This window comes from Apus apus, chromosome 2 (genome assembly GCF_020740795.1).
Source record: "Apus apus isolate bApuApu2 chromosome 2, bApuApu2.pri.cur, whole genome shotgun sequence".
In the NCBI taxonomy this organism is placed as follows: domain Eukaryota; kingdom Metazoa; phylum Chordata; class Aves; order Apodiformes; family Apodidae; genus Apus; species Apus apus.
The window spans coordinates 138,845,014-138,917,102 of NC_067283.1; the positions used below are offsets into that span (position 1 = coordinate 138,845,014).

Genomic DNA, 72,089 nt, shown 5'->3' on the forward strand with positions numbered 1-72,089 from the left:
TAGTGCTCAGAGAAAGGCATTTCAGAGGCCATTTTTGATGGCTATTCATGATCCTGTGCAGAGAAAACAGTGTTACTTGGAAGCAGGTAAGGTTGATAGTGCAGTAGGTGCCAGTTTAGGTTTAGGTTTGGTGCACATACATTTGCAGAATGGGAGCAAGGAGCTATAGCAGGACAACTCTCATAGAAAAAGATCAGCAAAAGCCTCTGCCTCTCGGTGCTTGCTTGGAAGAACCCAGTATGGGCTTGAACTCTAGCTTTGAAACTGGATCACCTGTTTATCAAGTAAGAAATGAATCCAAGGAGCTTCTGTTCATCCTTTCTGCATTCCATGCTAGGCACAGGGAAGAAAAACCCAGCTCATGTTTGGCATTTGCAAATTAATTTTTGTGCAGAAGAATGAAAGTAGTTGGAAGAGGTTCTCTGCTGCCTCTGGTTCCCATTTCCACTGCATTGCTTCAAGAGTTGCAGAAAATGCTAATCACTAAAGTGAACTAAGAACCAATAAGTAATGTTACATAATAGCTGTGCTTAATAAAATGAGAGACATCTGTCAATTCAAGTTCTGTCTTTCCCAAGAAGTTAGGAAAAATTAATACAAAACTCCAGAAGAGACAGCACAGAAGTCTTATTTCTGTAGAAAAAGATGTCTGTATTAAAAGCATTTTCTCCTGAGCTGACATTAGGCTAATTCCTTCCTGTCCATTCCTAATAGACTGAATGCTTGGATTGAATGCCACTTGACCTCGTAAAAATCTGATCACCCACTGGAAGAAAAACAAAATCTAACAATACAGAGTCTTTCTGATAGAGTAAACAAGGTTCCTTTACCTGTTCCCACTAACATGCTGTACTATGTTGCTGCATGCCAGAAATACTGAAGCAGCCTTTTCTATAACAGCCATTTATTCTGAGAGTACAAGATGGTTGGAACACTCAATAGCAGCTTCTCCTTCTGCCTGTTTTTAGGGGCTGAACAGTAGCAATTTGTTTTATGTGACAAGGCACCCCCCTGCTCTGCTCACACAAAGAATCAGCCTTTTGTAGAGCCCCTCTGTGCGTGCCCAGCACCAGCAGGTTGCCTTTCTTGGCACACACGTGCCTTTCAGAGGGAATGTACATGGCTCTGTTTTGTAGGACAGATATTTCACTCATGTAGTGCTAATTTGCCTCATTAGCCATAGGCCCAAGTAAGTGTGATACATAAGAGTCCTGCCTCCAAGTTAACATGGGGACACTGTTATCCAGAGTTCTTGAGGAATACCCTCTTTTACCCTTTTCCTCTAAGAAACAAAGCTGTGCATATTGTACTTCTCCCTGCAGAGGGAAAGGCTTACTTCATGTCCTGTGAACATTAATTCCTTGGGCTGGTTCACAGGAGCAGAGAACAGATGCTCAGACTGCTCCTTCTGCAGCCTTGCACTGTGAGGCAGGGATATAAGATGAGGGAACGGTTGTGCGTGGAGAATTGAAGCAAAGTGGTTACGGTACGTGACCTGCTCTAAGTCAGCCCAGAAAAGCATGCCAAGGCTTCAAAGAAGAGTAGTTAAAATCAATTACTGCATCTAAGGTCACAAGAGACCATAATTATCTCTCTGATCTACTGTGTTACACAGCACATAGGGTTTCTGTTATAATTACAATAATTATTATCGTTATTATTACTATTATTTTAGGAAAACCATCCATCTGGCTTTCAAAACTCCCAGGGTTGCAAAATCCTTGGTAAAGTGTTCACATGGTGCATTACTCCAACTTGCTTCAACAACCAGTGCTGGTCAGGCTATAAGTTCATCTGCTAAATCCAGGAGCACTATACTATTGACTTCTGGTCACCAAAAATGAGGTGAGACCATCCTGTACTTTTGTGAGTGTACTTGTGGTTAAACCGAGCAGAGTGAAGGTCTTCACTCTGTCACGACAAAGAGCTCGAGCTGATATGGTGCTCAACGTAAAGTTTTGCTTTACTGGTGCTGCTTGAAAATGCAAGACCATAACCCTCCTTTTTTCCTTGGTTTTCTGTTGAATTGTAGATAGCAGTATGACCTGCTTTCCACATTTGGTATGGGACAATACATAGGTCCTCTGTATGTCTTTGTACATGGGTTACATACCATTAGAGAGCAGAACATAGAGGAAAAAAGCAGTAATTATGTGCCTGTAAATTTCCCAGGAGGGACTACTGTAAGAAACTTCATCTTCAAAGTGCCTTTGTTTTAGACCTTGTTTAATCTGTACTTTCTTCCTGCCTGCACTGATATAATTTTAATTGGTAATTACTATAGGAAAATATAGCTTCACCTCTGTACGAGATTCATTAACAAATCAAATATCCTATCAGAATGGGAAATACTGAAAGCATGCTCATAAAAAACAAAGTTATTATACATTGAAATCACATTCAGCAACCAAGACTTGCTACTAATATGTTTTTGAAACCCAGAGTTGTTAGAACGGTGAATACAACCAAATCACAGAATCATTAAAAAAAATCCCTGCCTGGTTTGACCTAGTGACAATAGCGTCTTTTCAGTAGGCCAGCTCCAGGCAGCAAAACAAGGCTCCTGTACTCACCCTGTATATATATGCTCACATGTACATGTCTATTGGCCATCTTTCTTCCATAAATTTTTATCCCACTAACCAATCCCAATCTAATTTATTTTTTTTTGAGAGTGATAAATGGCATATATATTGTTACATTCAGTGCACATTAGCAATTGAATAGGAATCGGGGACCTTTTAAGTGCTCCATCTGAGGGAAAAGTGTAGCAACAGCTCACACCTTATTAGACACCAGACAATACAAAGAAGCAGAAACAGCAACCACACCTTTGGAAAAGCTTCAATTAATGACGAGACATAAATCTGCTGGAAGCAGAACTTGCTTCATCCTGGTGTTCACAGGACCACTTAGCACAGCACATCCCTGGGGGCTTTGCCAGAGGGGCAGAAAACAGAAGGTGCTCTCAAAAATCACACTGCAATGGAGATATTGTCATTTGGTCTCCATATCAGTGAGATCAATTGCAATTGTAACCTCAAATTTCATTACTGCTATATCTGATTTCACAGCTATGAAAGAAATACTTCTTTTTGGAGAATTTTGCAGAATGTGGGCCACAGCCACTGGCAAAGCTCCCATTGATTCAGGGCCAGAGAAGAAACCTCTTCACACACTGTAGTTAATTACAAGCTGTTTGCATTTTTAACTCATATGAACAAGCCAGCTGGAGGATATAGGTTTTTTTAATTATTTATTGCTTTTTTTATCTTAGGTCAGGAAAATTGGTATTAATCCAAAAGAGTCTGAGCATCTCTGGCAAAGAAAAAAGAAAAGCTCCATGACACTTAAAACTTCAGAAGAGAGAGAGATTTTATCATGCAGTCACCTCCTGCACTGTAAAAGTAAGTAAGAAAATGCATGACATCATTTATGAGCTAAGAAAGTGCCAAAATAACAAAATGCCTTTGCTGATGGGAAGCATGAACTGATAGATGCTTCAAATATCTGACTCTGTTAATTTAGAAGTTGTTCTCTTCAGATGAAAAAAAAATGTTTAAATGCCCAGTGTCTGTATTTTATTTCTGATGTCCATGAATCAAACCCACACAAAAATTAGGAGATCGAAATGCACCAGATAGATGTACAACTGAGACGGGGATGATTAAGAATGTTGTGATGAGAAGTAAAATTGTCAGACTGCAATTCATGGCTAGTTTTAGATGAACTAAAGACAGGTGGGAACTCACAAAATTATAAAATTTCATTTCAACATGTTTGTGCAAAAGGCTTTGGCTTCTCATTTCACATATTTTCATTTCAAATTGACATAAGCTAAGTGAAATATTCTGGTTTTCTTGAGAGAAGGCAAAAAACCGACCCTCCTTCTAGAGCACCTTGAAGTGCTTGCTTGGGCTGAGGAAAAACACCTTTTTCCTTTCCATCGCTCTTGGAATGCTGTTCCCTATTTCATGTGTCTAGAGGCAGAGATCTCTGGACCCAGCCAGAAGGTGCTACAAGTTATCATTTCTATAAAGTCTGTGCTCCTTGGTGTATGATGGCTTTCAAGTATGATTATTTGAATTTATCATATTCAAGTGCTCAGCCTGGAGAGAAGAAGGCTGAGGGGATCTTATCTGTGTGTATAAATACTTGAGGTGGGGGATAAAGAAGACAAAGCCACACTCTTCCCAGTGGTGCCCAACTGACAGAGCAAGAAGCAATGGGCACAAACTGAAATACAGGAAATTCTGTTTAATGATCAGAAGGACCTTTTTTACTGTGCAGGTGATCAAACACTGGAACACATTGGCCAGAGAGGCTGTGGAGACTCCATTTGTGTCTCTCTTGTGAAGGTATTTAAAACTCAACAGGACAAGCTGTAGGCAATCAGCTCTTGCTGACCCTGTTTGAGAAGAGGCTGGACCAGATGAGCTCCAGAGATGTCCATCAGCCTCCACCGTCATTCTGTGAAATGGCTTCTTTTCTACTAGTAGTTATTATGAAACTCTGAAAGCAAACTGACACAGTGAGTGTCATTCAGTGATCTACTGAAAGGAAATGAATAATCATCAGGGCATGTTTCTGAGGAAAGAAAATTATTTCTTAACTTCTAAGCAACCTCTATTTTGGCAAATTATTTCTCTTTCAGTTTGAGAGATAAGATCAGACAATGCCTGTACCTCCCATATGTTTCTTTTGCTACAGATCACTCAGCCAAAGATTGCTGAATATCTGAATCTGATTTTTAGACTATTATTTTGAAGCACGTTGGATAAAAATATGAAAACCAAACTTTTCTGCAGGGCATAGAGACCATTTTTCTACTGCCAGCACTGAAAAGATAAATCAGCTTCACTGCAGAAGACATTTTGAAGGTTTGCTAGAGATCAGTTTAATTAGCTAATAAACCAAATGGGATACACATATTTCATCGAGATAGCAGAAATGCATTATCTTGAACAATAGGCACAGCATTTACATGCAGCTCATGACAGCAAAGCGCCTGTGAGTAATACAAGAGATACAGAACTAACTGGAGAGGTGATGCTGAAGGAGAGGGGTGAGGGTACAGATGGAGCTGGCAGAGCAGTGAGGACAATCGCCATGACGGTTGAAGAAGCAAGGCTACAGAAGCTGCTGCATTCAGCTCTAGTTCCCTTTGCCCAAACCTAGATGAACCATACACGAGGCACTTCCACTCCACAAATCACGTAGCTCTGTTAATATGCTGCAAGGCACAACTGTGCTTGGGCACTTTGCCTTGCTACGACAGCTCTGTGCTGCTTGGGACCCAGTTGGCTCTGTGTTCAGATAGCTCAAAAGTTTGCATAGCTCAAGCAAGGGTCTGTCTGTCTCCACCCACACAGGCATGTTCCAAGGAGTAAATACCCAGGAGCATCTTAGTTTCTTCCCAAGGTGAGAAGCAAGTGGGACATAGGAAAATGGAAAGGAGAGATGAAAATTGTTCTAATTATAATGAAATAGTCTTCTGCCAAGCCTGATATCAGCTTATAAAGGGGACTGACAACCATCAGAAAGGGTACACATGACAGAGAGAAACTGCATGGCTGGGAGAGGTGAGGGAGGAGTGAAGCAGATAGAAAGAATGGAGGAGAAACAAGATCCCCCTTTGGAATATCAGAAAACTGCTTGATTTGTTCGGCTGCTCATGAAGCCACTGCCTTAGGTTTTGGGGCGATCTCTACCCTCAGGGAAACCTGGAGAATGCAGAGTGTCCTCAAATTAATTTCAAAATCAACTTTTATTCTGAAAGATGACACAACAATGTGAGAGAATTTAAGCTCTGTCCAAAGCAATTAAATTTGAAGAAGTCTTTGCTGTTACTGTCACTAGAAACATAATTGGTCTTATACAGTGTAGCATCAGAAACTCTTGGCACTGAACATAATTTCATGGAACAGACAGTGCTTTCAAACTCAGTGCTTCTTAAAAGTAATAATAAATTGGCTTAGTAGAGAGATACATTTTGACTCAAAAACAGCTGACCACCACCAAAACATCCAGAAGTCGTTGCTATTGTATCACCGTGTGGGAGCCTGCCTTTGGTTTTCTTTTTTTTATATATATATTTACATTCTTGATAAGCCTCCTATAATAAAACATCATCAGCCAATCTGACTAGATTCAATTCAGTATGAAATATGAAATCTATTTCCCCAATAATTATTGATTGTTGCTATTTCCATTATGAAATCCATATTCTTACCTGCTCGCTGACAAGACCTTCACCCTCCCTCCCATTTTCTTTTTTTAGTTCCATATATTTTCTCTGACAACAAAATGAAAAATATTTTTATTTTTCCCCTTTATTTCACCAAGATAAAACAGTAAGATGCACAGGTAACTCTTTATGCTTAAGATAGTGTAGTGCATTATAGCATCTCCATTAAAACAGGAACTAATCCAAACATTGTATTATATAAATGATAGTAAACACCTTGGACAAACAAAAGCAATTAGCTCGGGGGTCCCATGAGAGGAGCTTCAGATCAAGACGAAGAGAGATGCTCTCTCCCTTGGAGCTGTGAGAGAGTCACATCATGTGGTGTTTGGATACAAACCTCCTTACTTGCCATGCATTGGCTCATTCTGTGTGTAAATAAATTACTACAGTTATTCATGTAAGTTTTTTATTGTGTGTTGTAGCATGCTGCAATGTGATGTGGAGCATTTCCAGTGAAGGATTCTTAAAGACTGTACAAACTTTCCATGTTGGTCTTCCATGGCCTGGATTCTATCCTTTGCCCTTGAATAAAAAAAAAAGAAAAAAGAAAAAAGATTAAAACAAAACAAAAACATTTAAAGAAAAAAAAATAAAGCCACTAAAACTTTTCTGGTTACTGTAGTTAAGACTGTGATTTGAGCCAGAGCCTTGAGCTATTAGTGCTGTGCTGCAGAGCATCTCCAGGACCTGTTTATCTCTCTGAGTCACAACTCCTGTTCTTTCATCTTGCTCTGTGCAGAAGCAACTTATTACTGGCCTCAAATTTTATCTCAGGCCACCTCAGCCACCCAGCTGAAAGGCAGGCTTAATCCACTCTGAATTGGAGGGCACATATAAAATATTTGCCTTTTTATTCCTTACCACTGGACCCAGAACCAGATTAATTGGTAGGACATCGATATCTTTGCTGGGCTGCAGAGCACACACCACAGGCATGTCCATTGATAGACAGGATCTGGGCTCTCAGATGAAAATGTATAAATAAGACCTCTATGGATATTTAAAAGGCTATTTACAACTCTCTATGAGAACAGAAATATATTTAATTATCCAGGTTGAGGTGTGCCCTCCTAGAGCTGCAGCAGTGCCATGTTTCAGACAGACACTGCCCCCTGTCTCCAAGGCAGTGGTGTTCAAGTGGTTCTTTGTGTGTGTACCTGCATGTGTGAGGCTTACGAAGGACTGTGGAGTTAAGTGTGAGGCAAGAATAGCACAAACAGAAATAATGTATGACCCTGAACCACCCCAGACGTGAATACAAACGGGAGTTGTCTGGATAGAGAAAGACTGACAGCTCTTTGAATCCAAGCACTAAATAAAGACATGCATTTGTGGTGCTCCTAGAAGGGCTCTGGTTCCAGAAATCAATGCAAAGATTTGTTCAGCTCAGTATGTGGCATTTTTCTCCCCTTCTCAGACAGAGTAATTTTACCTAGAAATTTGCTGTCTGCATTACATCTCCTCTTCTTTTTCCTGCAGATGATAAGGCATTGTCCAAAACTGGCTTAATAACAGCAATAAGAGATGGATTGTCACTTTACGTTACTCAGGCAGTGGTTAAAGTTAATAGAGGTTCAGGCTACTTCTTTGTGCCACAAATGCTGCATAGAAGACCAGCCTGCTGAGAAGCCCAGCTGGAGGTGCTGGACCCTAGATGACTCCTGGGACACCAGGATGGTGGCTGCAGCATTCATTTTCCCATGAAGGCAGCTGAAATTTGCTTCTCTCCATACTTCTCTATCCCTGCTGGAAAGCACGGTCAATGTTCTTCTCTCACACACCAGGACTACAAACACCATTAGCGTGTGAATGATGTATGAGGTTCCTGTACCCCTCCCTTTTTGTTCGGGGGATTGACCATGAGCTGTTCCCTCTCTCCTTCCCTCCTGCAGCCCGTCATGGATCTAAAGCTTTGACCCTTACTCTCTGCAGTGCACTCTTCTGATGTGCAACTGCTTCCCAACAGGGGCTGCAGAATTAGGCATAAGGCAGCAGCATATGATAAATGATGCTCTTTCTGTAGACTGTGCAGAGCTGGAGGTCAAACACACTATTAATAATTCTCTGACTTTTTAAAAGCTGGATTTCCTCCATTTGTTGGCAACGTGATTTGAAAGGTCTGCACAAGCCACTTAAAACAGCAGCTGAACAGAGGCATTTCAGCAATGTCCAATATTGATTTTTGCCTTTAACTCACCGCTTTGCTAAGACTGGTTTCAATATCCTGTGAAGTTTAAGTGAAGGCATTTCCCATCTCAGTAGCCATGCACTGACATTGGATACCATAGATAGGCCAGGAGTATTTTCCTCAATAACAGTTTGGCTTAAAGAGCAAGAGTGTCACAAAATCTCCATCCTGGACCATTACTGCCTGCATCAAAGAAAGGATGAGTGAGGAAAGAATGGAGGTGGGCTGGAGTGAGGAACCCAGTCATCGTGCTGCTCACTAAGCTCAACCAGTACCAAACAAAAAATGAACACAGTGTAGAGCTGGTACAGCAGTTTATTTCTGCCTCCAGACAATAGGTCTCAAGGAACAAGAAACTTCAGTAAATTCAAAGCATGAGTTGGTGTGCTCCCATGAAAGAGAAGTTTCAAGAAAAAAAAAAAAAAAAAGTCATTCAGGAAATTTAGCAAATCCTTAACCAAAATAAAGGAAACAACATAAGTATATATGAAATATGAAAATGTGAAAGAAAGATAAGTATTGTAAACAGTGGCTAATCAGAAGAGTGACCTAAAATTAAAGAAATTTCCCACTGGGGAAATTAGGACATGTATATAATAATTTATAATTTTTTTGGTGGGGACAACAGGCAAAGACAGCAAATGAGATCCTGATGGAAGAGAAAAAAGGTCATGAGGACGTGCTCTATATTTATGCTAGAAAGAAAAGAGACAAAGGAAAAATGGGTTCTCTGTTTTGCGGGGAGGGAGACAGAAGCACAGTTAAAAATGACACTGAGAAGGCTGAAGTGCTTTAAAAAATCTAAAACAATTCAGACTATCCATATACTTTAGAATTTAGGCTGGTAGGGAGCAGAAGAGGCTACAGTGACACATTATCTATCCTGAAGTCATGTGAGTCTTATACAATTCACCCCAGAGTGCTCGGGGAATTGAGTAAAGCAATTTCACAGCCATGAGCAATTATCTCTGAGGACTCATAGAAGGTGGATGAAGTTCCAGAAGACTGGAAAATGACCGCTAAAGAGCTCTTCCAGCCATGGTTACCATTCCTGTAAGGAGGGAAAAACAAAGGTAAGATTGTGACTTATTGATCTGTAGTTCCTTCTTTGGGAACCCACAGCAACAAAGCAACTATTTCGTATTCTCACTATAGGCAAAGCATAAAGTTTTGAGAACATGGGGTTAGCCTGGATCAAATCAAAGGTCCATGTGTCATAAAATTGTCTCAGACAGTTACCTGCGGCAGATACTGCTGTATCTAGAGCAGTGCAGGGCAAGCATGCACCAGCATAGTCTCTCAGCTCTTAACAATCAGAAGCTTAGGGACTTAGAGGGCTAGAGACTTTGCATCTTTCTGTTAATAGCCCTCCATGACCCTTGATAGCCCTTAACAATTACTAATGAAGAGATCTTGAAAGTGCTGTCCCTATTACATGAAAGCAAAAGATCATACATAGAAATGAAGAATAGTCAGGCACTTGTTACTGCTCTGCCTTTCAGTGAATATATTTTTGTTCCCAAATTGGATATATTATCAAGTAGACATTCATTTCATGAACAGTTAATCCTTGAGAAAAGCAATACCAAAATGTCAAGAAAGATACTTGATATTATTTACATTCTAGCACAGTCACTCGGGTTAGTTTTTTAGAAGCTGTTTCATATAAGAGTTGAACTGAATTTATTTTAAGCTATAAAGAGACAAAAGACAATCTCCTATAGATGGATACACCGCAGCTGGAGAATAGTGATTAAAGGACTTTATTTACATTTCTAGCTGATAAACATCTTTTAGCTACATCTAATGGGAAGAATTGATTTTTTTCCTCTATGAAAGGAACTTAATCAATCTTGCTTCTGAAAATGTTTTATTCGACAATAGCTAAATTTCCCTGTGTACACATCTGTCAAAGCAGAGACTACTATTGGAAAAGAGAAGCCATTTAGGCTGATATAGAGATATCTGATTTATCAATTCTACAGAAACCTATTGACTTTTGAAACCTTAAAAAAATAATCTTAGTATAATACAAATGCCTTAAATGTGCAAAACCTTCCACAAATTCCACTAAATATTAGCAAAATTTAGTTTGGGTTGACTTTGCTAGGATTTTAAACAAATATTTTATGCTTGAAATCAAATTTTAATTGTATTCTTCAGGGGAAAAAAAAAAAAAAAGTTGCCATCCCTTCAGATTAGTTCTAGGGGTCCTATAATTAAACTCTTTCTGTACCGTGGGACTGTGACTTAAGAGTCCTTGGTTTCTCAAGTGCTCAAGTCTCTACCTGGCTCTCTGGGCAAATGAGGTGAATCATTTAATCTGTAAAATTGGGGCACTATATGCTCTGTACAGAACTTTGATATCTACATGTAGGAGTTTTTTTTGAAAACATTATATATCATGCCAATCAGTATCTCACTTCTCAATGCAGATGGAAGCACTTTCACTGCTGGTCTGTAGGCTATACACTAGGTGCAGGTGAATAAAAAAATGTTAGATTGCAATGCCCTTATTCACAACAGCCACCAAATGCCTGTAAAGTGCAACTCAGATAATGATAATACGTCCATATTTTTACCATGTATAAAGGTGGACAAATCTGCACATCAATGAGCAGAAAACTCTTCACAACTCTTGAATACAGTAGGTCTGCAGAGGAATTTTAACTGCGGATTTGTGTTGAAAATCTAATATTAATGTGCATTATTTGGCTGAGTTTCTACAGTGAGCACTGCATTTAGGTTTACACAAACAAATATTAACCAAGTTCATTTCAAAGAAGACGTTCTTGTCTGGTTTTATACACTTACAACAGCCACAATTTAATTTTAACTGATAAGAAAAGCAGAGAAGTCTCACCTCCCTGCAGTCTACAGGACTCTTGGCCTTGTCAGGGCTTATAAATATGGGGAAAGAAAGTCCTTGTGAATATAGGACATGACAATGAATGCTTCCAAAATTAAAAAGATAAGATGAAAAAGAATCCCGTAAAAAAGAGTGTTTGCTTTCAGTTAGAAAGCCTCCCAGATCTTTAAGTTGATGGATTGTCATATCTATAAATGCATCTACTCTCTTAACCTCTTACTAACCATCGTTTGAACACCATAAGTTATAACTGGTACCAGTGCAACGTTACTGCAGCCAGTTCCATCACCCTGGGGACACATTTACTACTGCTACAGCCATAAAGCCTGAAACCTGAAGTACGAATTGGGGGTCTGTTTTACCTGGTACTGTGGAAATCGGCAACAAGAGCAACCAGCCCCTGCCCCAGCCTGGACCCGCACCCACCACAGCACTCCCACCCACGATTTGATTCACATGACTGTGGCAAGGGAAGGTCTGATCCTGTCACACTGCGATGAAAAATTACGTTACAAGGCATAAACCTGCATGCCTTTGTATCACACCTGGGGGGACGCAGGGGTTGTCAGAGGTGGTAAAGGTGCTTAACTGACAGGCACTGGGGATCTGGCAGGAAGGAAGAACACAAGCCAGGAGCAAACAATGGCTCCCTGGAGGTCCTGCTCAGCTGCTGGCACTGGTACCTGCTGGCCCCACACCAGCATGCCCCTGTCACCGACCCACTCTGGTGCAGGCACAGCATGCTGTGCTCCTTCGAGAAAGGGGAGGTGGAGCCACCACCGAGGTGGCCATGGCCGGCCCACAGCCCTCTGGGAGCACTGCTGCAGCCTCTCCCTGTACCAGTTGCTGCCACCAGCGATTTCTGGGGACCCTGCACCCAGCTGTCATCACCACAACTGGTGCTGGGCCTGGCATCGGCTGCTGTCCTGCCCTGGCCACAGCCAAGCCAGGTTGGGGTAAGGACGTGGTACTGAAGCAGTGATGTGCATGGTTATGGTGGACAGGGGCTCAACACTCACCTACTGCCGCAGCACCCTCCTGGCTGCCTGATCACGCAGCCCAGTCTGGTCCCACCCTCCTTTTCTCTTCAATTTTTTGGTTATACAGAGTTAGGTGGGACACTGGCACTGCAGTTTTAAAGACTCCGTTGTCAGGGACTGGGAAGGACCTGCCAGCAGGGACAGAGTGACTGGGTGAGCTTGGGATAAGCTCGATGTGCCAGCACAGCCAGATCTGGGGTCATCTCTTGTCAGGCAGCCCGGCTCCCCACCAGGATCCTGCCATGGCTCCCGGTGGCTGGGGACAAGGGGTTGTACGGATGGCACGGAGGGGAAGAGCCAAGCACTGCAACTGGCCATTCTGCGAGGAGCAAAGAGCACTATAACGACAGCACTCAGCTTTATACACTTTTATTTTTCAATCTGTACAGAATGCTGTTACGATTATAATAAGGCATCAGATGCACTACTGAAAAGCTCATGATGGACTATCACATTTTGCCCTGTCATGGGTCAAAAAGGAAGATTTACAAGACTAAACCAGTTGCTTTCCCAGTCAGTAAACCCTATGTTCATCACAGACAGATTTTTAAAATAATTACAAAGAGTAAAAAACTGTAAACATAGCAAAATCAGCAACAACCCAGAGCAGCTTCCTAGGCGAGAGTCTCAGGCATGGAGAAGGCAGGGCCGGCTGTGCCTGGGAGCCGCGGGGCCTGTGGCGATGGGCCCCGTTTGCTGAGAGCCCCCAGCAGCTGCCAGACAGTGCCCAAAGGGCCAGCCTGGGCCACAGAATTCTGAGGAAAAGAAATTGAGAAAAGGGGTCACCACGGAGCTGCTTGCACAGTGGGGAGCCAGCCACGGGCTGCAGGGGAGCACGGGCACCCCTGGCCCAGCCGGGGGCCTCCGGGGCCCCACCGGCAGGAAGGCAGAGGCCAGGGCAGGGCCGGGCCTGCAGGCGTGTCATGAGGTAGAACATGGTAAAGTGTCACCTTTCACTGTTAGGGTCGGTCAGAAATAAACTGACTGACAGCACAAATCCCGTTGTGTTTCCAGGGTGCTCCAAGGGACACCTAAAACCCACCTGGTATTCCCCAAAATTTAGATCCCCAAAGAATAAAACCCTCCAGTGATCCATGTGACAACTTCAGCCCAGGCAGTGAAATAAAACCCCAAATAATTTTCCTCATACTTGTACCCTGAATGCATTTAACTTTTGAGCAGAAGAAATCAAATTGCGAGGGTGCACAAGAGGACAATTAATTTCCCATGGCCTCAGCCTTTGGTACCGCCTGTGCGAGGGGAGCGATGCGCGGTGCCCTCGTGCCACTCACTGGGCAGCAGGTTAAGACGTTCATTATCCACCACCAGCCACCCAACAGCAAGTGTTTTGGTCTTTGTCACACTGCACAGCATGAGAACCTGAGCGTCCACAGATTTTCTATTGTACCACCAAGCCACAGTCCTGTAACTTGTAAAGGTATCTGGGGTGATCAGAGAAATGTCCTGAGAGTTTTTATCTGCTAAACTCCTGCACTCTGAAGGTCTTCCTTTGCCTCTTCTGTAGCTCACACTAACACCAAAATAACGAAACTGGATTAGTCCTGTTACTTAACTTTTCTTACTCCTCACACTTCTGCAGTGTATATTTAGATTATCAGGTTGACTTCTGTTTCCTTAAAATCCTCATGGAAAATTTGAGGGTACGTTTAAGTATTGCAGGCTCATGATCTATGAAAGGCATTTTACAAAGTGTCAGAAAACTTCTCACTTAGTAATAACATACTGACAGTTAGGGGACCGTTCCCTTTTCTACTGCTAATAATTAGCATTAAGGCATGCAATGGTTCCTACAAGAAATCCATGATCCTTACAGCTTTGGCTGTCATCTTTCTGCAATAGAATGTTCTCCAATTTTATGCATTAAAAAACAAAACCAATGGCTCTCAAAACCTCCAGATACAGTTTTGGAGCCTCTGCTGTGTAGGTGAGTTGAGTGATTATTGAGGGGGTGAAAGGGTTTCCACTCCCTGTGAAGTCTGTCTCCTGCCCCGCACCATCTTGCTGCCACCCCTGCTCAGCATTATGTGCTCTCTTGATTGGCATGGCTTTCCCTGGACTCTGAAGGCCAAGACCAACCCGTTCCTGTCCTCAAGACAGGATGGGAGGCAGCGCTGTCCCACCACCCCACCTCACGTGTGGCAGGCTCTGCAGGCAGTGTCCTTGTACACACCAGCAGGCAAAAGGCCAGCTAAGAAGGAACCTTCCTCTCTGTGTCCTGCTTCTCAGGCTATTTTGTTCCTCATTCTCTCTGATCACAACAGGCTGAAGGCTTCTCTTCACATCTGGAAGCTATTCCATTTATTTACCCTAGAAATTCCATCCTGAATCCCTGATGACACATCCAGAGGGATGTAAGCTCTCCAAAGATGACTGGGGAGATGCTGGCCACTGTTGAGTTCCTGCCTGTAAACGCACTCTGTATCATGACATAAACTGGCAAAATGATCTAGGCAGCAGCACTGCCTAATAAGGCTGCTCTTTAATTGCCAAATAACACTGAACTAAAGCAGCAGATAGAGCTGATAGCTGAAGCAGCACCCCTTCTGCTGGGCCAATATTAAAGTCTGGGGACCATATCACACTATTTACAGTGACCAAAGGCATGAACCTGGAGCTGCACAGGTCCTCTTGCCCTCATTAAAGGCACACACACCAGCACCTCTGGCCAGCAAGCACAAGGAACTGAGCCAGGTGAGTGCCAGACACAGGTGCATGTGTATACTGACATGAACAGCCAGAGAAGAGGGAATGACGAACCAGATGGGAAAACAGCATTCAGTATCAACAAAAGAGGACCCCACATTGCCCTCGGCTATTTGTTATTCTGAACCTTCTGCTGCCACATATTCCTGGGCAAGGGGGACATAAAGGAGATCTCCTCCCCCTTCACAAAAAAACTCTACTCAGGTATGTCACAACAGGGGAAAAAGTACAATCTAAAAAATATTTTATACTGCTGATATTTGAGACTTAAGTCACAACTGACAAGGCTGTGACTGTGAATCACATGGTTCTACCAAGACTCAGCAGACAGGGTCTGTACAGACAGAGCTCTTCACTCATGTTTGGTTTTGGCAGGGACACATACATATATATATTAACATACATATATATGTTAACAGGACATATATATATGTTAACCACTGTTCAGTAAGAACTGACAGCAGCACTGTCACAAAACCAATCTTTGTTGGTTTTCCCAGCACTGCAAGAACACAATTTTAATGTTCCACAGAATCTGGTTGATAATAAGGTAAATAGCATCACTGGTACAGGTTTTTGGCTACTGTGCCATAGAACTGTGGTTAATAGCATGTACCCTTCATCATCACCTACGTTAAATGAGTATCGGGTCAGCCAGTCCAACTGTATGATATTTAACCTTCATATTTCCTGACAATTTATTTTTTACAAATAAATTGGTTTCTATTGAATGAGCCCCAGGAAGCTCTTTCCTGACCCTTCCTTACTGGCTATGAGAAGGCTGACAGCCTAGTGACATAAAACCGAAGTTTCAAAAGGCCTAGTAAGATGCAGACAGCCCCAGTGTAAGCAAAGGCCTGCAGCTGAGCTTGAATTTCTTCTGGCATCTGTACGGAAGGAGAAGTGTTCAGTTTCAGCATCCCTATGCTTTTTTACTCCTTGGGTCTTTTGAGACTTCAGGAAGAGGTCAGTTAATTCGAGTTATGGCAGTTTTCACACAAAGACATCTGTCCACCAGGAACTAAACTTCTTTTATATTGGCCACTATAGCTATCAGAAGTTAATGCCTATCAATCATTGCTAATCTGAACTGAAATGGAGCCACTGACCTCAAGCTGAAAGAGCCTTTTGTCTCCTACCAATACCATGGGCCATATGGTTCCCTGCCCTTTGCCTCTTATTTTATATTTTAAATGATCGTCACTAATTGTACAATTGTTTGCAAATATGGCAGATTTGTGGCAAGTCATGACCAAGTGGTGTTCTTTTTTTCCCCAGCTCTCAATCAATTGAAGAGAAGGGATCAGCTTAAAATTGAAGGATAAAAATGCATCTCTCTTAATTAAATATTAGCCCTGCTATTTGATTATTGGTCCTGCTTCTTAACAGTCTGTTAATAATCCTGCAGGCTGCAATAATTAACAGCCTCCAAAGTGTCAAGGTCATTTCCTCTTCTATATGGGAGTAACAAGAAAATTATATAGGCAAGACACCAATGGAATGTTTTATATTAGGATAAAGGAGTATCTGAGGAACCTACTTATCACAAATCTCTTTTTATTCAGTGGTTTTCATTATTTTATATCAGTTGCATTCAGTGGTTTTCATTATTTTATATCAGTTACATTTTCTCTGGCATATTTTCCCTTTACAACAAGTGCTCATATACTGCAAACATTCGATTACAGAGCTTAAGAAAAAAACACTCTTGTCAGACAAAAAAACTGCATCACCAGATATATTTCGCTGCATCTGTTTTCATTAATGAAACATATTTTCCTGTAGAAATGCTGCCTTAAAAATCATTACCACACTAATTATCTACAGCAAGCACATCTTCCTCAACTAATGACAGCTCCAGTGTATTATCGTTCGCACCAGACTTCATTCTGAAATTGAAAGACCCATAGAGCTTTGCAGACTCCTTGGAGGATGCAAACCTGCTCCTCCGGTACAGCTCCCCTTTCCACATGGACATCATCAGCAGGCTGGAGAGCACCACTCCCCCCAGGGTTAAAAGACACAGCCCAGCGATAACGCAGCGGTCCAAGTGAGCCCCAATCCTAGCGCTCTCGTTCTCCAGCCTCTCCATCTCCCGGGCAGCCACGGTGTTAGGATCCACAGTCACATCTCTGGGTACTACATAGGAAATGATCACCAGCAAAATGCCACTAACCAAGAATAAAATGGCACTAATGAACCCATAATCCACAGACTTCCCGGCTGCCACTTCTGAGGCAGGATCGTCCTCTTCGGAGACCAGGGAAGGAGAATCATGCACCCACTCGGGCGGCAGGTCCCTGCAGGAACGTTGCTGCAGAGGGCCATCATGGCAGTGGTTGTCCGTAGGACTCAGGGCACTTCTTGCATGCTCCAAGTTTACATTTTCATCCACGCAGGTGAATGAGGTCTCGAGTTCCTGGGCACAACAGCAGACTTTCTTCTTCCCTCCATCTTCTTGCCAGGGCAAGTGCTCAGGCAGGTGGCAGGGCTGGGAAGTGTCGGGGGGTGCGGGGTGCTCCTGGGGTGAGGTGCTCTGGGTGGAGGGCTGAGGTGCCGGGGTCGGCTCAGCCACAGGGCCCCTCTGCAAGGGCTTGCAATGCCTGTCACAGTGCGGCGCTGCCACGGCAGCAGCTGCTCTGGGGTCCACTTCACCCCCCTCACCCTGCTGCTGCTGCTCGTAGGTTCGGGAGGGCAGGTTCCAGCCAGCAGCAGCGCCCAGGGGCACCTGCCTGCTCTCCTCGGCCAGGTAGAGAAGCTCCATGCAAGCCATTAACCTCGTCCCAGCAAGCCCTGACTCCTCGGCTACCACATCCTTCAACAAACGCTGCCCCTGACCCGCTGAAGAGGCTTCACAGTACCAGAGCTCCTGTATCCCAAAAATCTTCTACTCTTTCACCAACGTTTTGTTACGGACGTGGCTTGTGTCGGCTGTTAAACGATTAAACAAATCCTCTCTGACATTAATTTCTTTTTGGTCTGCAAAGGAAATAGCAGAGGGAAAAAAATAACAAGAAAACCAAAAGCGACAACCTCATGATGATACATTAATAAACCAAAGAAAAGATAACACAAATGTGATACATCAGTCTTCCTCTCAACCGTTCGAGGGGAGATGGCAAACACGATTCTTTTAACTATGCATTTAAAACTGCAATCCTCTTGCAGATCCAAAATCTATTAGGGAATCTAATCAACCTTTGACACAAATATCCAATTGAGGCAGTAAATCAGAGCACAGGATAACGCGAGTAACTGCGTAAAATGTCAGAGAAAAGGGACACCCAGTCGTTTAGAAGCAAATGACTCCCCCCCACTCCCCTTCAAATACAGAATTTAAACTCAGATTCTCAGACTAATTAGAAAGAAACACACAAATCCCATGTAGCTCAATAATCCAGGATCTGTATTCTCTGGTGGAAATCTGATAATCCTATGGGAAAAGCAGTGCTTTCTTATTGTAGATCCCCAGTTTGATTAAGAGCTTTCAGAATGAAATTATGCCTCCAAGACTGATGACTCAAGGACGGATATTACTTCTCATCTGCAATTAATTCGTTATTAGCCCCTTCTTCTGTGCCCCATCCCTCCCCCCTCCCGAGGCCGAATGCCCGGTGCCATTAGGAAAAGCCTGCAGCCCAATAACTGTGTTGCATGCGTAGAAAACATGTGTACCTATAGCATATACGTGATCGATAGCGGACGCTGCTCACTCACGCTCTTCTCGGGACCTCAGCGGGAACCGGCCAGGCTGGGAAACGCGATCCCCGCCGGCGCGGGGAGCAGCTGGATCCACACGCAACTGAGTGACCCGGGTGCTACAGAGGTTACAGGCGCGCAGACACGCACCGACCCACACGCACACCCCGGCAGGCAGGAGCACGCCCACGCCTCCGCCTCCGCCTCCGCCTCCGCCCCGCGGGGCTCTCACCTGCCCAGCAGGGCGGCTGCCCGCCCGCCGCGCTGCCCGCCCCGCACACCCACCTACCTCCCTCCCGCCTCCGCCACCGGCGGCGCCCGCTCCCTGCTCGCCAGCGCCCCGGGGCACCGCCGAGCCCCGCCGGGCAGTGCCGGGGCGGGCGGGCAGTGCCGAGGCGGGCGGGGGCACGCTGGGAGCTGTAGTCCGCAGGCAGCCGCGCCGCTGCGGCAGCGCAGGGAGCCGCGCCCGCCCCCACGGGCGCCTCCCGGCGGGGGCGCAGGGGAAGCTGCTCCCTTCCATCCTCCTGCCGGGGCGCCGACCGCACCGGGCAGCACCCGCACCCCGCCCCGAGACCCAGGTTCCTGACGTGGGGTTGGAAAGGAGCTTCAGTGAAGCGAGCTTGGCGAGGTTGGGAGCCTGTGTCATCACCCTGGCTTTTTTTTTTCTTCCATAATCACGAGAGCTCACGACTTACTCCGTGGAAAGAGAAAATCAGATTCTCAAATGATCGCAGCATTCCCAGAACTGAGATACTCACTGCTAGAGACGAACAGGGAAATCTCAGGAGCTCACTTCATGGAGACAGACTCGCTACACACTTTCTCTGGCAAGCATATATGACTATTTTTAAAAAGACTGCTGCCAAAAATTCATGGTAAAATGAATGACCAGCTGGAAGGAACCTTCACAGACTTTTCTTGCCAGTGCTTTCTCTGGTGTGATAAACCAGGATGCACAGATAATCACAGAATCACAGAATATTGGGGGTTGGAAGGGACCTCTGAAGATCATCAAGTCCAAAGCCCCTGCCAGAGCAGGACAAAAAAAAAAAACCCAACAACTAGGGCAGATCACTCAGAAAGGCATCCAGACACATCTTGAAAGTCTTCAGAGAAGGAGACTCTACAGCCTCTCTGAGGAGCCTGGTCCAGAGCTCTGTAATCCTCACAGTAAAGCAGTTCTTCCTCATGTTGAGGTGGAACTTCCTGTGCTTGAGTTTGAATTCATTGCCCCTCATCCTATCACAGGGCACAAGTGATAAATTGAGGAGGAAGAATAATGATTTATCATAGATGGATACTGAGCTGCTGGGGGGAGACCAGCATCTGAGACTTTCTGAGCATGGAGGGAGGGACCTTTGGCGTGGGGCTGAAATGAGAGTGCTCATAGGAAGGATGTAGAAGTGATCAACACCTGCCTAGATGGCCCCTGGTCAGAAAAGCAGGGGCACAAGAGGAAAAGTGACATGGGAAGGAAGCAAAGAAGAGAGAAGAGAGAAGGACAGACTGTCTGAAGGAGTTGTCCTGGCATCAGAGGATAGAGCAGTTCTGTGTAAAGACTCTTGGCCTGTTCTGAAACACTGCATGAGACAAACAAGTCATATTTTTAATAAGAAATACTGCTGGTACTTGGAAGACCCAGCACAGAAGATTCAAATCTTTGTGGCAATAACTCCCACGAATGCCAAATTACTTGCCAGGACATGGCAAGGCCAGGGGACTCCCACTGCCCATCCCACAGATAGCTCAGTGCTGTGGGCTTGTTTGGACCACCCTTTCACAGCAGCTGTAGGCAGCATTTCCATGAGCAGAGTGCACTTTCAATGCATTGAATGGTGTATGATTCACTTTTCGAAGAAAAATTGTAAGGATAAAATTGTGGCATGGGGAAAACAGCAGAGGCTGTCCTTGGAGCTATTTGTAACAACACCCTCTTTGAAATAAATATAAAGGAGCAAATAAAACTTAATCAAAGAAACAAACAAACAAAAAAAAGCCTATCTGTGAATTGTTAAAATACTTAAAAGCAAAGACAATAACTAACTCTCTTTAAGGTTATTGCACATTTCCATTTAGGAAGCAGGTGGACAGGAACATACAGATACTGGCCACTGACACCACAAGCTGCACCTGCCACATCCAATAGACAAATCTTAATTAAGTGACTGACAGGACAAAATGTGGAGTTCAGCCCCAGCAATGCAGCCTGGAAGAAAGCAAGCACCTCTCCTGGGCCCCAGCACAATCTGCCTAGGCCTTGGCTGGGCAGTTTCTTTCCGACAGCTGATACAAAGGCAGGAAATTGTTGTCAGTGCACTACAAATGGCCATGTCATTGATCTTTCAACAGCCAGGAACTGCAGCACATATTCCTGGCCACTTGCTAGAACCTTAGTTACTTCGTATTTAACCACATGCAAACATCCTGCTGCTCTGCCACCCACTCTCCTCCCTGTTATGTGCCAGCTTGTGCTGGGCATGTATATTAAATTGTTGCTAATAATTATAATTCCATGAAGTGAGGAGAAAACAGAGGAAATAGAGCAAGGAGCGTTGTGTATTCTTATATGACTTCTCAGATTATGCTGTCCCTCCTTTGCCTTCTACAGTGCATAGACTCTTAGCAAAATCATTGTCTAGTCACAATCCATAATACTGACATTTCTTTTTCTCACTTTGGATGCAAAGAGTTAAGAGCATTTTTATTTAAAGAATGTCAGTGATTGTTGCCAATGCTCTGAGGTGTGGAGGTGGTGAAATGAATGCATAGCAACACATACTCTGCAAACAGAAATACAGCTGGTGAAAAGATTAATCAAGCAAGGGCAGGAAGTAAGAACATTTGTCACAGAAAAAAATGGCTCCGTAGAGCTAAAAACCAGAGTGATGGACACACAATGGGACAGGAATAAAAGACTGGAGTAGACTGTCAGGGTAGATGAGCCTTGTTCTCTCTGCTGCAGCCTACCCCATCATACAGCCCTTTCGGAGACTGAACAAGGCTGTAATAGCAATACAGTGATGATATGAGATGTGACAGTAGACGGATAAAGGTGTCTCAGTTGGGATATGTGGAATTAAATCTAAACTGTGCTCTAGACCAGCTTGGAAACTCTCTACCAGTTGACCCAACTATAAGTAAGTATCTGAACTAGATGAATACAACTATTCAATTCTCAGTAAGCTCTGCTCAGTATGAGACTGGAAAGGAGGTTTATGAGATCTTAAGGTGGTTTTGCCCTAACTGTGACTGCATTTGGAGCCTTGCTGAGGACTTGGCCAGGCCTGAGGACATCAGTGAAACCAGGCAAAACTGAAACCTGTTTTCTGAATGGTGCACCCCAGCATGAGCTGATGAAGGATGAGTTTAGAAATATTCTACTTGTTCTTACCAGCCCAGGAAATTTTCCAGAGCTGGATGGGATCCTCAGTGGACCATTCCCCAAAACACTTTTATTCTTTTAATTCCTTTCACCTTAATAATGTGTACACAGAATCTTGCAGTGATCTTGTGTTTGCAGAATCTTCAGTTCCTCACCCCACATGGTCATGGGACCCTGGGTTTCCAGCAGTCCCTGTGCAAGTGTTGCAAGACTTCTTTGTCTTCTAAGATAAAGGTGCACGCTGGCCAGCATGGCTCAGAGTGTAATATATATTCAGACAAGTCTAGGGAGACTATTGCATAAACTTCCCATTTCCACCTGAATAAATCATATTGCTGAGTAAAGACAATTGGCTAGGGAGCCAATAACAAGGGGCTGCAGTAAAATGTAAAACCTATTAAAGAAATATATGGACCTGTGTACAGGCCTGTGAAAAATAACAAAGGTAATAGAAGTGAATGAAGAGGTAAAGCTAAGCTTTTATATTAAGTGCAAAAGAAAAAAAAAATATTTTTTTTTTACTTAGAGAATATAAGTGCTCTGGGGATAGCAAGCAAATATTTGGACACCTCACTATGAGAAGAACTATCCAGAATTTCTGTGTGTTTAAAACACATTACTATCACAGATCTATTGATTTATAAAGCAAAAGTATATAGGAAAGCAATTCACTTCTACTTTGGTTGCTTCATGGATGCACACCCATTGGGCATTAATAAAAGACACAATAAATAAAAAAATTTACAGAGAGATGAAGAAACCGTAGATGTGTGGTGTGATGTTCGAGAATTGTCAAGTGGAGGTGAGTGCTTTGCTAAAGTCTTCTGCTTCCCATGTCTGAGTATGTGAAATCATGTTTTGGATAACTAGAACTTCTGAGCAAGAACAAAAGAAGTCACCCCTTAGTCGTGGAACAAAGGGTCATCTAGAGCAGCAGAGGTGGAAGACTGGGCTGTTGACCACTTGAAAACATGGTTATTATAGCACAGTATTTTGGGTTGTTTGGTCATTTTTTACTATGTGCAAAGAAACTCTGCAAGTAGGAGAAATGTGACTTTAGTGAGTAAATCAATTATTTATGAGCTCACAGACATGCATGACAGGCAGGATTTCATGACCTGTCAGGCTGAGGTTTGCTTTCTGATGTGGCACCCATGGAGCCGTTGCTGGCCTCAGAAGCACCCAGAGGGGAAGGGCCAGGTCTGGGTGTCATGGAGCTGCCGTGTCCCATCCATTTTGCCCACAACAGTGACTTGAGCTGGAGATCTGAATGACCCTGGCAAGCCTGGGATTCATTCTGCCCAGCCTGCTTGCTTTCCTCCTTCAGGAGCTCATACTTGGCCATTTTCCCTCCTGAATCCTTGAGTGACTGACCACTCCCATCTCAACACCCCGACCCTTGACTGCACATTTATTTTTCTAGCATGGCACTGACTTTCTTACGGCCCTTTCTCAGCAGTCTGGGCTCAGGTTGCACTGTGGAACATATCTGAGCTGGCCCAGCCCAGTCCTCAGCAGACTGGCTGCCTATTGCCAGGCACCTGGACAACCACTATAAGTGACTAATCTGTTGGTCACTGAGGTGGTGGAGATGACTTCTGCCTCCCTGCATGCCTCCATAAGGCTGAGCACTGAGCTGTGCAACATCATCTGAAGGAGCCATGGCAGAGCCTGAACACCTCCTCCCTACTGTGGGTCTGGGGTCACCACACTTTCCCACAGATGTCTGCCCACAAAAGGGGAAATACCAGCACTGAGCTGTCTGTTACACCAAAAGAGCCAATGTCTCCATCCATTTGTCACCATGGCCACTCCTGGGACATTAAGGACATGTTTCTCCCCAGGCCATCCCACAGACTGGAGGCTGCAGCCCTGCAAAGTCTGAGTCTGCTGAGTGTCAGACATCATGCACACGACTGATTCCTGTCATTACCTTTTCCAGGTGCTTTCCTGGGTGATTATTCTCATCACCTTCCTGCACATTTACATGAAAAGATAGTGATTCATCTACAGTGATTTGCCTCCAGTAATCACATGTTAGATCTGGGAGCTGTAATGGACTAAATGTCCAGCACAGGCTGCAAAATACTGATTATGGAACAGAGGAATGTAAAGAAAAAAATGAGATCATGGACTACTATGCAGGAAAGCCAACTGGGAAATCAGAGGCTACTTGAGGGAGAAATAAAGAAATCACAAAAAAAAAAAGGTTTTAAGCAAGGTTTTACAGGACAGGGGAGAGTGCAGAAAAAAAGGAGGCACAACAAAATATGAGGAAATAATGGCTTGTCCCATAAGCTAGTGACTTTTCTTGATGTTTGATCTGGAAACAAAAATTACTCACGGCTGTTGGCGTACACATAAAACTATGGGTGAAAGAAGAAAGTGAAGGCTGCAGTTTCTGACAAGACAAGGACACACAGCCTTCAGTAAAATATATATTGCTGGTGACAGAATGAGGTTTATACAAATTATCAGGAATAGTAGACAGAGATTCTATATTATCAGCGAAGTGTTGGAGTGTATCTTCAACAACAACGATGTGCTCACTTAGAGAGGCAGTGCTGATAATTTATGGAATGAGCGTATCTTAAAAAGAAAAACATAAAAAAACCCAAACATTCTTCTCTTCGTAATGGTTTATGTCCATACATCTTAAATTACATTAAAAAGCTGAAATCATTATTCCCATTTTAAAGATGAAGAAGCTGAAACCTGGGGAGGTCCTGTAGTTTGTTACAAGGCAGACAACATGTTAGCATTAAGATCAAGGCACTAAAATTGAGATGAAAGAATAGAGACTCGAGCCCTGTTCCTCATGCTGCCTCTTTCAGCCAACTGAAATATGCAAGTGGTGACTTAATCTTCATACCCAACTAGGTGGAAGCCATTGACATGAGAGAAGAGACCTTGTAAGTTGCAGCATCAGGCTAAGATATGCCAGGAAGGTATCTCAGTGGGGTTTCAAAGCAGTACTAGGGTTCATGCAGACTGCTGATGGTGGCATTTGTATCTAAATTAGCAGCCAGAACAGCCCAGTTTAAGGAGTTCATAAGGCAAAGCTTCCCTCCTCTTTCCCTTCCTCTCTCACTTTGTCCCTTAAGTTGAGTATGATGCTGAATTTATGTGTGGAGAAAAGTCTTGCCCATGTGTCTAGTCCTGGCTCCATTACCATCACTGTAGCATTTTTGTAATCAGCTTTAAACAGACCAGGTTTTCTCACTGCCTTTCCCCATCTCCTGATAGTAATGAGTTTCCTTATGGAATGTTTTCTGCAGGAAATGGAAAAAAACCTGTTACTATGCATCAGACTAAAACTTGGGGTAGATGAACAAAAGTGGAAATGTAAGACTAATGACAGTGATGCAGTCCTTGACAAATCTGGCAGACTCTTCCAAAGGGCAACATTCCTTGTTCAAATAGTAAAAAACTTTGAACTAAGTTCTAGAAAATTAACTGCAAGGAGCAACCTTTCTCAGAGGCACACAAATGAGCTAGACCATCTCTCTAAGCATTTTCCTCCCTGAAGTCCAATGCTAAGTTTTCATCATTTGCTTTCCAAGGGGGTGTGACCAGAGGATAACGAGAAGGAAAAAATATTTAATCTTTTTTAACAGTCAGACCCTAAAGTCCAGCCTATGTCCTGAATTTTGAGAATGCAACGTGAGGTTCTTAAACAAAACCTCTATTGATATCAGTGGCAGGCATTGCAGACCAAATGCCCACAGAGCAGTAAACATTTAATTCATCAGGCGTGGTTAAGACTGTTAATGTTCTTTTCCTTGTCACATGGCCACCGTTCATATTCCTAAGGACTTTCTATTTGCTGTCCTCCTTTGATAGCCTTGGAGGAGGGAGTAACACCTTTTCTTTAAGGCTGAGCACAGTGGAGACATCTGGAATCAACAGAGGAAAATAAAATATAGCCTGTTGGTTTTGTTTTTCATTAGTTAGGAGGCATGGAAGGTAACACAACGTCATCCTCTATGTGAAACCAGCTCTCCTATAGCTTTTAATTGCAGTGTGTTTTCAAGTGATATATTCAAATTGGGATAACACACCATGCTGGCTCTTTTGCAGACAGAAGTGTTAGAGAGGCACATGCTGCTAAAGAAAATGTTTTATGTTTTTCTCCTCTTGACACATCAGAGTCATGGTTACTGTGTTATGCATGCAACTGAACTGAAATCATAGTAAAATCTGTGACTTGCAGACAGGACTGTGGACCCATTATGAATAAAGGCAGTCGCTTACCTGAGCAGCTGAAGAGCTCATAATACATTATTTATGGGAAATCAATATTTGTTTGTCGTAACCACATACACGTGTCTGCCTAGCCATTCAAGAAATCAAAGAGGTTTCCCACTGTTGGTGAAAAGCAGAAAGCAGGACCATAGAGGCCTTAATTTTCATTGACAAATTATCAACAGTTCTTCTGGTAACGTCTAGAGAGCCACCACAGACAGGCTGGGTTTTGCAGGAGTTTGGCACTTGAAGACGAGATGGTTTTAACCTGTGGCAAAGACTTTGTTCCTGGGGAGCAGGTCTCTGTTACGTGTCCTTGAATGTTCTTTCTGTTGCAATGGAGACTTCAGTGTGAGAGTGAATGACACATAGCAGGCTTTTTGGTGAGAAACACCTTAGCATGAGGCCTCCTTGAGTGCAATCAAACCAGGAGTGTTGGTGTGGAGGTTGGCAGGACACTTAGCAGGAGGAGACTGCAGTGATTCATGTGCCCACAGGGGAGTCCCTGAGTTGAGGGGGACAGGGCAGCTCCTGGAGAGGCTGAGCAGACAGCTTGTGGGCACCAAAGTTTCCTTGCCAGTAGATGCCTCCTCCTGGATGAGGGGCATCTGGAGGTAGGAGAACAAGGGAGGAGGATTTACTCTTACTCTGTGCCATCTGTACACCATTTTGTCTTTCCCCGAACACAGATTTATTTGCTTGCATGCTTCCTCAGAGTCCTCCTGAGTAAGGAAATCAGACCTAGTGCAGGCATGTGGTTTTCTGACACTTCTTAGGTGGGGATTTATACTTGGTTTAATAACTTGTCTCAAGGCATGTGAAATACGTTGATGGTGCTGATTTCTACTCTCATCATCCACTTCACCAAGGGTTTTGTGTAGACATTCTGTGATGATCATACGAATTATTTGGTTGTTCTTTCTTCTGAAACATCCATGTGTGCTTACACACACACACAGAGGCAGACATACAAAACATGCACACACACGTAGTTATACGGAGATTTTCCTGGCAAGTGGGAGGTTTGGAAATAAATCTCCACTCCTTTTACTCCAACTGACACACTCTCTCCCCCACACAATACCATACATAAAATGAACCATGGACAGCTATTTTCCTAAGTAGATGGAAGAGCTGTATTTTGAGGTGGGTAGCTGCATTTCAAAGCCAGAAATCTGCACGAAAGACATTTGTACAGTGCCATCTGGACAAGTTTTTAATTAACGTGAAAAATAAAAAATGAGAAGAGGCCAACAATTTCTTCTTCTTCAAAGGCATAATCCTGCAGGGGAAAAATATCCATGGTTATACTTCCAAAGGATTAATAAAGAGAACCTACTACGGATTTATAAAAATAAATTCAGACTGAGAAAGGAATACTTAAAACAATTATGATTATTTTAATTAATTGATTAATTTTAGTAATTTACAATAATTCTGTTTTCTTTAAGTAGAAATAGCAGGAAAGGATAATGACAGCAGATGAAGAAAAATTTGTGTGTATTCTGAGCGATGGATACTTTCCACCTAATCAAATAATAAGGGTAACTTTTGAGGAGGAAACAGGGAGATGAGGATGTGTTTGGTGCACATAATATAGGAGTTCAGCTATATATACATTTACAGCATGATAATAATTTTTGCTGGCTGAGCATCAGAAGGTAATAAAACATATGATTACACCAGAAACTGAGTTTTCTGCCTGTTTTCTGAAGTGTTGAAGTAGAAAGTGTGGGAGAGCTATTTGAATTGCATTGCTTTGCAATCTTTGATAAATACTGTAACTTTTTAACTACTGATCTGCTTCTTCATCTGGTTTTCTTGTGATATTTTTAAACTAGAAGCATTTACAACCCTATTTTCAGATGACAAGAGAAATCAAATGATACCAGTGACCATGAAAGATTTTACTCAATTTATCTCTGAACAGATATATCCTTCTATATCCATATATATATATATATATATATATATATATATATATCCAAATATCCCTCTTGTCTGCTGAAACTTATACCATGAGTTTCAATTTGAGAGGTTGTTTTCACATCCCAGAATAAAGTTCTGTGGTTTTGTCCATTGCTACAAATCTATCTTGTCCTTCTACTTCCTCACATGGATTCTGTAACACTTTTATTAATGTTTTAACAGATGTTGAAATCTTGAAATAAAAAGACAACTAACAGTTAAACAGAACTGATACACTTTTTATGCTGAAGGAGGAACAAGCAAACAGTAACTCTGCAAGGGTGAAAACAAAGGTGAAGGGAACATACATTTCCCATTGGGAACAGGAGCTAACTGATTCATTGTGAGTAGAGGATACTAACATTGCTGCATGAGGCAACATCTGGACTTAAAAAAATCACTCCCCAAATTGGCCAGAAGTTAAGGCAGGGGGAGAATAGATTATGGTTCTTATATTTAGGTTATTACGAAGTTACTTCTTTACTTTGCACTAACATCATTCCTTAAAGAACTTAGAAAGTACATCTATGGCAAAATCTAAATTCAGGAAATGTACTTCAAGCACCAAGACCATAAGTATTCAGGAGAAAATCTGATTTTATTCCTAATATTATTCAAGTTTGAAAATGACATTGTGTCTATTTAGCATGTTAAAAGCCATGAAATGTGGTCTATGGATTAGTGCAAGATGTTCCTGTGGCCTCCAGATATTTCTTCCTCCTTGTGTATCTTTATTCTGTGCAGAACTCTAAGACTGTCTCCTTTTTCCTGCTCCAAATTTCTCATCACGTATTTCTAAGTCTGGGTTTTTCCCCGAGTTGCTCTAACACTCAACATCAAAAGTAATCTGTCTCATTGCAATTATTCAAGTGGATCCAGTGGTACAGCTCTGGCATTCATCTGGCTAAACATGGAGCTATGCGACATTGACGTCTACATTTGAACCAGCTATCTTGGCTGCCGTTGAACCTGGGAAGATCAACTCAGCACGGTCAAATGAGTTCAAGACGAGATTCATCTGACCAAATGTAGACATTTACCTAAGATGAGGTGAACTGTGTATTAAACTCTGCTGACTGTGATTTTTGCTCACGTTGTCTCTGTCACACACTGGCATTCTTACCGTAGAAGGGCACATTTAGACTTATGCCACCCTGAGTGGGCAGCTGCCATTCATTTTCAGGGGGATTACTGTAACAATCTCATTTGAAAAAAATTTATCAACTTTCTTGTCAGTAAGGCTCAAAAAATCTTATGCCTGATTTGAAGTGAGGAGATTACAGCTTCTCATTTCTTGTCTTCTACTGCTCATGTCTCACTGGTTTTCCATTGCTCTCCTCTCTGCATCTTCCCTGCTTCCCTCATATGTTGAATATGACTTTACAGCGGAGAAGGGATGTTTTCACTTCTCTGAGCCACCACCACAGGACAGATATTTTTGCCGAACTTACTCTATTTTGGTGCAGTATCTGAAGCATTGCTTTGAAAAAGGCTCCAGCTCAATGGTGAAATGTGTATCTGTCAGTTCCTCTAGAATATACAAATATGGATAAGAAGCAGCAATTTCACAACTTTACAGAGAATATGTTTTATTGTCCAAGGACTTGTGTCTTACTGACTGCCTGTTGTACATCTGTTGACACTGCAAATTTCTCAGCACAATTAAAGGGTTTGCATTCCTCATCCACCTCATCATCCACATCCCATTCTGAAAGATGGGTAGGTGGATGTGTGGAAGAGGACAACTACCTGATTACTTTGCTCTCTAGGTTTATATTTATTCATCATTTGAATTTAATCCTTATTCTGCAGAGCATAGAGGCAGCTAATAAGGACAGTGATTAATACTATTGCAAAGTCACATGCAACTATACATTTCCAGAATATGTGTGATCTCACCCTACTTATGTGTTGAAGGTGTCTTTTTGATATGGAACTAAACATTAAATATAATTATAAATATATTTTCTCATGCTAAATTACATTTCTGTTTAACAATCTTTTTTTCTGCTTGCATCTTTAGATTTTGATTTTTTTCTTTAACAAAAAATTTAAAATTACTGCTTTTAATTATGAATATATACTGATGGGCCAGCACCACAAAAAAAAGACTACCCAGGCCATACTGAAGATTGTTCTGAAGTTTTCCATAAATATGGACAAATGGTGATTTAAGCTGGGTATATTGAAAACATGCAAGTATTTTACGGCTTATTTTGGGCAAGAATATGTAAGGAAATGTTGAAAATTTGTCTTGGGAAGTATGAATTATTCATGTCGTTTGTTGTAGATAACATTACATCATAAATATTGCTGTTCGTTTTAAGCCTGCATGCATTTTCATGCAGGTATTACAAGGATGATGTATGCATTTCTAGAAATGCAACCACTTCATTTTCTACTAGTCTGGAGGTAATGCCAAATGCCTGCTCATTCCAATACATGCTATTTGTAACTTTGGCTGCAGCAAAATAGCAGCTTGATTTAACTTCTGTCTCCAGGGTCCATTCTAACACCAGTTACCGGAGAAAGTAGCCTTACTTTCAGCTGCTGAATTTAACTTTACAAATAATGCTTAATAACTAGAAAGTAGAGGTAGCCAAGTGGGTGCATTGTTCTCCTCTGCCAGCCTGCTTTGTGTAATGTCTATCCATTCTTCCAAGAATAAATTCATTTGTCGTGAAAAATGCTGCTAAATAAAGCTGATCTTGAGGCAATCTGAATATTGTTTGAAGATCTGGTGCTGTTATGCTCAGTCTTTATAAATGACAGGAATTTATTTCTAAAATTACAAGCTGGAAACTACTTCAATATAAAAATTAAGCCACTATCCTTGAATTCTTCATTTTGGACCATGCATCTTTAGGTATTGTCTGTCACATGAGATGTCGAGTATTTGGAGGAATAATTGAGGGTTCAGAAAATAACTTTCTCTAGAAATGATCATCAAATAACAAGGTAGATTGTAAGCTTTGATTCTTTCAAGCCTCTTGGACACTAAAAAGTTATTTCAAATGGATTTTATGAAGTTTTATGTTGTTATAAAATAAGTTATTTCTCTCAAGAAAGGATACCTGTGTTTTAATGTTGTTAAAGAGAATATATTTTATAAGAAAGGGAAATTGTAACCATTCTCCAGTTAGAGTTCCACTGGAAAACTCTAACCAGGTTTTTGCCTTTCACAGAGGGGCCTGCTGAAAATAAAACGGAATGATACTATGCAGAGCAGAAGAAATAGGACAGTAATAGAGATACAGAGTTAAATGACAGTGATGTCTTAAAGTATTTTAAGATGATAAAGGAAAGGACAGAATGAATCATTCAGTTACCTAAATACAGACTTCTAGTGTTGTTTTAGATACTGAACAGTAAATCTGACAGCAAAAGCCCAAATATCTGGAATGAGAGCCAGGTGTGACACCTACAGCATCTGAAATGGCACTATAGAATCCATGTTCCAGCAACTGAATCCCACCCAGAGAGCCTGCGTGATTTGATAAAAAAACATTCCAATGTCAGTTTAGAAAACAGATTTAAGTAGCTAGAAGATCACGTTCAAACTGAAGATCTCTTTTGCTCAAGGTAAAGCAAGTTCTTGTAATCATATCAAAATTGCTATTGTTGTCTGAATAGCTGGAGGAAATTTGGAGTCTGTAAAACCAAACAATTATTTTAACCAGTGATGCAAAAGACTGAGACATGCCTGTGGCCTTAGTAGCATCCCCTGGCATTGTGACCAACTACCTGAACTTGCCCATACCCTCCTTATAGAGCAAAGATCTCTTTGTCCTTGAAGAATCTTAAATTCTTTCCTTGGCAAGATAGGGAGAAAACAAAACTTGTGATCAGAAATTATTATTTTGTATGTATTTGATGGGCTGATGGAGAGAAAGACCAAAGCATATCTAAGACACAGGAATTAATCTAGCTGAAGACTTGAATAGCTATAAAAAAGTTCTGCTGCTTTTGTTTTGCTTGGATGAAATGTTTCTTTATTTTGCTTTTAAATTCTTGTGAAGGGCAAGTGTTGCAAAGGACTGGATCTGATAGCACTAGCCCATTCCACAAAAGATCATCCTGATTATTTTAATGCTATGTGATCATTCCAATGCCATCTAATACCTACAACAAGTTGAAGGTTCTGCTTTTGTAATCTTTGTGTGATGCTACTAATGCATGGATTTCTGGTTGTAATTTTTTTAGTGTAATGAATATCAATCAGGATAAAAAGGACCAAATAAATCGCTAACAGAAATTCAAATCTCCCATGTCTGTATTAATATAAATTCAGAGTTATTTCACTGCAGCCATTGAATTATGTCAGCCTAAATCTAAGTATTTGCTATTTGTTAAGTAACCAGTTATCCAAGTATGTTTTGATTTTGATGTGCTTGTCCTCATCCTTGTTAAGCCTTTGCAATGACATTTATGCCTATGATCTAAAAAAAGAATGTCATTCCACTTAAGAAGATACGTCAACACTACCATTTAGTTTTGGAATGGGAGATTGTTTTTAGTCCAGAAAATTTCATGTTGACATTTTTTCAGGTAGCAAATTAATCAGACAAAGGATTGAATGGCATTTAAAAAGCCCAGACATCTGCTAGTGTTGTTATTGCCAGCTTCTAATTCAGCAATGACAAGTGTATCTCCTTCACAGTGGAAGATTTTGCTTTTCATTTACTGAGTACTCTGAACAAGCTCAGAATGAGAAGCTGAACACATGCTGCTGACATTCAGTCTGAGCAACAGAAATGCTCAAACAGTGGTGCTTCCTCCACCAGTCAACCTTTGTTCTAATCCCCACTCCCAACCTTTCTTCCATCCCCACTCTGCACTGTGAAGCATTTCCAAGGCATCACAGGAAAATTAAATATTGCTTTGGCAAAATGCAGACATTTTTAGGTCTACTTGCTCATTTTTTTATACCAACACACTTGAGAATTAATAGACTACTTTGAAACTTCCAGATTTGTTGTTCTGAAATAGAGCTCTGCATGATAGCATCAGAGACTGGTTTCCTTCTAAAGGCTTGAGGATCCTGAGTACTTGCAGGCTCAGGTTCAGTCTCTAAGCACTTTTCTCCATCCCTGTTAGGTCCTTTACAAAGTTGAGAGTCAGTAAGAAGCAGACACAGGTGTTTTGGGAGGATTTCAGCCAGCTTCATCTGGCTCCACTGTCCCTGTTGTGCATGATGGGCTGATCTTCCTGTGTGCTCGTAGCCTCAGCCTCTGCCAGGTGCAGTGAGGAGCACGCTGTCATGTGTGCTGGGGAGGAGATGCAGCACATGCCGCAGTGTCCTGTGAGCTGTGTATAGGGGGTGGTGCTAAGGAGAGAAATCTGAGGTGGAGAGAAAAGCCACAATATTGTTCAGCACTAGTCTGAGACAATTAATTCGATTAATGTCAGGTTTCTGGAGAGGAAGAGAATTGTTCAGTGTAAGTTTATATGGAGCACCAAATAATAGACCAGCTGAACATACAGGGCTTTCTAGATGGCAGTGCCATTTTGAACATATGCTACAACTATTTGTACCTCTGATTATACACATACATATAGCAGAAGGGGCGTTGTTTAGAAATTCACTTACACTGGAGTGAAGCAGCGCTGTGACCATGTCACTGTTTAGAGCCTGCACAGAGACCTGTGTAGTCTCTGCACAGGTGTCCTGCAGGGACATACATGGCTGCTAATGCCACTGCAGTGGCAGCAGATGTGTTGGCCATGAACTCAACTCCCAGCTCTGGAGGAAGTGGCTGGTTAGGCAGCATCACTATGTCATTCATGGACAAGAGATTTGAGAGATATGTATGGCATTTTGACAATGCTGCTGCATTTAGGCCTGAAGTTAATAGGTGCTGTCATGGTTCAGCATTTCTGAAAGTGAGCAGATTTAGGAAGTTAATAGTGGCCTTTGGTAGCAGCTGGTTGGAAAAAGTAAGGCCTGTTAGAAATAGTCTTTGTTGTTTACTGAAGTGTTCAGACAATTTGTACAGCCAATTAAAAAACTGGGAAATGCAGCAAACAATGAGGGAGGCTGAAAATGCTAAATTATGAGTTAATATAGTCATTAGTTTAATTAAATATATCAATTAGTTAAGATACTTATTAGCTAAAATATTAAATTTATTACTAAATACTTTTTAGTTTTAGTGTTTACTCTAGGAAATACTAAATGCCAGTCTTTACAAAAGCCAAAGCTGAGAGGTGGACGGGCAGCCCTAGGCAAGGCTGTGGCCAGCAAGCCTGGCATGACAAGGGCAAATGGGGAGGATGGTGCTGTGCAGCCTGTCGAGCCTCTGTGGGGAGAGCAGGATCCTGCACAGCACCACCGTGGGGCTGTATCTGCAGGGGGTGACTTTCCCAGCAGTCACCTGCCTGAATCCATCACTCCCAGCCATCATGTCCTTCAACTGCTGCCACTCCTGGAGAGCTGCACCAACTCTGGCATACAGTCTGGTGCAAACTCTGTGTCACCATGGCAAAGCTTTACCTGGGGCTGGAGGAGGAGGTTTGTTATCCCCAGTCCCTCCCAAGGCATGTGGCCATTTTAAATTATTTTAAGCACATGAAACTGAGACTTCTACAGCGTGGGGGAACTCCCAGCAGAAGACACCCAGAAGAAAACTGAGGGTGGGAGGCTTTTTACGTTGCACGCTAAAACCACCCAGTGCCTTGTGTAAGCCCATGTCAGGATGAATGCACCTACGGCCTGTGGGGCACTGGCTGGGGTGGGCAAGAGGCTGCAGAAAACCTCTGTGATGGCCTGGGGCCAGTGAAAGCTGCAGCAGATGTGGGCTCTCCCCTTGCTTCTGAGAAGGACCAAAATACCACTTTTTATCAAAGGATGACATGGTTTCAGTAGTCGGTCTCAGGGCAAAATGATAATACCAGACTACTTGGAAAAGTTATGTGAGAAGCATTGCCTGCTCCATGTGCCTAATCTAGGGAGTAAGTATCTGTCCTTTTTTTAAGATTCTGGCCTCTATTTAATTATATTTTCAATTAGTTTGCTTTATGAGTACTTATAAATAGATTCTCCCTGAAAAATGTAATGACTCCAAGTTAGTAACAGGTAATTCACTGACAAAAAAATGGAATGGTGCCTTAATAGAATTAATGGGTAATAAAATTCTTTTATCAAAGTCAGATATGAGACATGATTTATATGCATTGCTATTGATGCCAAGAGAACATTCTTACCATCTCTCCTGGAAATCTTGGGACCTGTGGTATGGTGTCCAAATGCACGCTTTACTGTCACTTCAAAAGGCGACCCAGGGCAGCTTCAGCATCTCTTTTTTTATTCTTCCAGATAAAAATTATACTATTTTTTAAGCAAACTATATAATGACTTCCTCTGTTTTTATGTTTCTCAGCTAAAATAATGTAATGTGCTGATAAATTAAAAAAAAATCTTTAGGAAATTAAGATCTGGGCATGGTTAGCAGAGATTTTATATAAGTTTATTCAGGCAAAAGCTACAGTCAGGGTAAGGTTTTTTTGGGGTGAGAAACCTTATAATAGAAAATTTTTTCAAACACCTTCTTTTTGTAAAAAACAGCTAGACAAATTTGTCACAGTAAAAAATTACTTTGTGTAGCTAGGTAAGTTGTTTATTCTTTTCTAAGTGACAGCCTTCAGATGCTTTTAAACTCTTTAGAGAGCCCACCTAGTACTTAAACACTGCTAAGATAAATTTGTAAGGGTTTTTTGCATCATGGCTCATTTATTCTGGTGACCAGGGACAAATACAAAAAGCCAAGACACAAATCCAAGTAGCATCCAGCATTTTCTAGAAGTTTACTAAATTGCCAAAGTTACATGGATGTTGCGTGACTATGAATTGACTAAGCACTCACTGAAGTTAAAAAAAATAATGTTTAGCTGAGGTGTTTAGCAACAGGATCTTTCTGTACTACAGAAAATCTTGAGAACACTGGAAATGGCTCAGTTGCTTTAGATACCTGAGGACAGAGCATGTCTCACACTCCAGCTTTTGCTTTCAAAGCTAATTGAGCAGTGACTACCAAGAGATTTGTATTGGCTTTCAAATTATCGACTCGTCTTTTTCAAACTTATTTCACATGCTGATTTTCTGGCACAGCCATGCTCAGGCCCATCTGCTAGAGTGCTGTTGTGCTTCTTCACATCATGAACTGATGCATCAGTTGCAGATGAGAGAAGCACCAAGCCCACTTCCATACATGTTCTGGGATGAAATGTGCAAAATGCATATACGAGCTTGCTTGGAGCAACAAGCAACAAGATGCAAATTTTGTCTATGTGCTTCCTAAAGTGGACCACAGCATGAACACTTGGCCTGTTACCATTAACACTTTTTTACCTAGCTACCTTTGCTGCACATTCCTTGTGTCACGTTCTCACAGGAAAGGAATAGTGCTGCTCCGGGCTATTTGGGAGCTCATGTCTCTGCATAATCACTGTCTGTGACAACTAAAAATAACCAAGTTTTCAATGCATTTTTCACTACAGTCTTTATTTGTCACTCTGTAGAATCACTTAGAATATCAAAGTTTTGACTTTGTCATAACATGACTATCACATTTGGGATGAAGCAAGCTTAAATCTATGCCTTCTAGCTCCAGCTACGGCAGTAATTTTCCTCTTCCTGATTTCCGCTATCTCCTCCCAGAAAGAAGGCATATAGTACTATTTTTCCTCTTTTAATCTCCCTCTGCCCAATATAAACTACACATTTCACAGATGGGCTATATCGGCACCTGCTCGGTATTTCACCAACACAGAAATGGGACTTAGAGAATTCTGCATAAACCAGCACAAATAAACAAATAAAACTGATTATCCTGAAATGCTGCATGCAAAATGAAATAAATAAATGCAGAGAAATATAATCCAAATGGCATGGAGAAATGTCTGCTGTCTACCTCAGTGAGTAACTTGTTGGACTCCAATTCTGTGTAAGAAAAACCTCTCTGGGGCAGCTCCCGATATAGGTGTTTGAGACAAAAGGCACCTCACATAACCCCTTTGAGGAAAACTATTTTCTGTCTGATTCCAAATGAGGAGGTTTGCGCCCAGGGCTGACAGTTAAAAATGTGGGTGAAAAACCATATGACAGAAAGGATAGCACTGGATGGATCAGGAAAAGATGTTAATGTATTTTTGCTTAAGCTGAAAATGTGCTTGGGTGGGGTAGGTGCATTTTTGGATCTTCTGTCCATTTAGCAGGTTATGGGGATGATCTATGATTTGCTGCAATGGGTGACAGAACTCCTGTAGACTTCCAAGAGGAAAAGGGCCGCATTAATTAAGTCTCCTTCACTGGAGACATTCAAGACCCACCTGGACACATTCCTGTGTGATGTACTCTAGGTGACCCTGCTCTGGCAGGGGGGGTTGGACTAGATGATCTTTCGAGGTCCCTTCCAACCCCTAGGATTCTGTGATTCTGTGATTAATACGTTTTTCAGTGCACAGTATGGGGAAGCCTTGATGTCCTCAGGGTCAGTAGAATAGACAGCAACAGGGCTCAGAAATTAGTGTAAATAAAGAGAATCTGACCCCCAAGGCATCTAATAATCCTACTTTTGCTAAATAAAAGTGTATAGAAGGGACATAAATTGTAATCAGGCTGTTTTCAACATTTTCCAGCACTCTTTCCTCAGAGGGGCAAAGGGAATGATTCTGATAAGAGAGAAAATATAAAAGATGTGTTTCTGGCATACTTAGTATATTGAAATACGCACAGAGAAAAACTAGTTGTGAAGAACAGAAGATGGGGTTTTTAATTTATTTCAGCATATTTCACTGACTGACTAAACTCATCAGACTTCTCAAAGTCAGGTGAGTTCAGACCCATATAATCAGCAGTGGCTTAAGAAATACTGGTTGAAAGACAGTGCAATTCCACATTTTCATCAGGAGGAGTTTGTCTAGCATGAAAAGAAGAGTGATGTGGTATTTCAGTATGTCACTGCATTTACCTCTGAGAGAGATTATCTGAGCCATGCAGTGCAGGTACTGACATCTATTCTTTGTCCATGCCTGCCACAGTTGTTGAGCTAACAATGGCACAACTGCTGAATCACCATCATGCCAGTGAAAAAGGAGACAAAGTCGACACAGACAGGAGGACTTGATCACATTTGTGCCCCTGATGTTTTAATGGTTTTACAATGTGTGAATGCTGTTAATTTTGTGTAGTAGTCAAGCAATGTTGTAGGTGCTTACCCATAGCTGCCACATTTGCTTTAAAACACCTGCTTTTCTAAGGCCCAGTGATTAATTAAGGTTTGTTAACTCAAGGTATGGCTAAGGAAAATTGACGAAGCTGCAACTACCTCAGGTTTTAGCTCAGGATGCGTCTTATCATATGCTGACCTCTTCAGCTCAAATGAACCATTTTTGATATTCAGGATGGCTGGCAGAGAGGTGAAGACACACAACAAGAGGTTCAGAACCCCAGTGTAGAGCATGGGACCAGCGCTCTTATCCTCCTGGTCCCACCACTACCTCCATCACCTCACTCAGCCATGGCCAACTCAACGAGCTCTTTTCATAGAACATAGAGCTTGTGGCTGAAGTGACAACAGCCTCTAAACTGGACAATTAGAAAACTTGTACATAGGAAGTGACTGGTGAATGAGAAGGCAGAAGTGTGCCTAGACTTCATGTAAAATCTGCCAATTAAATAGGCTATCTGTCTGAGGAGGACTTTTAAATCCATGCTAGATTTTCATCCTAAGAAGGACAATACCTCTTTTGCAGCACGGTCTGGCTCTGCAGTAAAATACATCCATATTTACTGAGCATTAAGAAGCTTCAATGATGTGAAAGAGAATGGCGTATTTATGCCTCAAGGTTCAAATTTCTCTAATGAAAGACTTGTATTAAAAACATCCTCCACACTTAAAAGCCAGACAGTTGTCTTCAGTTTTGCCCAAGGATTCACACCTGAGGGTCTGTAGTGAGCTGGGGAAGACGAGCGGGTAAGCAACAAATTGTGCCTTTCTTTCCTGGTGATCAGCAGGTGCACAGAGAGCAAGGAAGGCAGTTATTTTATTTTTTCCACAGTTTTATCTTCTTGTAATTTCCCAAGGCCAATAAAAATATGATTAATCAATCTGTGATCCAGTTACAATTAACTTACTTTTTTTCCCAGTGAGGGAGCCTCTGGCCCTTCGTATTTTACAAAATGAGAGAGAAAGAATATTAAAAAGGTGCAGTTAAAAATGAAAAGATCTGAAATAAAATAGAGCTTGTCATTTAACTCCTGGGTTTTATTATACTTAAGGTTATCTCAAACCTATATCTTGTTCTTCCTCGTCAGCTCTCACTAGTACATTAACACCGTAAATTAAGCCTGTTGTGAATCTACCTTCTCCCTTTAGGTGGGACATGGAAAAGTTGGCTAGATATCTGTGCCCATCCCTGTAACAGTGCTTGTCTATCTGTGAAGGAAGTTGCATGCCCAGATCTTTTAGTGAAACATTGGAATTCAAGAACAGAAATTATTTTAATAGTAAGTATCAAGGAAAGATGATAGTGTACCTGCAGGCCTAGTGCTGTCTTAAGAGGAACTGAGCCTGTCGCTTCTGAATGGGAAAAGGTTATCTTGCTCTAGTGATTTGTGCCCTTCTATTTTTGGACTGATGCATGGGTCATATAGTTATTTAGATGTTTCTTTCTAAGGAAATAAGTTTTATTGCTGAGGTGTTATAAAAACCTGAACTAGTAATGCACACCATGTGTAGAAGTGTTGTGTACCATTGCTTGGTGTTTGGTAGCCGTGAAAAGAGGTAAAAGCTGTGGTGGAAAAATACTTCCTACCATGTGTAGCAATGTCCAGAAAGTTTCATTCCCGCTGCTTGGGCCAGCTCATCACTTCTATGGATTTGTCTGATGACTGAAAACATCGCTACCACCTCCTTGTCTCAAGGATTGTTCCCAAATTGGAGCTGTTTAGTGTCTTCTTGTGCCATCAGATATGACTGTGATTGTCCAATCTCTGCATTTGAATAGTGGCTGTATCTCTTGTCTCTCTGCACCTCTCTTTAAATATTTTACCCATTTCCCCTTCTCTGCCATCTGATTGGACTTTTTCAGGGCACCAGCTCTCATTTGGATGTGCAGAGATGCATGAAACTCCTTTTTATAGCAACAGCAGAGAACGGATACAGAAACATGCTGCAGCATCAGATTACTGTTGTTTCATGTCTCACATTCCCATTGAGCTCTCTAAACAGCCTAGAACAATTAGTTTAAACACCTTCTTTGTTACTGTTTTTACTCTTTTATCTCTAATACTTGCATATTAAAACTTCTCTCACAACTATAGCTGATCACAGCTTTTTGAGATTTTCCTCATGTTATTTTAACAGTTAATTTTAGATATATATTGAAATTATAAGTTTCCATGTCAACAAAATTCTTCTCTTTCCATCCAGCATGTGAGCTCCTCTTGAAAGCCAGCCAGTATGCTTTGGTTTTTACCTTGGCCTGAATTTATGGTGAAAGTAGCAGGCTTGTATTACTCTCCTAACTGCTTGCATGGAGGATGATTGCATTATTAGGAATCTAGGCATACACCTTATATTAAATATTCATAATAAGCAATTGACATATGTAATATCTTTCAGCCTTGACTGTCTTTGGCTTCAAGCATATATCTGAAGTTTGTGTACCACCGTGGTATCTGGAAAAGAGGATCAATCTCAAACCCAAGAGCGTGAGGAGCTGTAACCATGCTTACGTTCTTTTTAAAGAGTGAGATAGATGTAGAAGGAAGTTCTGAAAATCTGTCCTCCCTGTTTTATGCAATTCTAAAATTTTTTAAACCATCTGTCCCATAAGAAATGTTCTCCAGTGCAGAAAAGAGACTCTAAAAATACCAAAAGAGAGTTGGGATTAAAAAAAACAAAAAACAAAACCAAACCAATTTCTTGAACCTTTTTCCTGAGGTCAGAAGCTCCTTAAAGAAACGCATTTCTGGTCAGTGTTGGATGAGGGATTTACAATCAGGAAAACATTAGTTTAATTTGTAACCAAATGGTATGAAATCATAGAATCCTTAAGGTTGAAAGGGACCTCAAAGATCATCAAGTTCCAACCCCCCTGCCACGAGCAGGGAACCCTACCTCTAGATCAGGTTGCACAAAACCCTGTCCAACCTGGCCTTGAAAACCTCCAGGGATGGGGCATCAACAACCTCCCTGGGCAACCCATTCCAGTTCCTCACCACCCTTATAGTGAAGAATTTCTTCCTAATATCTAACCTAAATCTCCCCTCTCTCAGTTTAAAACCATTACCCTTTGTCCTATCACTGTCTTCTCTGATGAAAAGCCCCTCCCCAGCTTTCCTGTAGTCCCCTTTCAGATACTGGAAGGCTGATACAAGGTCTCCCTGGAGCCTTCTCTTCTCCAGGCTGAACAGCCCCAACTCTCTCAGCCTGTCTTCATAGCAGAGGTGCTTCAGGCCTTTGATCATCTTGGTGGCGCTTCTCTGGACCCGCTCCAACAGGTCCATATCTTTCTTGTGCTGAGGGCACCAGAACTGTACACAGTATTCCAGGTGGGGTCTGACCAGAGTAGAGTAGAGGGGCAGAATCCCCTCCCTGGCCCTGCTGGCCACACTTCTTTTGATGCAGCCCAGGATTCATTTGCTCTCTGGGCTCCAGCATACACTGGCAGCTCTTGTCAAGCTTCTCATCAACTACCATCCCCAAGTCCTTCTCCCCAGGACTGCTCTCCAGCCATTCTCCCCCCAGCCTGTGTTTGTGCCTGGGGTTGAGCTGACCCAGGTGCAGGACCCTGCACTTGGCCTCTTGAACTTCATGAGGTTGACACTGGTCTGACTTCTCCAGCCTGTCAAGGTCCCTCTGGATGGCATCCCTTTCATCTAGGGTGTCAAACACACCACACAGCTTGGTATCATCTCCAAACTGGCTGAGGATACACTCAATCCCACCGTCCATGTCTCCAACAAAGATCTTAAACAGCACTGGTCCCAATACTGACCCCTGAGGGACACCACTCGTCACCTGCCTCCAGTTGGACATTTAGCCATTGACCACAACTCTCTGGGTGGAGCCATCCAGCCAATCTCTTATCCACTGAGTGGTCCATCTGTCAAATCCATGCCTTGTCAGTTTGGAGACCATGTGAGACAGTGTCTTGCACAAACCCAGGTAGATGACGTCAGTTACTCTGCCACCATCCACCATCTCTGTAACCTTGTTGTAGAAGGCCACCAGATTGGTCAGGCATGACTTGCCCTTAGTGAAGCCATGTTGGCTGTCACCAATCACCTCTTTATTTTCCATGTGCCTTAGCAGACTTTCCAGGAGGATCTGCTCCATGATCTTGCCAGGCACAGAGGTGAGACTGACTGCCCTGTAGTTCCCTGGGTCTTCCTTTTTCCCCTTTTTAAAAATAGGGGCTCTGTTCCCTTTTTTCCAATCAGTGGGAACCTCACCAGACTGCCATGACCTCTCAAATATGATGGACAGAGGCTTAGCAACTTTATCCGCCAGCTCCCTCAGGACCTGTGGGTGAATCCCATCATGACCCTTTGTTTTGAGGTTGGAGCACTTGCCAGAGAAGACTGAAGCAAAGAAGTCATTGAGGACCTCAGCCTTGTCAATATCCTGTGTTGCTGCCTCACCCATTTCCTTCAGGAGAGGGCCTACACTCTCCTTGGATGTCCTGTTCTCCCCAACATGCCTAAAGAAGCTTTTCTTATTGTTCTTAACATCCCTGGCAAGATTTAATTCTAGCAGGGATTTGGCTCTCCTCAGCTGATCCCTGGCTGCTTGGACAACCTCTCTGCAATCCTCCCAGGATACCTGCCCTAGCTTCCACCCCCCGTATGCTTCCTTCTTAAGTTTGAGCTTTTCTAGGAGCTGCTTACTCATCCATGCTGGCCTTTTGGATTTTCTACTTGACTTCCTCTTAGTTGGGATGCAATGTTCTTGGGCCTGGAGAAGGTGATCCTTAAATATCAGCCAGCTCTCATGGGCCCCTCTACCCTCCAGGATGTTATCCTAAGACACTCTCTTGAGCAGATCCCTGAAGAGGCTGAAAACTGCCCTCCTGAAGTCAAAGGTAGTAAGCTTGCTGTGAGCCCTCCTTGCTGCCCTAAGGATCTTGAATTCCACCATTTCATGGGCACTACAACCTAAGCTGCCCTTGAGCTTAACATCCCTCACCAGCCCTTCCTTGTTGGTGAGGACAAGATCCAGCACAGCATCTCTCCTTGTTGGTTCCTTGATTACTTGGAAAAGGAAGTTACCATCCTTGCACTCTAGGAAACTCCTGGATTGTTTGCATTTAGCAGAGTTGTTCTTCCAACAGATGTCAGGGTGGTTGAAGTCTCCCATGAGGACCACGGCTTGTGAATGTGAAGCTGCTCCTATCTATCTATATAGTGCCTCATCTATATCATCTTCCTGCTCAGGTGGTCTGTAGCAAACCCCCACTGTGATGTCACCTTGGCCTTTCTTCCCCTTAATTTTAACCCATAAGTTCTTCTTTGGCTCCTCATCCATCCCCAGGGAGAGCTCCATGCGCTCCAGCTGGTCTTTGACATAGAGGGCAACACCCCCAACCCATCTCCCCTGTCTGTCCTTCCTAAAGAATTTATAACCCTCCATTCTGCTGCTCCAGTCATAAGAGCCATCCCACCAGGTCTCAGTGATGCCAATGAGATCATAGCCCTGCAGGCTCACCCTCATCTCTAATTCCTCCTGTTCATTCCCCATGCTATGTGCATTTGTATAAAGGCATTTAAGCTGGGCCTCCAATAAGGTTGCCTGACCAGCTGACCTGACCACCACCCCACCCCATGGCTCATCTGGAGTAAGTAAGTATATTAGAAAAGAAATGTGGCCAACAATTTAGAGAACAAGACTAGCATAGGTCAGAGCTGCTGAGGGCCAAGGTGGTTCAGTGGTGCAGCAGAGCACACTGGAGGTCCTCTTTGGCACCAGAGGTCCTCACCAGCTCCCAGCTGCCTGTGAAGCAGGAGAAGCATCTGGGCTGGGGGAAAGGGCAGTGGTCTAGGAGGGAAAGTGCCTTATGGATCACCATCTAGCAAAGTGAAAAGTAACACTCAAACAAAGAAAAAAAAAATTTAATCATACTGCAGTAAGTTGATTTGATTCATTTTATGGTGTTTGTGTCTCACACAACCTACACATACTTAGTTTTTGACACAGGTTTTGCTAGGCATCCAAGTGAAGGATAGTGAAAGCATGGGGCCTTCAAAATTATCCTTTCTTTGGTGGAGCTCACTAGAAGCCAAATGTCTTCTTTCCAGCCTCAAGGAACAGGAAAGTTAATAGATTAGCACTCACAAATGGAAGATGAATAAACCCTCTATACCATTGTATTTGTATGAACAGCTAATGTAGTTGGAAGCAAAATACTTAAAAAATTAGAAGTGCAGAGTTTACAAGGATTCATAAATGTAAATAGCTGTAGAAAAAATTAAATCTTTCAGAAACACAATAGAGGAAATGAAAAGATACAAGTATTTCAAACAAGCATCAAAGGCCTGAATTTCTGAGGAGCTGTTGTTAATGAAGAAACAATTGACTTCACAGAGCAGCTATGCTAGTGAACTGTGCTTTATGGATGACAATGAAGTATCTTTATGAAAGCCTAATAAAGACAAAACTGGTGAAACAATGAATTATAATGAAAACCGAAAATCTCTTAGAAATTAAAAGAACTGTGAACAAATAAGTTTATGCTGTACTGAGAGCAATAATTATTTATGTTCTTTTTTGCATTTTCCAGAGTAAGAAATAAAAAGTCCCAATTCTCTACTGTGTTTAAGCACAAGCTTAAACAGAGCACTGGATTAAATTTGGGTGCTGGTAGGCAGAAGAATGGCTTGGTATCCATGGAGAGTGACATACCCACATCCCAAATACAGGATCTACTGTGAATCAGCATGATACATGGTTGCTATGCTGGGCCATGTGGGAAGCCAGTGGACAACTACACTGTGCTGTGTGCACAGGAAAGAGCAGGGTCTGCCCCAGAAGTTTAGCAATCATATAGATACTGGGCACAAGGGTAGTAAATGCTTTGCAAACTCCCAAAAGACAACATGGTGTTTGCAGTCAGGAGGTCTAAGGAATTGAAATACTCTAAACACAGAAAAGATCATACAGACTCCTACCTGCAGACTGTAGATTTTATGATCAAAATCTGTGGATTTAGGAATTATAAAAAATATGTATGTGCTATTTTACAAATTGTTAAGATTAAGGTATTTTGCAGAGCAATTACAGGGTTTTTTTAATGCAGAACCTATAAGCATGAGGGCGGTTACCTGATACTTTTTTACCAGCCTGACATTCAGTGGTATATTTAATCTCCTTGTATTTTCAAAGCTTCCCACTTTCTAACTTCTAGTAAAAATATTGTTATTTACATCAACGTTTGTCCCAAGCACTCCTCAAAAATAAAACAAAGCAAATAAACCAAAAACACTCACCCAAAAAAACAGGTAGGAGTGTTGCAGTTATCCAAGTACGCCACGAGATGTCAGAATCTGCAAGTGCTGTTTTCATAGCAACTGCCACAACATGAAGTAACACATTTTCGCTGCATATCTGGGGGATTTTATTTCTAACCTTTTCTGTATACCTGCTGTTCTCAAGACACAGCTGTAGCATAAATACTGAAGCACTTAATATTCTACCGTAAATACAGAAGCTCCTTACATGGGAATAACCCTGTAGGGATTATTACGACTATCAAAAGTGGAAAAAAAAATGTTTACCAGTTAAATGTACAAAACGTATCACGTTTATGTGGGGTGTCAAATGTTTTTGCTGGCAATTCACCAAGCTTTTTTCTTCTTGTGCTGAATCATGTTTTTTTGTTTTTCTCAAAAAAAGCTCAGTTAATTTCTGTCTTTTTTTCCAGTTATCTTGTAATATGATTTTGAAAGTTTACTTGCTCCCAACTTCTTACTCATCTATTGATGCATTCTATTTTTTTTTTTTTTTTTTTTTTTTTTTTTAAAGCCTCTACTTGTTGTTCCTACAAGTACCATTTCTGCAGGGTAAGAGCACTGTTCAGTCTCTGGGTCCACTTGTTTTTCCAGCACAGATTTATCCCATGCTGAGGGATGTAGGACCCAGCCTGTGAACAGAGCTGTTCCTACTGCCTGTAGCAGGGTCCTTGGGCCTCAAAAGTAAATGTAACACCCTCTTCTAGTCTGGAGAAGAATTATTTTTTTTTCCCAAAAAAAGTCATGCTGACCTTAAAAGAGACTGATTAAGCCCTAAAACAGCACTTCTTTTCAAAACATCTCTTTAATTGACTCATAGCTGCATAGAGTATTCCTGTTGACTGGTTTGTTGTGCGGTTTTATAATCTAATGAAAGCATCCAATTAAATACTCACTTTCCAGTCTGAGGGCAGCCTGGAAATGAATAGATGAGACTAATGGAATCCTAATGGCCTGTAAAAATGAACCCTTTTATTGTGATATTGTAAAGTTTTTAATGGGTTGTTTTGCTTCTTTTGCTGACTGAGTGCAGAGAATAGGCTCAGTGCTCTAGCACTTACGGATCCACAGGTCCTTCCAGGAGGCTGCTTCAGCGTGGGCTTTCCACATGATTACAGCTTCCTTTGGACACATCCACCTGCTTTGGTATGGGGACCCTGCTGCAGGCAGAAGGAACAGCTGTGATCATGGGCTGGGTCCTACATCCTTCAGCACAAGATAAATCTGTGCTGGAAAAAACACAAATGGACCCAGATATCAGGTGGATATCTGCTCCACTGTGGACGTCCATGGGCTGCAGGGGGACAGCCTGCCTTACCATGGTCTTCACCACAAGCTGCAGGGCAACCTCTGTTCTGACTCCTTGAGCACCTCCTTCCTCTTTCACTGACCCTGGTGTCTGCAGAGCGATGCTCTCATATCTTCTCATTACTCTCTTCCAGCTGCTGTTGTGCAGCAACTTTTCCCCCTTCTTAAATATGTTATCCAAGGTAGGCTATCACTGTCTTTGACTATCTCAGCCTTGGTCAGTGGAAGGTCCATCTTAGAGGCAGCTGGCATGGACTCCATTGGACACAGGGGTGGCTTCTAGCAGTTTGTCACACCCCTGTAGCCCTCCTGCTACCACAACCTTGCCACACAAACCCTATACACCAATGTATTTCCCTACGTATATTGCAAGTGTCTTTAGTCAGGCATTGTTCATATAAATAGGTAAGCAAAAAAAATAGAAATATATTTAATGCACATTTTTACTCTGAAGAGCTGTTTTTTGATTTTGGATGACTAATAGAAACCAAGACTATAATTGGTACTTTTCTGTGCTCAGGCTTAAGATGAGTAGACAGGACTTGGCACATATTCACTATCTACCCAAAAGTAATACATGTGACATTTTAGATGTTGACAGCTTAAAAACATAGACAAGGGTAGCCAAGAGTTATTGTATGACTTCAGTTATTTAATTTATGGACTGACTTTGTCTAATGCCAAGCTAAAGGGGTGAAGCACTCAACTGAAATATGACAGATGGTCGGTGAATCAACATTTCTCTGAAGAGTGGTGCTCTCATCCATTTTTTCAGTTCTGTAAGCATTATTATCACAGTATTGATCCAAGCATTGGATTTTGTATCAATTCACGTCACCGGATATCATACGATCAGGATAAGAGCAAGCATAATCTTTCTCCAAGAAAGATACAATTTTAATAAGCCTTCTGGCAACAGCTGTGGCAATTTTCATGGAAAACTAGAGGTCAGACCCCTGTTTGCATACATATTTAAATCCTTTCAAAGCATTCTTCTGCATACACATTTCTGTTACATTACCTTTAAAAACATTTTGTTCCTTGCTGCTTAGGAGGATGTCAGAGATCCATAATGCAGGACCTCCTGTCCTGTACTAAATGGCACTAAACAGGCTGCTGTTAGTAGTGCTTGATAGTTTTTCAAAAGGAGAGTTTTTTCATCAACACAATGAAATGCTAAGATTTTCATAAATCAGCAACTTCTAAGATGGAAAATGTTGTAAATTTATTCTGTGACCAAGTTCACTGCTCAGGTGATTGTTAGTATCTGCTTTTTTCTGCTCTGGTGCTCATGAATTAAAAAGAACCACCATTTTTTTCTAGGTTTACCTCCACATCACTTATCTGGCCTCTGGCTAGATCAGACCCCTAGGTCATGTCATATGTCTTGCTTCTGCTCTTGTGCTTTTGCCCAGACATCCATTTTTGGCTCTAGATTAATCCAGTATGTTTGCTCTTATGTTCTTACACAGAGAAGTTTCTGGAGAGCCACTCCAAGATAGAGGAAGGACCTTTGCATGAGCATGAAGCACAGTCTCCTACACCATCCAAAGGGACTGAGTGGTTGGAAACAGTTTCATGGAATCATAAAATCATAAAACGGTTTTGGTTGGAAGAGACCTTAAAGATCATTTAGTTCCAAACCCCCTGCATGGGCAGGGACACCTCCCACTAGACCAGGTTGCTCAAAGCCCCATCCAATCTGGCCTTGGACATTTCCAGGGAGGGGGCATCCACAACTTCCCTGGGCAACCTGTTCCAGTGTCTCACCACCCTCACACTGAGGAATTTCTTCCTAATGTCTAATCTAAATCTGCCCTCTTTCAGTTTAAAGCCATTACCCTTTGTCCTATCACTACATGCCATTACAAAAAGTTCCTCTGTAGCTTTTCTGTAGGCCCTTCAGGTACTGGAAGGCTGCTATAATGTCTCCCTGGAGCCTTCTCTTCTCCAGGCTGAACAACCTCAACTTTCTCAGCCTGTCTTCATAGCAGAGGTGCTCCAGACCTCTGATAATTTTTGTGGCCCTCCTCTGGACCTGCCCCAACAGCTCCAGATCCTTCCTATACTGGAGACTCCAGAGCTGGACACAATACTCCAGGCAGGGTCTCATGAAAGCAAAGTAGAGAGAGAGAATTACCTCCCTTGACCTTCTGCCCATGCTTCTTTTGATGCAGACCAGGACACAGTGGCTTTCTGGGCTATAACTGCCCATTGCTGGATCACATTCAGTTTTTCATCCACAAGTATCCCCAGGTCCTTCTTCACAGGGCTGTTCTCAATCAATTAATCCCTTAGTTTGCATTTATATCGGGGCTCACCCCAACACATGTTGTAGGATCTTGCACTTGGCCTTGTTGAACTTCTTGGAGTTTGCACAAGCCTGCATCTCTCAAGCCTTTCAAGGTCCCTCTGGATGGCATCCCTTCTCTCGAGCATGTCAACCACACCATACAGTTTGGTGTTGTTGGCAAATGTGCTGAGGATGCACTCAAAGCCACTGTCCATGTTGTTGACAAAGAGGTTAAATAATGCTGGTCCCAATACCAACACCTGAGGGTCACCACTCATCACTGGTCTCCACTCAGACATTGAACCATTGACTGCAACACTTTGAGTGTGACCATCCAGCCAGTTCCATATCCACTGACTGGTCTACCTGTCAAATCCATGTCTCTCCATTTTAAGATGTTGTGTGGACAGTACCAAATGCTTTGCACAAGTCCAGGTTTCCAGGCACTGTGTGATTTGTCTCAGAATTATGAAGCTGCTGCCACCTGTGTTACTGGTGGTGGTATCCAGCACACATACAAAAAAAAAAAGTCTCTAGAAATTGTTCCTCTTATCCAAACCCAGAAGAAGCCTGCTGAAACCAAACAATTTTGTGCATTACCAAATTAAGATGTTTACATGGAAAACAAATACTTCTCTCTGAAGTAAGCTTCAGAAAATACAGGATGATAGATTTTGGTCATCACTTAACAAACTATTGAAAGCAACTCTCTTAAGTATTAGAATAATGAGATGGTGCTAGAACTCGTAACAACAGACCATGGCTCTGCTTGGAATAAAATTTCCCGAACTGAAATGCAATTAAAACAATAGGAGTTATTAAGAAGTGAGTGTTCCTCTAGGAAGAGTTTCCTGTAGAAAATTCCCAGCTGCACACATAATCAATGTAATGGCAACAAAGGTTCCCTCCTTCTTATTAGTTTAGCTTTGCCTTTGCTTTTTGACCTTTCAAATACCTGCAAACACAGTGTTGAAAAATAACTGAACTCAGCAATTAATATCCTGAATTACTATAAATACAAAAGAAAATCCTCTCTCTGTTCTTGGATTTAGCCATTAGGATAACTGGATCCTGCTAATCAGTGCTGCACTGGAGGATGGAGGTTACCCATAGGCTTCCTGTGTTTTCTCAGTGGCCCTGACCTGAGAGGGCTGAGCAGCCCTACAGCAGTAGGGCTTATTATTAAAACATGAAATTCCAGTAGTGGTCACAGAGATGAACTGATGTAATTGGTCTCTGGGGTCACCCTCATCCATTATGCCAGTACAGATAAGGCCCCCATTAACCTCCCACCCCCACCTGGCTTGGCTACCACTGCTGCTGACCCACAGCCCCTCTTTGTGGGCAAGGCAGCAGCACCTGGCAGGGGGGTGCAGAAGTTCAACCCCATCTGGAGCTCCTGAAATCCTGGGAGGCTGCTTGAGACAGGTATCCCTTCCGTCGTGCACTTGCTATAGGTCTTAGTACACAGTTAGAGAAATCTACATTTCAGGAGATATCCCAGGTGTGAGGGACCAGCCCTCAGGACCTATACTTGTAGCAACTGGTGTCAAAACCCCATTGTAACCCCTAAGCAAAGTCTCATTTGCAACCCAAAAGCCCTGCCTGAGAGGATGGAGACTGCACTGATGGCTGCATATGGCCTGAGGCTGCAGATACAGCGACTGAGATAATGATGGAGGGGTGGCTCAACGCTGGATCCAGGACTGCTGTTTTTCCGTTATCTATCCTCTATAAACTCTTCTTCTCCTACTCTCTCCCTCTCTACCTTCCTAACATCATTAAGTAACACAAGGCCTAACCACAATTTTTTTCTAAGGTTGTGCAGCTTAAACATGGTGAGGCCGCATCTGGAGTATTGTGTCCAGTTCTGGGCCCCTCAGTTCAAGAAGGACAGGGAACTGCTTGAAAGAGTCCAGCACAGAGCCACAAAGATGATTAAGGGAGTGGAACATCTCCCTTATGAGGAAAGGCTGAGGGAGCTGGGTCTCTTTAGTTTGGAGAAAAGGAGACTGAGGGGTGACCTCATCAGTGTTTACAAATACATAAAGGGTGAGTGTCAAGAAGATGGAGTTAAGCTTTTTTCAGTGATGACCAGTGATAGGACAAGGAGTAATGGATACAAATTGGAGCATAGGAGGTTTAAGGTGAATATCAGAAATTTTTTTTTTACTGTGAGAGTGACAGAGCACTGGAACAGGCTGCCCAGAGAGGTTGTGGAGTCTCCTTCACTGGAGACATTCAAAACCCGCCTGGATGCGTTTCTGTGTGATGTACTCTAGGTGACCCTGCTCTGGTGGGGGGGTTGGACTAGATGATCTTTCGAGGTCCCTTCCAACCCCTATGATTCTATGATTCTATGATTCTATGATTCTATGATTCTATGATTCTATGATTCTATGATTCTATGTGTGTATTGTACTCTTGTGATCTGATTGTCAGCCTTTACGATCATGCAGCCTGAGATAATAGCTGTACACATATTCCTTCTATAGCTTTAAGTAAACCTAATATTCAAATACAGACCTTAAGTGTCATTTCACCTTAATCTGATCAAGGGGTATTGGATGGTTAAGCATTTCCTTGGACCATGACATTTTAATCACTCTCCCTGGAAGGGCCAGGTCTGAGACAAAGGTTGGATCCAGCCACACCTGGGCTCCTCTCTGAGAAGGAGCTTGCGAAGCAAGGAGGTCCAATCTGAATCTCCCTGGGTTGCCCTACTCAGGTCGTGACACCAGGTTACTGTAGCTAGTGTTGTCTCCTGGCAGAGAATACATACTGCAATCTAAACTTAAAGAACCTGACAGAGGAATTCTGGATTTAAGTTGAGCCAATGCAGAATTTTGAGTGAAAATATCTGCACCTCTAACACCTACCGAGCTGAGACTGGGGCAACTCATCCCTGCCCCAAAGTTCCCCTCCAGGCCTCAACAATAATTTAAGATGGATTAAACTCTGGAGCAGACACTTCCAACTCCAGATCTCTGGTTATAAGTGTTTGCCTGTGAGCTACAGGCTGCCACTGTTCCACAAACATTGATATTTAGTCTATTTGTAGCTGGCCTACTGAAGACTTCAGCACAGGTTAGGTAGGAGGACTGTGCAGGACCTTGCTTCTGTGACTGCAGCTGTGGACCTGGTAAGATCCCAAATGACATTAGGCACCTGTGTGTGGCATGCTGTCCATTGACTGCAGAGGGACCTTAGATGCCTGGTTCAAATGTATGTCCTATGCACGGGCAAACGAATTATGACTACAAGACAAAGACAGATCTCACCTCTGGAGTAACAAATAGGGAAATGGGACATAGTAATACATCATTTTGAGATTCACGTACTATTAGTAGTAAGTTTTTCTTTTAAGTAGATCCTGAGGTCCTAAATCCTTGCAGCGATGAGGTCAGATTTTGTACTAGTGCTGCTACAAAGCCAGTTTGTTGTCTCTGTGGAAAGGGAGTCAGGTACCAGGAGAGCAGGGCTGGGAGCAGGAGGCTGTGGCAGGGAGCACAAAAGCAAAGGCACAGGTGTGTTTAAAAACTTATAAGGCTGAAAAGTACTTGGTCCCTCTTGCAACTGCTTCTTCGTGGGGCAATTTTTAAGAACCTGAGCTATGCCTTTGGGAGATCCACAGGGCAGCATCTGGACCCTTTTGTGTACTTGGAGAGAGTAAAGGGTAGTACAAGGGTGGCCTTTCAGCTAGGGATCAGTGCCTCCTACTGCAGAAATGACAGGCTATGACAGATCAGCCCTGCTCCAAGGGGAAAAGGCTGATTTTTTGAAAGCAAGGATAAAAACTCTTTAACTCAGGTCTGGGTTTCTGCCTTTTTTTTCTTTTCTTAGCTCATACTGCATTTTAGCTACTTTTTCATTACTTTTTCTTCCCTTTTTAATCCTCCCAACAATAGATTCTTTCTGGTTTTTTTTTACTCTCTAAAAGAAAAAAATATTTTCTGCCTTTACTAATATCCATTATTAGCATTCAGATGATTCCTTATTCCTGGTAACTTTTTTTTGTTTATAATTTTCATAGTAGATACAGATTATTCTCCATATTCAGAAAGCATTTTGTTATCATTTGCCTCTACTGGCCAATAGATGGGACTCTTACCTCTGATATCTCTTCTCTTTGATCTTATCACATAGATAAATAGTGCAAAACCCATTCTGAAACCTGAAGCCTGAGGGATACGTGCTACCCCATACTCTGAAAAATATATAAACAAAGGACTGCTGCAGCTGTTGACAACTCAAATAAGCCAAATATGCAGGACTCTGGATACAGCAGAGCCTCGGATTAGAGCAGGTTTATCTTTTAGACAAAGAGCTTCATGAACAAATTAAAAAAACCTTACTGTTCTGTTTTTTCCTCCCAGAAAGCATACATACTGTAGAAGCCAGTTACCATAGTGAATTAAAAATAAACTAACAAACAGGTCAAGTTAATTAGGGGGGTTAATAATTACTTTGTTCCTGTTGCCTTTTACTCTTAGACACAGGGTTGTCACAGAAATTACTAAAGCTTATCAACTAAAGCTTGCCTGCTAAAGCAGGAGCTGGCCTGCACTGTATTGAAACACAGGATTTTGTTGGGAAATACTATTTTGGGTGGGAGATTGTTCCAAGATTAAATGGTTCATGGAAATACCTGTTTTCTCAAATTTCTGGTGAAATGCCTGTGGTATATCAGTGGATTTCAGCCTAATTGGTCATGCACCAGCTCCTGGAGTAGACCTGAGGATTCCCATGTTCCAGTTTTCCTGGCTGAGAAAATGTTGGTTGAAATCCTGGGATATTATCAGTGGCTCTTGCAGTTCAGTGCCCTGAACTCAATGGCACGGAGGCTGGGACCTTACTGCTGGTTATTCTGGCTTGGGGGAAGCCCTTTTGCAGACAGTCAGGGAGCTGAATGCCTGGAAGACTACTATTGTTAACATGGTGGTCACAGACCTGTCCTCCAGTTGTATTTTCTATTGTTTTTCCTTTTTTTAGCTAAATGCTTTGATTATTTTAACTTATCTTTTCAGATTTTGGAATGGAGAAGAGAAGATGAAGTCCTGCAGCAGAACCAAAGTGTCCTATGACAGAATGCATTTTATTTTCTAACTCTGGAGATGGCTGTGAAATAGTGAGCAGTTTTGTCTGCAAGGATGCATTGCTCTCCATTGCTCTTGTGCAGTGTTATACCCGCACATGTTCTTTTAAAGTGTTCCCAGGTGTTTGGTTCTCTTGTGTATTGTGCCTTGTTGAGCTCAGCAATAGCCAGGATGCCCCCTCCCTGGAAATGTCCAAGGCCAGATTGGATGGGGCTTTGAGCAACCTGGTCTAGTGGGAGGTGTCCCTGCCCATGCAGGGGGTTTGGAACTAAATGATCTTTAAGGTCCCTTCCAACCCAAACCATGACTCTATGAAAGGCGCATGAAAATTTGTGACAAAGGAAGGTAAAGAGAATATCAAGCTGCAGTCAGACTGGGTTTGACATTGCCAGGAGCTGCCCCATCAGCATCAACACCTCTGCCCAGAGCATCATCTCTGTGGGCGCCATGGGGAGCTTTGGGGTGCCTCTAATCCACTGGCAAGGGACAGGGTAACAGCACACTGGGGGACCAAAACCTGCAGTGTGCAAACCTGAACTCATAGGGTGCTGACATTGATGTATTCATTAACATTTCATCCTAGTTTTACAGGACACTGTTGGAAGGTTTTGCCTCAGTGTGTGTCTAGCTGGACCTTGGGCCCTGAACACCCACTGGCAGCTGGAGAGCTGTAGCTGCACTCCTGGAGCATTTTTTTGTGCTTTGATTTCATCCAGGTGAAATCAGTTTCACAAAGAAAGAATCCACCTCTCCAAAGCCCTTCCCAAAGCAAGGAAAATAGGGGCAAACATCAGTGCTGCTGGTTCACCCAGCAGGGCACCTAACGCAGATGGACCCACAGCTGAGTGGGTATGTCATCATCAAATGGATGTCTCCACCAACAGGTCGGAGGGAGGAATGACCCAGGGCAGAGAGGTAGTGAAAATCTGAGTGCTGAGTTATCCCACCCACCTTTCACTAACAAAATGAACAATGATGCCATGATGCCTCATGCATTTCTGGAATAAAAATACTAAATAGACAAAATTTATATTCAAATGTATTCAAATTTTATGTATTCAATTTGAAAATAGTTTTATTTTTAATTACAGATCATTCAAGTCACAAATGGAAATGAGAACGTGAAGCAACACACAATGTCTCCAACACATGCAGTTCCTTACTTAGCCATCATCACCTGTCACTGTGTACTATAGCCCCCCCAAAAAACATCTTCTATCGGGTTTTTTGTAATAACCAGCAAGTCACCTTATCCCATCTTCATGCAATAAATAAATTATTGTAGCTTTATGCTACAGGCAAAGCTGACTCTTGGTAAAAGATAATACTAATATTTTGGAGTTTTACAATCTCAACATATTTTACTTCAAAGCAAGCAAACTTCAGCAGCTGCAGGCTAACCCCGGGTGAGCTGGGGGTGTGTTAGACAAAGGGGTTTTGGCAAGTTGTGCAGCATCCCATGCAGAACACACTGAAAAGAGAGGGAGGCTTTGATCATCTCCTGATGAAAAGAAAACCAAACAAAATAGGGGAATTTCTTGGTCATGTGTAAGTTCTGCAAATAAAATGTGACATTCCCTTTAATAAACGCTTTCATTTGTCCCCAGGCTGCAACCAGGCTGGCCAGACTGCTTAGTCAGATCAACTGTCATGTCAAATTATCAAAAATAGTATTCATTGCACTCTCTGCCCTCAGCTGCCCTTTGCAATGCTCTCTGACTGTTGCCTGGACAAAGGCTTTAGTCAGGACTTGCTGTAGCAGGCAAATGTGAAAGTGTGTGTTTTCACGGGGCAGCTCAGAGTCCAGCACACAAGTGCTGTACACAATGATGAGGCAACACACGTGTCTCTCTCATCCCTCAGAGGGACAGTGCTTCCAGCCCACACAAACACCTGCTATTGCCTCATTTTGTCTGAAATTTTCATTAATTTTCTGAACAAAGGCAGCAAGGTTACAGACTACTGAATTTTCCTCAGTCTCTAAGCTGTTGTTAAATATTTCTCTTGTGTCCCAAATGATGGATTTGTTTCTCTCCTCCTACTTGTCTCCCCTGCACTCTGTGAAATGTGTTGAAATTGGTGACCTGCACATTTAGAGAAATGGAAAGAAACATCTCCTTATGTTGCACGTGATTAACCTCTAACTTCACCAGTGGAGGAGAACATTACTTCAAACACTGCAGGTGTACTTTGAAAAGGGCAGAACAATTTTAATGCCTAGTAGCATTACAGACAAATTTAATAAATTAAGACTAATCTATCATTATACTTTTAGGTACTGCATAGCTGTATTAGAAAACAAGAAGCAATATAGTTTCTTCCAGATAGAAAACTACCCAACATACTAGTGATTTTTCCATTATAAGTTCTCCAAAGTATAATAGTCAATGTTGATGGCCTGAAGCTGAGTTTATTGAAAGAATAATCTGAAATGTAAGGGCAGAGTCCTGCTTTTCATGGAAATTTGAAACCATAATGAGATGCTTCTGACCCATGTTGCACCTGCATACAATGTTTCTGGCCTCTATGCCTGAGAGAATGATGAGTAAGAGCCTCATTAAACTGCTTGGTGGTGGTGGCTGTTTGGGTGAGTGGTTACTTCTGTACTGTAGCTGTGATGGAGCTGGAGTCTGGCAGCCCAGCATACAGGCAGACTGCACTACTCATCGTCTGCTTGACTCTGTGCCCTTTGCCTCCCTTCAAGGGCTCCACACATCATACCCAGTGCAGAGAGTGTGATGTGTACAGTGTCTTATATTCCTGGGAAATATGAGTGCTAGGTCAAATAATGCTTTCAGCTATCTCTGGGTAGATATATCAATTTAAGTGTAGCCCATTAATGGAATAACTATGAATTCATGACACAGTGCTTTTTTTCTCCTGTACAGAACAGTTACACTTTTGTAATGCCTTTCCTTGTTTTCCAAGTATACTTGAAACTTTCTGCACTATCCACTAGAATGGGTGACCTTCTTTGCCTCCAAATTCAGACAAAATATATAACCAAACATTTCCACTCCAATTATCCAAAAAAAGATCAGAAATTAGTCAAGCAAGCAATGAGAACAGTAGTGCCAAATACACTGAGGACCCAGGCTGGCCTTGCACACAACGGAAGCTGATCAGTGTAATCCAGGAAAGCCAAAAACTTTTTCAACTTTATTTTACATGTATTTAAAAATAAATGCATCCATTAAAACTATTATAATTTCAATAATTTTATCTTTTGTATTTTCCCTCTTAAAAATAATACATTGCTTTAAATTATTTTATTTTCAATATTTTTTTCTTTTCTTTCATTGTTGACAAACTGAAGGAAAGGAGAATTCATGTGTGCCTATCCCAGCAAATTGTAAAGGTACCTGCTTCATGTGGATTCCTGGCTCCCCATGTCTTGCACATTCATCTTTGCCTTGTGCTCTGCTTTGCTGTTTGCAGTGTAAGAATGACACCCGTTGCAGACACAAGCAGTGCACAGTTCAGAGGACAAATTCTCCCTCTGAACCGACTTCTAAGTAATTCACAGAAGCATGGTAGAAAAATCAGTCTCTTTTTCTTCAGCACAAATGTAGAATAATTTTTGGGCACTTGCAATACTTAGCAGGGCATTATCTTCCACTTCTACATTTTAATAGACCTTTTCTTTTGGTGGTTGGAGTTACCCATCATCCCTCCCAGCCTCAGCTGCAGGGTTACTGTAGGGCCAACAGGGAGCTGGAAGAACCTGCTGTTTCACCACTGCAGGGTAGCAAAGGAGGCAAGGATTTGCTTCCAAGAGAAAGACCAGACTGTAGAAAAATAGAGCTGAATGGCCCAGCTCTACTGGCCATGACAGCTGGTGGGAACATGTCCAACAGAACTGAAGCTGAAAAGCATGGAGGATGCCTTTCTGAAGACTAAGACCCACTGAACCAACCTGAACATGGTCTTTACCAAGAGAAGGCCACCCATGTTTCCAGGCTCCCCTCATCTTTAGCAATCTGTTGCAAAGGAGTAGCAGGTGGAATTCTCCCTGTCAGGCAGCTGTGAAGGAGGAGCATTGGCAGGTGGATGCCACCTTGCATTGCTGAGCCTGTTCTCCAGAGGGTAGATCCAGCACTGGGAGCCACCCGCAGAGCAGGATGGCACCTGAGCACTTTGCTTGCCATGTTCATGCCAGCCCAAGAACCAAGATGCCCTTCTCCATGCAGATGAATGGCAGGGAAAGCAGCTTCCAAACCCACTCAGCCACTTCTCTGCAGACAGTGGGAAGAGCAGGCTGCTTAACCTGCCACCCACCATGCCTGGCATGTGCCCAGTATGTAACATACTTGTATGGTTTGGTGCACCCTAAGGGGCCACTGGAATGAAGGTGAGATTCAAAGACATGAATAATTTTGGAAATAAATTTACAAAACAAGCATAAAGCATTTGCTCCATCTGCAATGCACAAATAGGTTATTTTTTTATTTTTTTTTTTTTCATTTGCTTGCTAAACAAGCCAGCAGCATTAAATTATTGTGGAGGAAGGTTTTGTTATCAGTTGCACACAGCTGTAACTTCAAGGAGAGCAAACTCACTGAAGCATTCAAAACTGGTAGTGCAACAACTACTGTAGAGGTGCCCATCTGCAGAAGGTGCACATCCTGGCGTGGGTGTCTACCTTGAGCTCATAATCCTTGCAAATTGCAAATGAAGCCAGGAGCTGACAACAGCTTTACTGAGCTGAACTAGAAAGAACTGCCTACACCACAATAGCTGCTAGGCAAATTACTGATATTAATAAATGTCAGGACTTAGGAACAGAAAGAACTGATTGCTTCTTCAAGAAAGGGGAGTAGAGTAGCTTTAGTCAACATTTTTTGCATTTTTAAGCTGGTTAAAAAGATGTTGTCCTTTCCTCCCCGAGATACATATAGGTAGTTTAATTAGCAAATGAAAAATGCACTAACAGGCTCAAATTTAGTGTGCTTTTACTTCCCATTTATTATATTAACTCTTAGAGAAACCCCATTTAGTTCTTGGCGCTATGCAAACAGGCAATAAGGGTCAATCCCTGACTGACAGTAGTCTAAAGAGACAACAGAGACCAAAAGTGGGACAAAATATCCTCAGTTATAGCTGGGGATCAAGGCATGGAAGAGCTACATCATTTGCTCAGGTCATGGATACTATGGATAAACATTTCTTGATCCAGTTCAGCTCCTATTCCAGTGCCCCTTTATATATATATTTATGTACAAATTATCATGTGCTCTTTTTTTACAGTAATAATTTAGTACGAGGCATAAGTGAGATTAAATTAAAAGGTTTCAGGCCAGAAATATAATTATTACTAGAATAGGTTTTTCAGTCATTGTGGTGTAATGGGATATAGTCCTGGGAAGCCATACTTTTTTCAGACACTATTGTAAACACTGTTTTTGTGATTAGCACCATTCTTACCTTAAAAAAAGAAAAGGTATTTCAGTCACAGCTATTATTTTCTGGGAAAAAGGAAATTATAATGAAGAAAAATCAATAGTATTTAAAGCAGGGATTTGAACTATACATTAAAAAGTAGTGGTTTATAGAAAAAATAAACTATTATTTTGCTGTATTTTCAAAAGTGTCTTCCTAAGCTGAAAGAAAATTAAAGTAGATCAAGCTATTTGAAGGTTCAAAACCAGTGCTTACAGTGTCTTTTGAGTTACATGAGAGCACAATAAAAGAGGAAGAAAAGCAAAATTTGTATGAGAAAATATGTTTTCTCTTTGCCATTTTTTCTCCTGCTCTTTCCTCCTCTCCAGTGTCTTTTTTGGTGCTTCCTGTGATGCTGAGTTGAATGCTGATGAACTAATACTTGAAACAGATAAATATGACCAAGCTGAGGGACTGGAAATTTGTCACCACAGGAGATCTCTGACATTTCTGACTGGAAGTAAAGAAGTTTAGCAAGGCCTGTGTTTTTTTGATGAATGACAAAAATAAAGGACTGGTGCAGGAGTTATATTCCTTATTTGGTGAAATTTCATCAGATGATGTAATCTTTATTGAAATTAGAATAAAGAAAGGAAATAACAGATATGAGGATGTGGTAACTACCAGTAAAGGTGTAGGAAACTCAGGAGTGTTGACAGTCAAACCAGCTAGTCAGGCTTTGAATTCAAGTGCTGTATTTAAAATGCAGTAAGAGAGTAACGTGTGTCTCCCACACCAACCCCTGTGCCAGGGCAAAGCACAGAGGGAGGACCAGATAGATTGACCTGCCTGGGGCTGGAGGGCCCCAGACCCACTAAGAAATCTGTCCAATGCCCCTGTCAGCCAAGCTCCAAGGTAAAAAGAGCCACAGCTGTGTTAGATCCCCCTTTAAGGATCCAGCAGCATGTGCAGTCTTGACATGTCCTTGTTTTCTTCCATCCCATGTTCATGGCTGATGTTCCTCACTCTGCATCTTTTTTGATTCCTCTTGATTTTGTAGCACTGCAAGAAGAAAGGGAAGATGCTGAGTTTTGTTACTAACCTTTCACTCAGCTCAGGGTCTCTACCTTTAAGCACTGGGAATCATCTATTAATATTTTCCACCAGAACGTGCATATATATACTAAGTTAGTAAACCTGCTGAACTGGAGCTGCTTCAATAAATTACCACCTTTAACACCAAAACCAGAGTCATTTAACCCTTTACAAAGAACTAGGGTAAAGTCAAGACATTTGAACTTAATTTAAACATGGAAAACATGAAATATTGCTGAAAAAAAAAAATGTAAAAAGGAAGTAAATTCTAATTTGTTGTGGAGTTTTTTCTTTTTTTCTTCTTTTTTTTTTTTTCTGATTTTCTGAAGCAAAGAGCTCAGAGCCCAGAGTCCTTAAGATACAGATAATTCATCTTATGAACCACTCTCTTCTATCATATACTCATATTACTATAAAGCCTGGGAACTCTGTCAAATTCAAGTGATTTAAGCTATGCTCTGGGAAAGAGAAGTAAAAGTTGGCTCCTTTCCAGGAGGTTTTACAGTGAAACTAGAAAGCACACTTGCAACTTTATTTAAGGAGCAAAAAAACAGCAGACAGTAATTTTTAGTTTCCTGTTAGTCCAAGAGGCCACCCAGCCTCTCGTGCTGCATCTGCTCTTCCATCAGTGCATGAGATGGTTTGACTCACTCAACCAGCAATAAACTATTTCAGATAAAACAAACAAATTTACCTGAAGCAGGGCAGCTTATTCAGAGACAAGGCAAGTGTCTGAGTGGGCAGCTGGGCTGGGCCAGGTTGTGCAGACAAGCTGGAGCAGGGAAAGCAGCAGAAGGGTGCAAGGGTGGCCCTGGCCACCACCATGAGCCATGGAGGTGGCAAAGCTCCACCCTCTGGCTGAACAGGAAGGATTTACTCTTTTTGCCATCACCATCTCCTGCAGAGCTACAATACCACAATGTTGTACCTCTATCACTGATGCCAAGTCTTTCCTATCAGTACCCCCAAAATGGCAAAAGACACATGTAGGCAAAGACTTTTAAACTCAGAAGACCAATGTTGATTATGTTTTTCCCTTAGGAAGAGCATCAAGGAAGGCAACACATGGCTAAATAAATAAATAAATAAAAGGTTGTTTCTTTACCACGTTTACTCCTCAGGGACAATACAGTCCTGTGTCACTGCCATCTCATGTGTGCTGTGTAATGCCAAGTGAATCACTACGTGGCTGAAGTGTAAGCCACCTGATTGCCAAGGGTTTTTTTTGCACATTTCGCTGTGCTTTGTATAATCACTTCAAAAAAGAGAAAGACTGGCAATGAGTCAAATGTCTTTTTGGTTTTTTTCTGACTCTTATGTATTCGCAGGTTAAAAAAACCCAAATGATAAAAAGCAGAGAAATTATGTCTCTAAAACAATGGTGTTGACAGTGGAACTAGGAGCAGGTGAAATACATGAAATGAGTTTTAACTTATTTGATGTCATATGTTCTCTTTACTCCCCTGGTAAGGGTTTGCTTTTCTAGACCTTCAAAATGTAACGTATAGAGTTTTACCCTAATTAGAAGCAATTTAGTGCCCTAATGCAAGTGTATCCTCCTAGGCTTTTATAAGTATTTTTTTAAAGTGCTGGAACAAGCGTTTTTGCAAATTAGCTTCTCTTCTTCCATCTGAGCAGTAAGCCAGCAGAGAAAAAAAAAAAAAATTCAAGTATGTCTATATACTGGAGCTAATATCCCTTATATTTAAATTATTAACATGCTACACTTCTAATGAGATCTAGGAAAACATGAGTGAATCAATATTGTTCACATAACGTCAAGGTCTATCATAAGAGATCTGAAGTCAGAGGAGAGACAGAATACTAAGTATTTCTGCAAAGCAATTAAAATATTTCTTAATGAGGTCTGTGGAGTACAGCCATGCAATCAGAAGGAGTTTGCAAATTCCTACTGTTTACATTCTTTAAGAACTCAAAAATATTTACTGGATTAATAAAAGCATCCTTATCTACTGTTTCTAAAAGTCAGTGGGGATACTTCCATCTTTTTAAGAGCCACAGGGGTTATTGGTGAGGCACTACTCTGCTCACAGTTTTAATATGACTTGCATTTTAAGTCTATAGTCTATTTTCCACCCTGGCTGGAAAATAAGTTTGCATTATTCTTGTCTGTTCAGTAATGCCAATTTCATCTGGCTAAAATCCACTTGTGTGCTGAAAATGTGTTGTTTACAACACAAGTCTTTTCAGACAGACTTGTATATTAAAGCTTATCTGGGTTAATACTTTCTTCTAATTGGACCATTTTGTTACTGTGTCAACAATAATATAATGTTTTGGTGAGAATTGATCAAATATTCAGTAAATTTGAGGATTACTCAAAATCCTTTCCATTAATGAGTGACTGCAAACAAAAACATTCTGAATTTAGCCTTCCTTTGCCATTTCCTGGCAAAAACCCTAAACACAATGAATGTTCCTTGATGCCTGGGACTCAACTGAAAAACTCTTTTCCTAACTCTTGAATAATTCCAAAGACTCAGAGATTCTGAACGACATGCAAAAACCCCCACACTTTCAGACCTTCTCTCTCCACCTCTGCTTCTCATTTTAATGAGTGGTTCAGGCTTCGGTCTCAGTTATTCACCCCCATGCTTGGAACTGAAAAATCTGCCCCCTCCCAAAAAAACCCAAACAAAACAACAAGAAGCCAAAACTGTGCATCTGCATGAAGTATTCACCATGAGCGTGGTCTTTGATTTCCTGAAGTATTTGTGCATGTGGTTCTTTTGATCAATGACAAATTCATGTAAAAAGTATTACTATTACTCATGAAAATCTGTCTGTATAAAGGTTCTTACACAGAGAAAATGAGTGGCCATTTCCAATGCCTCTCTGGCCACTTCTCATATTTTCTCAGTTTCTGCAGCTCTGCTGCATAAAAACAAGTGAAGAAATGTGTAGATCCACAGAGCAAAGAAAGGCAAGATACAGAAATTAAAAATGTCTAGATGGGCTACTGCTGTGGATGAAAATCTGGACATGAGCTGGCAATGTGTGCTAGCAGTTCAGAAAGCAAACTCTGTCCTGGGCTGCATCAAAAGAAACATGGACAGCAGGTCAAGAGAGGTGATTCTCTCCCTCTGTTTTGCTCTTGTGAGACCCCATCTGGAGTTGTGTGTCCAGTTCTGGAGCCCCTCACCCAGGAAGGACGTGGAGATGATGAGGTAGATCCAGAGGAGGAGGGCTACAAAGAAGATCGGAGGGCTGCTCGTGAAGGCAGGCTGAGAGAGTTGGAGTTGTTCAGCCTGGAGAAGAAAAGGGTCGGGGAGATCTTAATGTGGCCTTTCAACAATTAGGGAAATTATAACAAAGGCGGGGAGCAAGTTTTTAGCAGGGCCTGCTGCAATAAGACAAGGGATAACAGTTTTAAACTAAAAGAAGGTAGATTCAAATTAGAGATAAGGAAGATATTTTTTACAATGAGGGCCATCAAATGCTCTATCTGGTTGACCAGAGAGGTACTAGATGCACCACCCTTGGCAGTATTCAAGGTCAGGTTGGACAGGGCTCATAGTAACCCGGTCTAGTCGAAATGCCCCTGATTACTGTACAGGGTGTTGGACTAGATCACCTTTAAAGGTCTCTTCCAACCTGAACCATTTTATTCTATGCTTGTTTATAATTCTTAGAGAAAAGGATGTACGTAGGAAGGGAGGAGGAATCAAACTAATTATTCCTTAAAAAAATATTTTTATAATATAGTTCTCATTTTCCTGAAATACATTGATCTGTCCTATTATTTCCAGGAAAATATGAAGTTACAAAGCCAAAAATGTCTTTGCAACCACAAAGTCTGGATCCCTTTGCTAACTTCTGCTCATATAGCATGAGCAATTTCCCTTGTTACAGGAACTGTTGCAAAGAGAACTGTTCTTTGCATTTCTTTCAAATGTCTCCTATACAAGGTTTTTAAAAAATAGAATTCAATTAAAAAAAAATACTTCTGTTCTCTAAAAAAAAACCCACAATAAAAGAGATCTAGCTTACAGTATTTGAGTAAATTTCAAATTTTTGCACAAGGTATGTGGGGGACATCAGAGTGCAGAACCTATGTGTACAACTGTTCTGTTTTCCACAAGGGGTCCAGAAAGTTATTGCTTCAATTCCTGCATCAAGCTGTCAGGTCATGTGGAAAAATATCTACAGTAGCTTAAAATTGTGTATATATCTCACCTTTCTTTGACGATTTTACATAATTCACATTTTCATTTCAGGGATATCTTATTTATCTGAGTTTTATAGATACACAAGCAACAAGTTGTTGCACTTTCTGCCAGAAAGACCTTTATTCTCTTTTATGAAAATAACAAACTAAGAACTGTCAGCACTAACTCTACTTAAAGTTCTCCTGGGCCTTATGAGATCAGGATCAATGTATTTGATCCATAGGTGGTGACAGCTGAATACCATTAGGTTTGGATACAGCAGTAGGGCAAGAAGATATTTATTTTTTCTAAGGGGTAATACATGATAGAACTGTATGAGAAAGATTACTTATCTGCAGTTAAAAATTTAGAGATGCCTCGTTACTTCAATTTTACCACATAAGTAGACTGCTGATAGTGAGACCTGCTTCTCCTCAAAGTCAGGCAGAGCAGAAACTAAAATCTCCAGAATTTAGGGAAATGGCAGGACCGAGTGTTAAAAATAGTGAGCTAAGAAGAGGCGGTAAGCAGAAAGCTGGTGTGTTAGTCTCCCAGGGCAGATTTTATAATATGAACTGCTGCAGCCCACCTGGAGGGAGGACACTTGAGGAAATTCAGGTGTTTGTGAGGAGGCTGAGTCCAGCGGTCCCACACGATGCCTGAGCACTCTTTTCTGGTACATTTTTATATAATTTTTTTGTTTAGAAGAAATTATCTTTTTTTGACTGATGGAAGCATCACTGAAGGGTTTCCAAATGCCTTTAATACATAGCAGAAAAAGTCATAATGACTACTGATTACATTTTCACAGGTTTTTTCTTTTGCTGGCAGGTTGGGCTTCTCATGCAAAAGAAGTTTTAGAAGAGCATCTCTTCAGCTGTGACTCATTCTGCACAGTAATATCTTCATCAACTTGAGGCCAATAGGACATTTCCATTTCTTTTCCCTATAATTGCATAGGTCTTGGATTTGACTCCAGGGCTTTCTTCCTTTTCAGAACTTTGTTTTTTCTACACTACCCTGAAACTCTATTTTGTTGTTTGAGGCTTTTTCCTTGACATGGGAACTGTTGTCTGTTCAACAGCTATACCCTTTTCTTTCCATAAACTTTTAGACTAAAATATTGAGTGCAAAGCTGTGGAGGACATCAGCCTTGACCCTGATTTTTGTCTTTTCCTTATTTGCTTTGGGTGAATCACAAGTACCTGCATTTCCTGGGTAGAAGATGTTGATGCAGATGGACAAGAGAAAATCTGCAAATGATACTCTGGACACATCTCTGGAGTTACTTTCAATTTATTCTAATACCTCCTTATTGTATCCAAACAAAGCATTATCCTAATCCACTTCTTGTTGCATAATAAGCAGCATGAAGTAGACTTCGCTGAGGATTTTTTAGTAGCAATTGAAATTCCTCTGTAACAATTTGATCACTTCTGTCTCAGATTGCCCTTCTCAGATCTTTTACTCTGTAAAGTTAATGATATGTGCACCTTAGGTGGCTTACTAAATAAGTTTTTCAGTCCCCTTTGATTAATGTGCTTATTCTCATCAGCAAAATGAAGCTGTAGTCTGCTCAAGGATCTCAGACATCTCATGGGTCAATTTCTACAGTATTCTGGAAACCCTTTTGTTGCTGAGAGAATTTCATCCTGGTTTATCCCTTTTCCCGTGCAAGCAATGGTATTTCCAAACGATCCTGAGTTAGGATTCATGGAAGTGCTCCTGTCCTACGACTGATGGTCTGTTCAGATGCCTTGTATCTACTACTGAGATTGGTCTCAGGGAATTCACGGTGGGTTTAGGGTGAGGACTCGGAAGATTACAGTTGCTGAAGGGGACCCACGCACACTAATTTCTAGAGCTTTCACAGTAACAGCCTATCTATTCACCACAAGCTCATAGCTCATCGGTTTTTGGAGCAACCTTGGGCCAGCTCTAATGAAAAAAACTGGAAGATGTGACAATAAAAAGAAAAACGGAGCCCTTTGCTACTTTATCACCACAGTTTCCCAGCAAAGCTCAAGATTCACAAAAATGTGAAGGCTGCTGCCTCTGTTCCAGCTCTGTGCAGCTTTCCAAAAAGTCACGGGATGGCAGCACTGTGCCCGGTTGCACATCCACATACAGCCACATCTCAATTTTAGGAACTTTAATCCTGGGATTTTGAAGCCTTTTGGTAGCTCCCATAGATATTAGTCTGACTGGTGTTCAAATAACAAATAGGAATGCTTCCAGTTTGCCTGATAACTTCAAACATAATAAAACTTAATGTAGATAAAAATGACTGTTTCTTTTATTCAGGGACTTAGAGAACTGACTGACACTTCCTCAGAGAACAGTGCCTTTTCCAAACCAACTCTTTCATTGTGAGTGAGGAGAGCTTCCCAGGTCTGCAGGGGCAAGCAGGATGTCCTCAGTCTGCATCCCCACCAGCAGGGAGAGGAGAAGTCTGACAGCTGCTTCACTTTTATTTTTGAAAGATAAGACATGTCATGCCTAAAACTATTGTACCTCTGTTTAGAATCATTTCTGTCTCAGCCTGAACATGCTGCCTCAGAGCCCCCCGAATCTGATGAGTCTGGCTCTGGGAAGCTGCCTTGTGAAGCAAGATTAAAGCTTCTGGAACCTGCTGCCTTCATGCCCATACAAATTGCAGAGGATGCATGTTTCAATGGGTTACAGGTACTTAGAAAATCCACACAGCCTCCATGAGCCTTAACTATATGTATTGCACTATTTAACATAATTTCAGCTGTGATAAAATGATCTGACTGCTAATGCTGTGTTGTCAAGGAGATTATTTGGCCTTTCTCAGAGTGAGTTCACAGTGTGGAAAGCAAAAAGCTTGGGATAACAATTCATTTTAAAAGTGTGCCCACGCACTGTCATTGATACTGTACAAAAAGCAGCAGACATTAATTTATTGTTTCTACCTTCATGAAAATTGATTTTCCTTGGCAGTTTGTTTTCCAGTGCTGAAGTTGGATGGTGTTCAAACTCCTAGAGAAGATCTCTGGCAAAATGTTCTAGGTTATTTATGGTTGTCAGGGAGCAAAAGGTGGGGAAGAAAATTGTAGCTGCATTTTGCTGCAGTTGACAACAGAGGCCAATTTATGAGGATGATGTGTTACAAATGCAGTCCAATTAGACAGAAAATAATTCAGATCCCTACAAATGACAAGACAGGATGCCTTGTGTCTCTTTGCACAGTCAGGGTCTGTTCTGATGTCTACTGGAATAAATGGGGAAAACTCCCTTTACTTTGTATTTTAGGCCCAATCTGTATAGAAACAAGATCATGATCAAAAAGAAAAATAAAAAACAGCCAAAGATGAACAAATGCCTTTAAAATCCGTAAAAACTCAGGGTGTGCACAACCTGTCCATTTTTAGCTTTTATACAAAGTTTGGGAAAGGAGTATCAGAAAAAATGGAACATTGACTACAGTAGTTTTGGATAGTTGGAGTAACTTTAGAGGAAAGTTGAAAAATCCTGGCACCAGTTGGTTTTCCCAGTTTTTAAGTGTGTGGGTCCACTGGCTGGATCTCTTCACAGTGAGAGGCTGACTAACTACAACTTTGTCCTTCACAGTGGAGATCTGGTTTTTATGGGGGAAAAAAAGAGCAAAAAAGCAAAGCATCATCATGGTCTTACTGTGAAAAATTATCAGTTATCTTGAGATAACATCCTAGAGGGTAGAGGAGCCCATGAAAGCTGGCTGATATTTAAGGATCACCTTCTCCAGGCCCAAGAGTGTTGCATCCCAACTAATTAAATCTTGCCAGAGATGTTAAGAGCAATAAGAAAAGCTTCTTTAGGCATGTTGGGGAGAAAAGGACATCCAAGGAGAGTTTAGGCCCTCTCCTGAAGGAAATGGGCGAGGTAGCAACACAGGATATTGAGAAGGCTGAGGTCCTCAATGACTTCTTCGCTTCATTCTTCTCTGGCGAGTGTTCCAACCTCAACACAAAGGCCACAACAGGTGAAAGCCGGGACTGGGAGAGTCAGTTACCCCCCACTGTAGGAGTAGAGCAGGTTCATGACCATCTAAAGAACCTGAAGGTGCATAAATCTGTGGGTCCTGATGGGATTCACCCACAGGTCCTGAGGGAGCTGATGGATTGGATTGCTAAGCCTCTGTCCTTCATATATGAGAGGTCATGGCAGTCTGGTGAGGTTCCCACTGATTGGAAAAAAGGGAACAGAGCCCCTATTTTTAAAAAGGGGAAAAAGGAAGACCCAGGGAACTACAGGCCAGTCAGTCTCACCTCTGTGCCTGGCAAGGTCATGGAGCAGATCCTCCTGGAAAGTCTGCTAAGGCACATGGAAAATAAAGAGGTGATTGGTGACACCCAGCGTGGCTTCACTAAGGGCAAGTCATGCCTAACTAATCTGATGGCCTTCTACAACAAGGCTACAGAGATGGTGGATGGTGGCAGAACAACTGATGTCATCTACCTGGATTTGTGCAAGGTGTTTGACACTGTCCCACATGACATCCTGCTCTCCAAACTGACAAGGCATGGATTTGACAGATGGACCACTCAGTGGATAAGAGATTGACTGGATGGCTGCACCCAGAGAGTTGTGATCAATGGTTCAGTGTCCAAATGGAGGCAGGTGACGAGTGGTGTCCCTCAGGTTCAGTATTGGGACCAGTGCTGTTTAAGATCTTTGTTGGAGACATGGACGGTGGGATTGAGTGTATCCTCAGCAAGTTTGCTGATACCAAGCTGTGTGGTGTGGTTGACACCCAAGAGGAAAGGGATGCTATCCATAGGGACCTTGACAGGCTGGAGAGTTGGGCCAGTGTTAACCTCATGAAGTTCAACAAAGCGAAGTGCAGGGTCCTGCACCTGGGTCGGTGCAATCCTCTACTATGAAGACAGGCTGAGAGAGTTGAGGCTGCTCAGCCTAGAGAACAGAAGGCTCTGCTGAGACCTTATAGAGGCCTTCCAGTACTTGGAAGGGACGTACAGGAAAGCTGGGGAGGGGCTTTTCATCAGAGAAGATAGTGATAGGACAAGGGGTAATGGTTTTAAACTGAGAAAGGGGAGATTTAGGTTTGATATTAGGAAGAAATTCTTCACTATAAGGGTGGTGAGGAACTGGAATGGGTTGCCAAGGGAGGCTGTTGATGCCCCATCCCTGAATGTGTTTAAGGCCAGGTTGGATGAGGTTTTGTGCAACCTGATCTAGAGGTAGGGTTCCCTGCTCATGGCAAGGGGGTTGGAACTTGATGATCTTTGAGGTCCTTTCCAACTTTAATGATTCTGTGATTCTGTGATTCTGTGATATAGTCATTACATTGCCACTTCTCAACCTATTCATGGTGATGACCCTTCATTCAGAGTAAAACCTCTTAAAAGCCCACTTAACATTTACTGTAGAGTAAAAGCAAAAATGCAGTGGTGATAGAAAGGGCAACCCATTTCATTTATTTCAGTGTTATTTCATAAGACTAACAGACTGTATGGCTCTGAGGGGCAAGAAAAGAGAGAGGAGAAGCAAGGTCATCTTCACCTTGCTGCAGGCCGCACCGAAGCTCAGTGTTCTCCCCCGCTCCTGGTGGGAGTTTGCTCTTTCCAGCAGAGTGCATGAGTTGCCATGTGTCATGCTTTAGGTTCAGTCAGTAACAACCAAGCCTCCACTCATTCAGGCCCTACATCCCACATTGCTCTCACCCCCCCTTCTCCTCTGCCATGCAGGTCTTTTTGCAGTTTCAGTTTCACCTTCTTGAATGTATTGGAACTACCTAATTTTTAAACTTAATTTTAAATATATGAGACTGCAATACATTAGTTAATAACTCAATATTGCTTTTGCTCTCATTCTATGTTTTACATTGATGAGGTTCACTTACTTTGATGCTGCTCCCCTGCTCCATCCACACAGTTGTATGATGCTTCTTCTGGCCATCATTTTAGTAAAAGATGTATATATCACATCTCCTCAAACTTATGTGCTGTGCTAGGTGTTGTGGAGCTTTTCTGAGGCTTCCTACCACCTTTATGAGCTGATTCCATTAAAAAATGCCCCAGCAATGATGTGAAATGCAAAGGAAGACCATCTTGGACAAACAACTTCCATGGCTGCAAATGACCAAAGCAACTAACAGGTTGATTGAAAACCTGAACATGTAACAATTAAAAAAAAAAAAGTTATTTTAGTCAATTATGGGCTGACATCTTTGTGCTGTCCAAAATTTGTGAATGTGAAGTGACAATAAAGTTCAAAAAAGTGGTTAGAAATTGGCTGAAATAGCTCTGTTTCCTGGAGTGTTAAATGAAGGCAAACATGACCAACTCACCCTTCACCTCTGCATTTTTGCTACAGTATTATCTCATGTCCTACCTGAGCAAGCAATGGCTGTTTGGGCTTGGAGCCACAAATTCTCACCTTCTCGTAGAAGTGCTTATTCTGAGATGACTTTTTGTTGTTTGTTTAGTTTAAATCCTGGGGTTCTGAACTGCTTGTTTGTATGAATTATATGTCACGTTTTGTGGTTACTCTTAGGTAAAGGTTGCTTTTCTTTGCTGAGTTGAATGTTATTTTCCATAACATGCTTTAGTGGTAGACTTGGTAATGTTATGTCTGGTGTAAAGTCAGGACAGAATTAACATGACTTGATAATACCTTTGCAAATATTTTCCACTGAAACTACTGTTTCGCATATAGGAAAGCCCTAGAAATCCTAGCTTCTTTTTCATGTAAGATTTACTAAACTGAAATCCACAGTGGGTTTCCAAAGTAGCAATGAATTTGGAAAAAAAGATTATGTTGAACAAATTATCAGAGATGTGACATTCTGTAATGACAGCCATAATCAGTAAGACAAAACAAAAGCTTCCTTTTGAACTTGTAGGGTTTTC

The 72,089-nt window shown here is 42.0% G+C and overlaps 1 protein-coding gene across 1 annotated transcript; it reads right to left on the reverse strand.

Moving 5' to 3' along the window:
* Positions 1-16,579: 16,579 nt before the first annotated feature.
* TMEM74 (transmembrane protein 74) lies at positions 16,580-17,949 on the reverse strand. Its single transcript, XM_051610776.1, has one exon. The coding sequence runs from the start codon at positions 17,842-17,844 to the stop codon at positions 16,885-16,887; it is 960 nt and encodes a 319-aa protein (XP_051466736.1). The 5' UTR covers positions 17,845-17,949; the 3' UTR covers positions 16,580-16,884.
* Positions 17,950-72,089: the final 54,140 nt, after the last annotated feature.

Bases quoted from the DNA above. Each gene is read 5' to 3' on its own strand.
- TMEM74 (XM_051610776.1), bottom strand. From the start codon at position 17,844: ATGGCTTGCATGGAGCTTCTCTACCTGGCCGAGGAGAGCAGGCAGGTG.